This window comes from Zingiber officinale, chromosome 4B (assembly GCF_018446385.1).
Source record: "Zingiber officinale cultivar Zhangliang chromosome 4B, Zo_v1.1, whole genome shotgun sequence".
NCBI classification, from domain to species: Eukaryota; Viridiplantae; Streptophyta; class Magnoliopsida; order Zingiberales; family Zingiberaceae; genus Zingiber; species Zingiber officinale.
In genome coordinates, this window is record NC_055993.1 from 12865483 (window position 1) to 12935392 (window position 69910).

At 37.2% G+C, this 69910-nt stretch overlaps 8 protein-coding genes, 1 non-coding gene and 1 pseudogene across 23 annotated transcripts; 7 read left to right on the top strand and 3 right to left on the bottom strand.

The window, feature by feature from the left end:
* LOC121974743 overlaps positions 1–2277 on the top strand; it is a 6185-nt pseudogene extending 3908 nt beyond the window's left edge.
* A 6937-nt stretch (positions 2278–9214) lies between these two features.
* On the bottom strand, positions 9215–9287 carry TRNAE-CUC. Its single transcript has one exon. It is a non-coding gene; the product is annotated as a tRNA-Glu (tRNA).
* Positions 9288–11634: 2347 nt separating this feature from the next.
* LOC121974744 (50S ribosomal protein L4-like) lies at positions 11635–23822 on the bottom strand. Of its 6 annotated transcripts, none has more exons than XM_042525945.1 (9): positions 23566–23822; positions 18950–19613; positions 14989–15234; positions 14793–14895; positions 13145–13293; positions 12634–12741; positions 12424–12543; positions 12093–12266; positions 11640–11951 (listed from the first exon to the last, which is right to left on the bottom strand). In XM_042525945.1, exons 3-9 carry the CDS (start codon positions 15094–15096, stop codon positions 11850–11852), a joined length of 864 nt encoding a protein of 287 aa, XP_042381879.1. In that variant the 5' UTR covers positions 15097–15234; positions 18950–19613; positions 23566–23822; the 3' UTR covers positions 11640–11849. The 6 variants fall into 6 exon arrangements, with proteins under 6 accessions (XP_042381873.1, XP_042381874.1, XP_042381879.1 ...); XM_042525943.1 differs by lacking the exon at positions 23566–23822 and adding an exon at positions 20280–23493 and having other exon boundaries at positions 18950–19923; XM_042525939.1 differs by lacking the exons at positions 18950–19613; positions 23566–23822 and adding an exon at positions 16125–16435 and having other exon boundaries at positions 11635–11951.
* A 1875-nt stretch (positions 23823–25697) lies between these two features.
* On the bottom strand, positions 25698–32883 carry LOC121974745 (50S ribosomal protein L4-like). Of its 8 annotated transcripts, none has more exons than XM_042525951.1 (9): positions 32602–32882; positions 29247–29345; positions 29100–29168; positions 28903–28999; positions 27254–27402; positions 26742–26849; positions 26533–26652; positions 26203–26376; positions 25698–26061 (listed from the first exon to the last, which is right to left on the bottom strand). In XM_042525951.1, exons 3-9 carry the CDS (start codon positions 29100–29102, stop codon positions 25960–25962), a joined length of 753 nt encoding a protein of 250 aa, XP_042381885.1. In that variant the 5' UTR covers positions 29103–29168; positions 29247–29345; positions 32602–32882; the 3' UTR covers positions 25698–25959. The 8 variants fall into 8 exon arrangements, with proteins under 8 accessions (XP_042381885.1, XP_042381884.1, XP_042381883.1 ...); XM_042525950.1 differs by lacking the exon at positions 32602–32882 and adding an exon at positions 30759–30901; XM_042525949.1 differs by lacking the exon at positions 32602–32882 and adding exons at positions 30445–30679; positions 30759–30883 and having other exon boundaries at positions 29100–29345.
* A 204-nt stretch (positions 32884–33087) lies between these two features.
* On the top strand, positions 33088–34809 carry LOC121978116 (pentatricopeptide repeat-containing protein At4g31070, mitochondrial-like). The gene has a single exon (XM_042530494.1). It carries the CDS (start codon positions 33088–33090, stop codon positions 34807–34809), a length of 1722 nt encoding a protein of 573 aa, XP_042386428.1.
* A 2547-nt stretch (positions 34810–37356) lies between these two features.
* Positions 37357–40798, top strand: LOC121974747 (probable GMP synthase [glutamine-hydrolyzing]). Its single transcript, XM_042525954.1, has 5 exons — positions 37357–38423; positions 39734–39791; positions 39917–40000; positions 40074–40215; positions 40308–40798. The coding sequence occupies exons 1-5, from the start codon at positions 37946–37948 to the stop codon at positions 40689–40691; spliced, it is 1146 nt and encodes a 381-aa protein (XP_042381888.1). The 5' UTR covers positions 37357–37945; the 3' UTR covers positions 40692–40798.
* A 4369-nt stretch (positions 40799–45167) lies between these two features.
* On the top strand, positions 45168–46461 carry LOC121974748 (WRKY transcription factor WRKY71-like). The gene is made up of 3 exons (XM_042525955.1): positions 45168–45668; positions 45755–45871; positions 45998–46461. The coding sequence occupies exons 1-3, from the start codon at positions 45225–45227 to the stop codon at positions 46268–46270; spliced, it is 834 nt and encodes a 277-aa protein (XP_042381889.1). The 5' UTR covers positions 45168–45224; the 3' UTR covers positions 46271–46461.
* A 5948-nt stretch (positions 46462–52409) lies between these two features.
* LOC121974749 (probable CCR4-associated factor 1 homolog 7) lies at positions 52410–53673 on the top strand. The gene has a single exon (XM_042525957.1). The coding sequence runs from the start codon at positions 52679–52681 to the stop codon at positions 53504–53506; it is 828 nt and encodes a 275-aa protein (XP_042381891.1). The 5' UTR covers positions 52410–52678; the 3' UTR covers positions 53507–53673.
* Positions 53674–54773: 1100 nt separating this feature from the next.
* LOC121978117 (zinc finger protein 1-like) lies at positions 54774–55452 on the top strand. The gene has a single exon (XM_042530495.1). It carries the CDS (start codon positions 54883–54885, stop codon positions 55450–55452), a length of 570 nt encoding a protein of 189 aa, XP_042386429.1. The 5' UTR covers positions 54774–54882.
* A 1042-nt stretch (positions 55453–56494) lies between these two features.
* Positions 56495–58538, top strand: LOC121974750. 3 transcript variants are annotated; one of them, XM_042525960.1, is made up of 6 exons: positions 56495–57066; positions 57522–57611; positions 57706–57768; positions 57843–57905; positions 57981–58033; positions 58227–58359. In XM_042525960.1, exons 1-6 carry the CDS (start codon positions 56662–56664, stop codon positions 58234–58236), a joined length of 684 nt encoding a protein of 227 aa, XP_042381894.1. In that variant the 5' UTR covers positions 56495–56661; the 3' UTR covers positions 58237–58359. The 3 variants fall into 3 exon arrangements, with proteins under 3 accessions (XP_042381894.1, XP_042381892.1, XP_042381893.1); XM_042525958.1 differs by having other exon boundaries at positions 56496–57066; positions 58013–58033; positions 58227–58538; XM_042525959.1 differs by lacking the exon at positions 57981–58033 and having other exon boundaries at positions 56498–57066; positions 58227–58538.
* Positions 58539–69910: the final 11372 nt, after the last annotated feature.

Genomic DNA, 69910 nt, shown 5'->3' on the forward strand with positions numbered 1-69910 from the left:
CTGTTTATCTGATAACAGACATCTTTGGAATTAAGCATTATAGGAGGTCAAACCAAGTTTAATTTGGTTTTATGCCATCATTAAGAGAACTTTCTTATTTTTAATTTACTTATGACAGTTATATTGGAAGTAAACATTGTATCTGATCAAGCCAAGTATAACATGGTTTTATCAGAACATCAAGAGCGCTTTCTAACTTATGGTCTAGTACTTCGCTAAATTTGACTCGTGCAACCTAAAGAACTATTTTGTAGATGTTTGACCTTAACCAAATATGGCAACTGAGCTACACCTCCGCAGGCGTATATTTGACTCAGTTTCTTGAGTTTCTAACAGTTGTTTAATGGTTATTTTTAACTGTTTGTTATTTTGACCAGTTTTTGTTGATATTTATGTGGTTTAGTTGTGAGTAGCAGTCTAGTTGCTAATTAATTTGATAGCCATGCCAGAATAGTGTTCTCTTGATATAAATTATCTATACATGTGATAACACTTAACAATGCCAGTATAATGCTATGCTAATACTGTAACAATGCAATAACCATATGTTTAATCATACACGACAGATAAGAATACAAGATCAATTTAGCTTAACCACAAAAATGGCCTAGCTTGTTGCATATAGACCATAAATTATTCAGACATGCTTGATATTTCCTATTTTGCTGAGGTTTAATGAAAAGAATATAAGATCTATCTTGCCTACTCAAAGTACTTGGCTCACGTCTTGTAAACCAGAAAAAAAATGCATACAGACTTAGTGCTGCATATTTTGCTGTGCATAACTTTGACACTGGCCCTGGTTGGTTGAGATTCTTTAGTTTTAAATTCTGTCAAGTTAAAGAGTTAACTTGTCTTCACAATTATAATTTTTATGTGCAATTGCAAGCAATGCCTTTGTTGTACTTAATGAATGATCCATCTCCAACGAGAACTTTATGTAATTATTTTATATACATTAACATGGATATGCATACACTTATCTTCTGTGATGATTACGTTTCCTTGATTTTTTCAAACATTTTCAAAGAACCCTTTTGGACGACGGAAGGACTCAGCTAATGGCGCTTCAGCTGAACCTAATTGAACTCCTCCAATCAACATCTGAGACATATCTTTGCTCAGTTGCAGAAAAAAGATTACAGAACTGGAATGGATAGTATTGGTGTTTGCACTGTTTTATTAAATTTTTATAGCATCTTTGTTTGAATGAACCTGTTGGCATGACTCATGGGTGACATTATCATATATCATGATGCACAAATACTAAGGCATTTAGCTCGACTGGTAGTTGTGCATTGGCATCATTGACACGAATGACAAATTCCTCAATCTGCAGTTTGCTGGCATCATTGACATTCATTGATATGATGTTTTGTTTACTTCGCATAAGCATTGTTGATTTTGTAGCTTATTATCTGCCGTTGAAGCACCATCTTTCTTAACTGAATGGTTGGCAACAACCATTCTTGCATAGTTTTTATTGCACTGGAGGAAACAAAGGTTCAAACTTCGTGCAATGGCATGACATGGCATTTCATAGCTACAGGCCATGGACCATCCCCATCATCCTTAGTCCAACTTCAGCCATTCATCATTCATGCTTTTCCTTAGCATGAAACTGACCAGTGTCTTTAGACCTCCAGGCTTCGGCTGTAAGGTCATTGTTTTTGCAGAATTTGGTGGTGTTCGGGAACACACTTCAGTTTCTATGATCTGGAATTCAGACATCAAGCTGTGAACTGTGAGCTAGTGAAAATTGCGTTTCTGGAAGCTGATTTAGTACTATCCAACATTCATTGCCTTGATTCTATTAATGGAGAAGGATTGGTTGTACACAGGAAGGATTTTGGGGAAACCCTAAAAAGTGTGGTTGGATAAGTTTGACATTAGCTTTGTTAGTGCAAAAGGAGTTAAGTGTTTGCACTGAAAGCTAGATGAGATCAAGGTCCGTTTTTGATGCAGGTCACAATCGTTTGAGTGATAAGAAGATTGTAAATTTGCAGCTGTTCGTTGATATTTGTAAAAAGATGAGGAAACAAATTTAGGAAGGTACAAGAAAGTGCACTCTGGTTTACCCGTATATTTGTCTGGCGATTGTTTCTTCACAAATATGGTTTTTGCCAGTGATGTTTTTGAAGAGAAAATAAGAAGCAAGGGGAGTGGATGCTTTTATCATATTGTGTTTCCTCAAGGTGTAACTCCAATGAAGGAATTTAAATTGTACGCAAATCTTTTGTAATGGATGATAAAGCGATATAATGCGAGATTGGATCATACGGTGAGGCATAAAAAACAAGTAAACAAAATGATCATAAATGGCAATGTTAATTTTGATTGAATAAATACATTTACCAAAATTCTACTTCAATTTTGCCCAATTTTATGAGCAAACTCGTTTCTCTTTTTCGTTTTCTTTGTTTAGTTATGAGAAGGGTTTGTTTTGTTAATTGTCCACCTCAAGGGGCCTAGTATCACTCGCTTCGTATAATAAGATAGTAGATAAATCATAAAGGATTTTTTATTCTAACATTTTATACCTATAAAACTTAACCTCCGAAGACCCATGTGAAGTATTTGTTGACAAAGACACTGGATCGTTGCACCTGTATATTCATAGATCAGTCTTTATTTTAGAAATTCATTTCATGCGTGTTATTTTTTTTTTAATATCAATTTATTGGATTCAATCAAACCAATTGTTAATATAAAAAAAAATCAATTAATTAGATAACCAATTGAGATTCAATTTATCTAAAAAAATATTCAATTAGTTGAATTTTGGATCCTGCTCGAACCAAAATCGCATATAAGAACAGGAGGGAAAGATAAACTTGAGCATAACACCTTATGTAAAAAGGAGCAAATTTTTACTTAAAAAAAGGGACACCAAGAACACAATACCGCAGAGAGCATCCATATTGAACAAGCAAGCAAATAACAAATTTTTATAGATTGGCTGCAACATTAGAACAAGACAAGGCACGCAAATGCTTTTGGGTATCAAATGATGCCTAAAACTCAAAGCCTGAGTCTGTCACATAGTCATGGTTTTAAAATGTAGCAACTTTATTCAATGCATGCGGAAATATCCAACCATAACCATGTTACGGTGACATCACAAACGAAAACAATTAAGAAATTTAAAGAGAACCGACAGCTTATGAGACCCACAAATGCTTCGTCTCTCATTCTGAAGCTGAATCAGATCGAATGGCTGTTGAGCAAACAAACACATCAGTAGATAGATAACTAACTAAATATCAAAGCATGTGGGTGTTAAAAAGAAAATGGAATTTTGAAAACCAGGAATTGCAGATATGAAACATTCAACAAAGATCGAGAAAATTTAAAATAAAATTAAAAAAATAAAAATAAGAACAAGAATGTGATTTTATTCACAATAAGAATGGCTTCGTAAGAAAAATCTACTAGTGTTAACAATTATCAATGAAGTTAGTAAAAATCTACTTATGTGATTTTAACTTTGTCATTTACTAAATGCAGTCCCAAATCAGATTCGACTTCTAAATCCAGTTAGTCCAACAGCAGTTGGACTTGCAAAAGGGCATCCATCATTTGACAAATCGTGAGATGGGCGTCCCTTTTCCAATTAAAGATAAATGGATGCCCCATTTATAGTAAACTATTTGAAATATCCCTGGAACAATTTTAAGATATAAGTTGTAGCAGGCTGGAAGCTTCTACAACAATGTGATTAACTTATGTTAATTTTGATTATTTGAAAGTGATAGTTTGGTTAAAATAATATTTCAATAAATAAAACAAATCAAATGGACTCCATCACACCCACTACAATTGAAATGAGCATTATTTGATCATGATCCACTATGTAGAAGCTGGTTGCTAGCTTCTATAACAGTGTAATTAACGTATGTTAATTTGCTTATTTGAGAGTGATAACATGGTTAAAATAATATTTGAATGAGTAAAACAAATCAAATGGACTCCATAACACCCACTACAACTGAAATGAGCATTATTTGATCACAATTCGTTATGTAGAAGCTAGCAGCTAGCTGCTACAATGTGTAGAAGCTAGCAGCTAGCTGCTACAACGTGTAGAAGTTGACTGCTAGCTTCAACAACGTACAGAAGCTGACTGCTAGCTTCAACAACGTACAGAAGCTTACTGCTAGCTTCTACAACGTGTGATTAACTTATGTTAATTTTGCTTATTTGAGAGTGATAACCTAGCTAAAATAATATTTCAATGAGTAAAACAAATCAAATGAACTCCATCACACACTATAATTGAAATGGGCATTATTTGATCACGATTCACTGTGTAGAAGCTAGCAGCTAGCTACTACGTGTAGAAGTTGGCAACTACCTTTTATTTGTTAGAATATTTCAATAAATAAAACAAAATAAGAGGACTCCATTACACCCACTACATTTGAAATGAGTATTATTTGATCATGATCGGTCGTGTAGAAGTTAGCGGCTACAATGTGTAGCAGTTGGTTGCTAGCTTTTACACGTTGTAATAGTTACCTGATAGCTTCTACACGTTGTAACAGCTATCCGATAGCTTCTACACGTTGTAGCAGCTACGATAGCAGCTACAACAATGTTGGGTCAAGAGTATTTTTGAGATAAAATTATAAATAGGACACCCATTTGATGTTTTTTGAAAAAGGGACGCCCATTCATGTTTCTCTTAATTTGGAGCGCCCTTTTGATTTTTGCCCCATTAAAATTAGAAAGGATTAAGCCTTATTTGGTTCAGAAAATTTACTTACAACTTATTTCATTTGCTAGAAAATAAAATTTAAAACTGAATGATAAACAAAATAAATAACCACAATTGCCTTTTGATTCAACACAATTAACTTTGTAAGTGGTAAATGATTTGATACATATTTATTTTTTCTTTTTAATTTTAACGGCAATTTAAATTTTAAGACTCTGCAAACTCAAAATAGAAAGCCCAGTAAGTGCTACTCCGCTGGTTCTGCCAACAACCTTATGATCTGAGAACCAGTTCCTAGAAGTTCCAACTTATGTTAAGTTTCATCTTTCTCAATCTATCTTAATACAATAACAAGCCTGAGGCTGAGATTTGGTATTGGTCAATGAAGCACAAATCTAAGAACCAACAAACACCATTTAAAATTTATTCATACTTTGAACACAAACTAATTTTACTTGCACATTTAAAATTTATTCCTCAATAACTTGCCAAGATTCTATGGCAACTATGGCTAAACTAGTGGCTCGTTATTGAAAGCATAATACGTGCTATTGTTTGCACTGATGATTCCATCAGGCATATGGAAGCAAGCAATTTGGCTGGCTTGAACAATTGGAATAACATCAGCTATCATAATTGCATCACATGCAGACCACTATTTATACCAACTAGATCTCTGTAATTACTGTGTAAACATTTTATCAATTACGATAACTAATTACCCAAAGATGTTAAGCTAACTTCAATGTCCAAACAAACAAAAAGAAATTTACTTGACAAATCACCACATAGATAAACATTGCTAATTCACCATGCTGTGAAGAAAGACCTTCAGCTGTGCCTGGACCAATCAACTAAATCTTATTCACGCTTCAAGCTCATATTCTAGACCATAGGATTATTTGTTTATCAGACTAGTTTAATGCAGATCTTAGTTTATCAGAGTAATTTAACTTTTATGAGCATAATTACCGTCACAATTTCAGAAATTATAAAGGTTCATTAGCTTAAATCTATATTACTTGGGCTGTAAAACAAATTTTTCAGAAAAGTAAGGATCTAGGTGTCTGGTGCTTAACTTTTCTACAAACTTTTACACACTAATGGAGAATCAAGGATCTCAATGTCCAACATAGGATGTCAAGCATCCACTATGGTTACAAGGTAGTTTGATTAAAGGAACATCAGTTTCAACAACTTTATGGAATCAAAATGGCATGTAAGAAGACAAAACCAGACCACAACATTAACCACAGATGGAAATGCTGTGATCTAAAGACATGTGGCCCCTTATATGATATAAAGGGCAGCCTGGTGCACAAAGCTCCCTCCAATGCGGGGTCTATTATCCTGCTTTGCAAGAGGCTATGTCCGAGACTCGAACCCGTTACCTCTAGGTCACATGACAATAACTTCACCGTTCCGAGATATCTAGTCCCTTGTATGATATAGACATTTTTTATTTTCATAGCATATAAAAGTTAAATTCACTCCATGCATGATGTTGGAATACACTATATATTTGTCTTATCCTACTTTACTATAATGTTTGCGTATGTGTGTTTCTTCCATTTGCATTGGAAGAGATGGTTCCAGGTTTTATGATAAGACTTGAACAAGTTTTACTAGAACAAAACAATTAAAATGAATGCCTCACTGTCCATATAAGTTTGATGGAGGATTCAATTCCTCTTTTTTAAAATAAAATAGAAGAGGAAGGACCCATCGACACAACACTCATTAATGCTCTTACATAGCAAACAGAAGAATTGTTAATAAACAAGAATAACAAATGGGTGATAAAGAAACAAACCAGTACCTGAGAGTTTGACTACAAGAAAGGCCAATCATATGATGAGTAGTGAGGCTACAACTCATAGCTTAATTGAGAGATGGCAGAATTGTACATAAATAGTGATGACACTAACTAAATGCATCTCAGTAGTTGTTTGTGGAGGCTGCATATGGAAAAACATCAACTAGTGGAAAGGTTGCCGAGAAAATTGAAATGATGACTGAGGTGTAAAATTTATCAATGTGTCTCTTGTGGAGCCTAATTTATATGTGTTTTTTGTAAATATACTATTTGTTAGCATGAGAAGAAAAGTGAACCTACAGGAGTTAACTGTTGGTGCAACATCCCTCAGGTCAAGGTTGACCTGGTTGACCAAGCTTGAGTCTTGGTTTGGGTTTCGATGTTTGACAATACAAGATTGATTGAAGAAGAGTCAAGTAGGTCAAGGATGACCAGATACTTGACTGGGAAGTCCTAACTGGGATGTTAGGCAGGTGAAAATCCTAGTGAGTGAAGCTAGGTGAAAGACCTGGTGAGTGAAGTCAGGCAGAAGAGAAGTCCTAGTGAGTGAAGCTAGGTGAAAGTCCTGGTGAGTGAAGCCAGGTGAAAATCCTAGTGAGTGAAGCTAGGTGAAAGACCTGATGAGTGAAGCCAGGCAGAAGAGAAGTCCTAGTGAGTGAAGCTAGGAAGATTGGAAGTCCTGGTGAGTGAAGTCAGGCACGGGGAAATCCAGATGGGTCAAGGTTGACCAGACATCTGGTGAAAGTCCAAGTAGGTCAAAGGATTGACTGGATACTTGGCACGGAGAAATCCAGATGGGTCAAGGTTGACCAGACATCTGGTGAAAGTCCAAGTTGTAGGATCGAAAAGAATTTAGATATTTCCACAATTGCATGATATTGTCCACTTTGGGCCTAAGCCCTCATGGTTTTGCTCTTGGGCTCTCCCCAAAAGGCCTCATGCCAATGGAGATATCTTTTTTCTTATAAACCCATGATCTTTCCCATGTGTTTCCAATATGGGACTATGTTTGCAACCTTGCAACCCCAACACAAGTAGGTCAAGGTAGTGACCGGATACTTGGCAAGATGAAGAAAAGTCCAAGTGGGTCAAAGGGAGTGACCGGACACTTGGTGAGGGAATCCTAGCAGGTCAAGGGTGATCGGATGCTAGGCATGATGAACCAACATGTCAAGATTGACCGGATGTTTGTTTGGGAGGCTTGGGACTTGGTTTTGGGCAAAAACCAGAAGCCGAATCGATCAGCCGATCGATTGGCTGGAGCCCAATCGATCGGTCGATCGATTGGGGTGTCCCTGCGAGAAGCCTTCGTCCCAATCGATCAGTGGATCGATTGGGAGGAAGTCGCGAGCGCACAGAATGCCTCTGGATCGATCAGCCGATCGATCCAGGCGAATTTCCAGAGATCAGAGGCACTCTGAATCGATCCATGGATTGATCCAAAGCCTCCCCGATCGATTGGGAGCAATCCAATCGATTGGGATCCGACCGTTGGCGTAGATAAAGGCCGTTGGCGTGCGTCTTCTTTGGGAACAACTTCACCGATTCATCTCAGATCACTTCAGCGCTTCCACAGCTTCTCCACAAAGATCAGATCGCCAGTTCTTGAAGGTTCTTGGAGGTTTTCCAAGTCAAGAGGCGGATCTACAGCTGAAGAAGAAAGCTAGGGTTAGGGTTTCTATATTCATTGTAAGCTTTTGCTTGTATTTGTGTATCCTTTCCCTTTCTTCTTGTAGTGTGAATTTGTAGGGCTTCTCCGCCTTCGGTAGTTACCGAAAAGGAGGGTTTTATTAGTGGAGGGCGCGTGAGTAGGTGTGGATCGTTGGACTAGTCACCTCTTGTGAGGTGGATACCAAGTAAACCAACCTTGTTAGCGTTGTGTGGTTTGTTTCTTGTATTTCCGCTGCGCATCTTTGAAGAAACAAGCAACGACGAGCACCTAGCACGCGACGAGCTATTCCCCCCCCCCCCCCCCCCCCCCTAGCTACTTTTCGGTCCCAACATTAACGAATGAAACAATTGTATATATTGGTTAAAGGCGAAGAGAAATTTTATTCAGTAAGTCTATTGGAATATGCCCAATTTTCTTGGAACAAAGGGTTGGTCATAACAAAAAAGGTTATAGTGAGAAAAGGGAAGAGGCTAGAAGCAATATGCAAAGAACTGGGTCGAAAGACATTGGAATTCAATGGATATTAGTACAATGGAAGGCTGATTTGAGACATTGGCACCACTGTAACCAATAAATTGAATGATAAAGATGATTTGATGAAGATATCTGCAGATCCGAACAAAACGATGAAGCGTAGGGCATAGAAGTTATACATCAGAAGAGATAGGGGAGACTCACTAGGACTTTCAGGCTTGCCGTTGGACCACTTGGAGATGGCGAAGTGGACCTTTTCCCGATTGGCCGCATTCGATCGGTGGGGCTCCTTGAGGCAGGACCTCACGAGGGAGGCGCAGATGTTGGAGTAGCTAATGTAAGTCATCCCTGCCGCTCTCCAGAACGGCACCGCCGCACCTGAGCTCGCCATCGCCCGCCGCAACACAATTGTTCTCCTTCCTCTTTGGAAAGTGCGAGATCACCGACTTGGGGCTGGGGCGATTTTATAGGCGTTTTATGGACGGGCCGTAATAGAAAAAGCAACGAAAAAAAGAAGGGCCGAAGCAAAAAAAAATTCCGTTGCCGGGACTCGAACCCGGGTCTTTCGGGTGAGAGCCGAATATCCTAACCAACTAGACTACAACGGATACTTGAGTCATAATTATTAATATATAATTTTATCTGAGACTGAAAGCAGCCGCTTTGTTCTCTACTCCAATTACTCACCAAAAGAAGGAGATCCTCTGATGTAAAATTTTCTGGATTAGAAGAAATCCTATTTATTCATTGGGTAGATGAACTGAATCCCACCTGTTTAATATGTGGGATCTAATCTATCCAACTAATGAATAAGCAAGGGATCAAGATTGATCTAGGGATCCGGGACTAGAGGATCCGCTTTCTACGAGCAACTGTACTCCCTCACCTTCCAGAACGCTCTCTCCTATCGCACTGGCCTCAGCCGATGGTGTAGCCAGCCAACCCAAGTCAGCCCAGCAATTTCATCCTTTTCATCATGGAAAATAAGGAATTCATTGGCAAACCGATATTAAATCATAGTCCAATGTTGGGCTAAATTGTCCTCCCTATTCCTTTTTCGTCGACTGAGAAGCACGACATTCAATGGCGTCCATTGCCCTATGCTCTTTCTGGCGTCAACGGTTCATAATTTAGCCTATGATAGTTGAAGATCCTGACTATATTATTGATAGTAAATCGAATCGACTATATGAAGGATATTTCTATTGATTTCGCTAGGAATCAATCCTGATCCATTTTTATAAATCTACCCAACTGAATTTAAATTTAATTAAAATTGTTGATGCTTACCAGTACTACTATTGTTTATTACATTTATTCAAACAATTTAAATTTATTTTTTATTACATCTATTTAAACAATTTAAAATTAATATTTAATGCTCGAAGCCAAATCATCTGTACTGATTTTTAATGAGGATAAATAATCTCCATCTATTTTATAAATGAAGGTCATTCATTTCATCAATGAATATTAAAGGACCCTCCTCAAAAGAAGAAAAAAAAAAAAACTCTGTCAATGCCCCAGGTTACGCAATTGTAGGAGGCTTGGGCAGTGTCCACGTTGATGGTCATGAAAAACTTTTATAAAACAAAATTAATAATAATAAATAAATAAATTTAGTGTTTAATAAAATGAGTAAAATATATATAAAAAAAAATATGGGTATCCATCCACTGCCATCATCATCAGACACCGTCAACCTAGATTTGAAAACATAGACACAACAGATGATAAAGATGCAGCTTGGTGTAGTTCCACATAGAACATACTGAGGAGCGGAGAATTAAGACTCTGCAAAAAAATCGACAAATTGAAAATCGGATCGGAACCAGTAGCATATCTATTTCGGTTTACCGGTTAACTAGTTCCAGTTAACCAGTTTTAACCGGTTCTGGTTAACCAGTTTTAACCGGTTTACCAGTTGATTTCCGATTTTAGATTTTTTTTTTTTTTTACCGGTTTAACTTATAAATCGGTAAAACTGGGAACAATTAACAAGTAGCCTGTGAATTTCTTTTACTTATTCAAAGGTTGGCAATCATATTTGTACTGAAACGTACATTAATTTGATGGCAAAATTCATCATGGATTAATCTGATGATAATAACACATGGATATTATCAGTTGACAGTTGAGCATTGATTTCAAAGCTTAAACATAATTGAGAAGAAGGTAGGAAGTCAAATTTTCCAATTAGTTGTTTTGCTTTATATTATAGATATCTGGACGAGTTAGTCTTCCCATTAGAAATGTTTATAAGAGTTGGATTTGGTGCCAAAGTGGACCTAGTCTTGAGCAACAACTAATACCTGGGAAGGAAAATGCACGTTGCAGCAGTGCAATAGGTTCTAGAATAAACTACTAGTATCTACTAAAATTTCAAAGGCTTATCTCATTAAAGGCTAACATGATATGATTCTTAGTATGCAACCGCAACTTCTGTATATAATTCTGACTTGTGGGAACTAGCACCTAGAAGATGCTGGCCGTCTACTATCAGTGACAATTTGGAAGATTTATCCGTGGGAGTATGTTACATATACTACACAGCATGATTTATATTTTTCAACTCGGCCTAAACATTTGTTGTCTTGCTGATCGATAAGAATATAATTTCTTTAGAGAATTTTTAGTTGGGCTTTTAATTAATTAGTTTGTAAAAAAAAACCCAATAATCCACTTCACTAAGTCAACTTATCCAAGTCCAATAGTTTTTACCGATTCTCGGTTGTAACCGGTTAACCGACCGGAACCGATTCAACTGGAACTAGTAGAACCGATAAGAAGCTGGTCGATTAATCGGTTTTAAATAAACCATGATAAACGAGAATTAACCGGAACCGATAAACCAATAAACCGGTTAACCGATCGGTTGAACAAGCCTACGGAGAACATGGCCCGAGTGTAGTCTTTTGTGCATGATAGACTTTAAACATAAGACAATTTGGTCCAATCTTTTGTTTTTCAAAAGCTTGACACATTTCTGAATACAAAACATACAACTAAAATTGTCTCTGCCTTTATTAGCTACTCGAACTGGAGAAAACAAAAAAGTTATCCAACATGAATCTTTGTTTGATCTGACAACTGATTAGTCAGAGCATCAAATAAACATTTGATGTGAATCGATCTTGAGCAAATGAATGTGCATTCCAGCTACAACTGCATCAGCGATTAATGGGAGTGTGCATCCGCTCAACAATGCAGCTGACGGCATCTCGAGTCATCACGAGTGTGTCATGCAATAAGATACTGTAGACATTCAAGCCCTGCATGATCATGGAACATTTGCATAATTTAAACAACTGAACCAGAAAGGAGAGCAAAATCTCGACACAGCTTGTGTGTCAGCCCCTTCATTCACAATACACTAGACAAAGGTAAAAAAAATATGGTTGGTAGCTACTTACAATGGAAGGTAATACATTGACATATTGCAGATTTCTCGTTGCCAACTTAAGTTTGTCATCTATGGGGCCACCATCAACCAATAAAACCTTCCTTGTGTTTTCCAGTTGGGCGAGATAGTTCACAATGTTCTTCGTCTTGTGGCTTGGGACTTCCAGATCCTCAAAAACAATAAGCTGTTGAAATCACCAAACGACTATTAATTGATTCACAAGAGAGTATGTAGACATTAAATTTAGTTTAGAACAAATAATGCACTTGACAGATGACCTTCACAAGCCCATGCAAAGGGTAAGGTAGTAAAGGAGGTGAAAAAGAAGGCCACAGACTAACCTTGCCTTCAGCTGTTCGAGCAGATAGAGCAATTTTTAATCCCAATCGCCGAACCTTCTTTTGCAGCTTGAAAGCATGACTTCGTGGTTTAGGTCCATGCATGGTGGCACCATGCCTAAACTGTTAAAAAGTACATGTAGTTAGATCAAACACTCTTAGAATGAAGAAAAAGAACTCCACAGAAGCATTTTAAAGAAATACGATATACACCTGAGGGGCACGCAAAGAACCATGCCTTGCCCTTCCAGTTCCTTTTTGCGGGTATGCTTTTCTGCCAGTCCCACTTACTTCACTAATAGTTTTTGTTGAATGTGTACCCTGAGAAGCACATGATGAGCAATGATGGGAAAAAGAAATGGCAGACTAGCTCTAGACAATGTAACATAACTAAAAACCAATTTGATTGCGACGTCTCTGGTGATGATAGTCAAGAAATGAGAAAGTTTGTGGGCTTCAGGTGAACAAACAATTATACAACATGAAACACATTTAAAGTTGTGAAATATAGTAAGCATATGCAGCATATATTATAAATCAATAATTGTGTCTTCTCCCTACTTCACATAATCAATTTCAATAATAAATAGAAAACAAGTGTACCCTATAGAAATCATATCACTGGAGAAGGAATACTAAGTAACCACAAATAACATACTACAATGTTGAAGATACATAAAATAAATCATGCAACAAATTTCCAAGCTTGAGAATCATATGATACCTGCTGCCTCTTAGCAAGCTGCCATCTCACAACACGTTGGACAATATCCTTCCTAATAGGGGAATCAAACACATCACCAGCCAAGACCATCAAGCCTTTGTCCTCGCAATGGAAGTTTGTCACTCTTGTTACTAGATCAGCATATTTCCCTGCAAATTGAAATCATATTTAAAGTACAAAAAAGATAAAAATATATATATATATATATAGAAAGCTTCTTTAAATGACTGAAGCATATTCAGATGAGAATACAATGCAATTTAATCCTAAAATATGTCATAGACACAAATGAGGATTCACAAGAAAATGTAAGATATTGTGTAAATGATTTCATAACGTAGTTGACAAAAATGATTGCTAATTGGAAGAATACTTTCTGTCTCTGAATAAGATATCCAAACTAGAATGACTTTTCTCTAAAGCACTGGTTGCCACTGTCACACAAGAAATTGTGGTTGCATTAGATAAACAAACTGGGAATTCCACAATAACCTATTCTTTTAACTAACAAAAACTTAGACAGTAATGTAATTGAAAATAAATAAATAAATAACACACGTGAAAAGAAAATGCAGATGAAGATGATATAACAAATAGTAAAGGCCTTGTTTTTATGGTGTTATACAGCAGCAAGCCATAAGTCTAAGATTACTTGAAGTTGGCTATACGAATTGTATCCTGCCATCAACTTTATTTAGAACTATATTGTTCATAATGAAGCATTATACTACGACTGATATTTACGGTCAACAATGGTTTTTGAGATTTTCTCTTACACTGACTATAGGGGCTAACATAACTCTGGACCTTTTCATTTGAGCATGATAGGCATTGACAGTTTCATGGCATTCCATAATACAATTACAAAAATTCTTTACTAAACAATTTGCTTGATCTGTGTAATATATATCATGAGAACAGTTACATAGGTATACATAGTCAATAAGATGACACCAACAATATAAAACCACACAAGAAAACACTATATATGAACATCAACAATAAATGAGACTAGAAAATCATTAACATAACACCAATAGGCTAAAACTGAGTTGGAAATATTATAGAGGAACATCAACAATGTTAAATCAACAACAGATTGCACCAATGGCATGAAATATATTCAACAGTACTATGAAGCAACTACAACAATAAAGAATCACATCATGAACATTAATAAAACACCAAGAGGATAAAACCACACTACAAACACGATGAAAGGACACCAAGAGTTTCTGAGCAACTCTACCCAATCAAATGAGAACTCCCTAGAAACCCAAACCTATGCCTGCAAATTTAGAGGTAAGAAAAAAGAGGGGCCATGCAGCCCAAACTAAATTTTGAGATCATGAACCATATCATCTTTCATATACATCATAAGGCATGACTTACCTCCATATTGAAGTTGTAGAATGAAAGTCAACAAAAATAACATTAGGAAAAACTCACAAGTATCCAAATCATTCCAACAGTATGATCTACATAATCATCTTATGCTTAGCAACTAGATCATGCAATTGAATATAATGTAAGACAAAGACAAATGACATAAGATATAATTCACAAGGCAACCATTAGATTGAGTTACAATACCCCCCTGCTGACCACACAGACACACAGCCAAAAAAAACCAAAAAGAGAAAAATACCTATATCAGAATCTGGCCTAAGAACAATCTTGTTTCTTAACAGCTCAGGTGGAATTAAACCTCCACTCTCGTGGGAGTCAAGGGAGCAAAACCTTCGCTGTGCCTAAGAATGAATCGATAAATTATTCAAACCTTAATGAAAAACTTGAAACTAAAACTCAAAAAAAAAAAAAGTGTCAAAAAAACTCTCACAAACCATAAAGGAAGAGTCATTCTGCAGAGAGAAAATAGTCGAGGGAATTGCATAGGAAAGTCTCCTAGATTGCTGCAGATTGTTGAATGTTACTCGGGAAAGATTCCACATTTTTATTCTATCTATGAGCTCTTCAATTGTTGGTGAAACCTCAGCGTAAATGCTCGTGCAGTGACAGGAGTAAGTTGGTGGGGAGGTTGCAGTATGTAAACCACAGTGTTGTGTCCAGGAGTAACATGGAGCAGCGATCTGCATCCCAAAACAAAATTTAGGGGATAAACAAGTGGTCGTCTAAAATTAATTTTTAAGCAAGTTTTGAAATAGAGACGAAATATCAATAATTATTTACTACCAAAAAGTATAGAGCTAAAGATCCATAACACTCTAGTTACATTCATTTCCTTGTTAACTTAGTTGGATACATCACCTGACTCATTCAGAGCATAGGTTGGCTGAAGGTCTCTTGTATGATTATCCATTATGTTTTGAAATAATTACTTACATAATTTAATTTACAATAGTTTCCACGATGGCTCCAATTCTTTAATGGGACTACCCTAGTTTTTCATAATCTTCCTTTAATTTAAAGTTATATTTTGGTAATCTAAAAGTAAATGTCAACATGAAATAGGTAGACTAGCTAAACAACTTCAATTAATTATCAAAGATTTTTTTTGTCAATCAGAATCAATCCATTATATCAATGTCTGAATGTAATGCAAATTAACAAAGTGTTCTTGCATTGTTATGGGCGTTCTCTAAGTAAGAGGTTTGGCGAATATTAATTCAAAGAACAAAGTCTTCAATGTGTCTCAACTGAATGACAATATCTAATATATGCTCTTCATTAAGCATAAATTCTACAAATTTATGAGAATATTTGATGGAAACCTATTATCCGCTATCCAGCATTGGTTACACAAATTTCAAGTTTCAAAAAATGAAACCATTGAATCATGGTTATGGTGCCATCTAATGACTCTATCCACATTTCAGAAATCAATCTCACTAATTATACCAAAACAAACACAATCGCTATTGCTTTGTTTACTTGGAGGTGTTGATTGAAAAGGGAAAGGAATCAAGAAAGAAAAGAATCCCTAAGAAAAAAGAAAGGAATCCTTTCTGTGCTTATTTACTTTAATTGAGGAAGGTGAGTTCGTCGGAACGGCAGTGGAAAAATCGGAACGGACGTTCTGGCACGGGAACACCTCATGCCGTTCCAATTTTCCGGTGCATAACGTCAGTTGCTGTGGGACGGCGTTCTTGGACGTTATAACAATAAAAACGGTTGGAACGGAACGGATCGGGGAACGATGATGATTACCTCCGGAGGAATCGGACAACGTCATCGGAGACGCTCCCGACGTGGGCTGATCCGACAGCGCGAGCGCGAGAAGGCGACATCGGTGGTTGTTTAGGGTTTAGGTGTATGGGACAGTGGGGAACTCGCGATGGTTTAATAAACTTAGAATTTAGATTTTAATTAATAAACAAAGGGTGTTATGTTTAAATTCACATTAAAATATCAAAGCCTCGTATATCACACTAAAATATAATAAAAATTCATTTTATTTTATTTTTATCTAAAAAATTTATTATAATCATATAAATTTATTTTCTTATTAACTATTAATCATATTATTATTCTAAATAAACTAAATTAAATTAAATTACAATTAGTTTTAATTATTATGATCCCCTCTCTCTCTATCTATAAAAGATTTATTATTTATTCTTTATATTATTTAGTATTTTAGACTTATTAGTACATCATTAAATATTTAATATCTTATTATTTTCATAATTCTCAAACTACAAATAGTCTACACATAAATTATAAACTAAAAAATTTAGTTAAGTTAAATTTTTAAATATATATATATATATAAAGTCCACGATGATTATTGAGACCCTTCCGACGAATCATGTGAGATAATCCATTAAATTGTTTACTTAGAATAAAAAAAGGAAATTAAATTATTTATAGTTCAAAATAGAGGTGCAAATGAATCGAGTTGCTCATGAGCAGCTCAGACAAAACTTGACTCGAGCTCAAATTTGATTGAGCTCGAGCCAACTCGTTTAATATTCGAGTAGATTTCGAACTCATTTAATACCGACTTGATGGCTCTTCGTGCCTATTGAAGTCATGCTAATTCAATATTTTAATATTTAAAATAATTACTATTTTTAAATTAAATGATAATTCTAATATTTAAAATAATTACTACTTTAAAATTAAATAATAAATAGTTGTAAATAAATAATAAATAGTTGTGAAGGTATTTATGACTAGTGTGTCTCGTTGCAGGGGCGTAGCCACCTTAAGGAGAGGGGGTGTGATCGCCCCCTCTCACATTTTATTAAAAATTATATATATATATTTGGAAGTCCTTATCGTCACTTTGAGTAGTTGATTCATCACCATTAAATGTCGAAAACTGAAATTGATCACATATTTGGAAAGTTCATGACCTAAGTTATCCATTGGTACCACTTATACGAGGAAATATCATGATTTGAAATGTTAAGTATTGAATTTTAAAAATAAAATATATAATAATAAACGGATGAACTAAATCGTAGGGTACAAAATAAGGAAGCTAAATTAAAATTGAATCGAGTTTGAACTAAATTCAACGGGTAGATATGGAGATAAGAATTATGTTGGTTCAAATTAAAATTGATTTGAAGTTGAATTATGACCAAACCAAGTTTAATGTTTAAAAGAGTTCGAACGATTTAAAAAGAATTATGATATTTTTGACGTGATTTTTTTTCTCTCCCTCTTCTCCCTCTTCTCCCTATGCACGTTACATCCTAACGTACCGTATGCCACCCCTTTCGCCCATTCCTCTCTTTTATTTTTTTTCTTCCTCTTCTTCCTCATTTGCTTCTTCTCCTCTTCTCCAATATTAGTAAACCAACAATTTTTTCCTCTCCTCTTCTTAAGCACATGAGCTTTTTTCTTCTCCTTTCTCTTCTCCAGCAAGCAAGAAATACAACACCAGTTGCTGTCCTCTTCTAACAACAAGATCAAGCAGCCATCAACCCCCCTATCTTCTTCCTCTTCTAGTATTTTTTAGAATTTTATTGGCACAGCAAAATAGTCATGTTTTGTCTTAGCTTGCTCTCTTTGTGTTATTGCCGAGCTCACCGAAACTAGTCAAGGTTGCTAACGAAGAAAGTAAGTTCTTCTTTTTTTTACTTCTTCCTCTCTATTTTATCTTCTCTAATTTTCTCAAAAGCAATGATCTTCCAAGAGTTGTAAGTTATTCCTTTCTCATTTCATGAATTTTTGAAAATTGCCCCTCCTAATCGAAAATGAATTTTTGAAAATTGCCCCTCCTAATCGAAAATCCTGACTACGCCCCTATCTCGTTGGTTTGTTAGAGACTTAGAGGAGGGATAAAGATTTGAATCCCAACTTGCGTATTAAAATAAATACTAAAATTATTTATATATTTCAAATATCCAATATCTTTGTTTTATTTTTAAAAATATTTTTTATATATTTATTCGTCAAAATTTTCTTAATTTATCAATAAATTGAAGGGTCTTCAAAATAATTTGTAGACTTCATTTGGATATTATTTAAATATTTTTCACATCACGAGGATCGTTTAAATCGGGAATGTTTGTTATTTATTACTTGGTGCTTCCCTGCAAGTTGCTAAACAATTTTTGCAGGAAGAATTGGAACCTACATAGTTTGTTGACATCGAAGTCACACTCATTTTATTATCCATGGTGATTCATAGTTCTGATAATAGAATCTGTGTTAATTCCTTTGTTCGCAACAGGTAAATCTGTTATACATTACAAAGTCTAACACAATCAACCAAACATGCAAAATAAAACACCAGATTCTAAAAAATAACGACCTTCAAAATCAGGAAGACTAGACCGTGGAACAAAAAAAAGGAATGTTGTTGATGATACACGCGAAGTTAGCACTTACCCGACTGTGGAGCTCTGCCGACCTCGGAACACGTTGTTGTTGTCAGTTTGCCCGAAGACGCTGAGGACTATACTCGATGGTTGAAGCTGCTGTGTCTCGACGTAACTCGACGGTCGGGTTGCTGCTATTGCTCGACCGAGGAACGCCGGTCTAAGTTGCCGCGGAAGATGTCGAGGACGGTTGGAGCAACTACGTGCAACAATCGCTGCGACTTTTCCAGGCAATGCAACATGATGGAGTTCAAGTCAATTCTGTCACATTGTTGGCACTGATTGGAACATGTATTGGTCTGACTTCTACTTTGTTAGGCCGAGCTGTTCCCAATTGATATTTATCTAAATCTCCTTAATACATCTATGTCCTCAAATATTAATTTGATACATTATATTGACAGCAATGTATTTTTTTAACACGTTTCTGATCATGCTCCCAATTGATTTGAAATGGTTCTGTGGCTATGAATATATTCTACCAATAGATTGTTATATAATAGCAATCTATTGATAACCGATCGGAAATGCATTAAAAAATAACTACTCTCAATATAACATATCACATGTATGTTTGAGACCATAGATGTAATAAGAAGACTTGGACAACTACATCGGTCTTTTTTGAAGTCATTCAGAGTTCTATACTGCAACCTCCCCACCAACTTCTGTCACTGCACGAGCATTTACACTGAGGTTTCACCAACAATTGAAGAGCTCATAGATAGAATAAAAATGTGGAATCTGTCCCGAATAACATTCAACAATCTGCAGCAATCTAGGAGACTTTCCTATACAATTCCCTCGACTATTTTCTCTCTGCAGAATGACTCTTCCTTTATGGTTTGTGAGAGTTTTTTTGACAGTTTTTTTTAGTTTTAGTTTCAGTTTTTCATTAAGGTTTGAATAGTTTATGGATTCATTCTTTGGCACAGTGAAGGTTTTGCACCCTTGACTCCCACGAGAGTGGAGGTTTAATTCCACCTGAGCTGTTCTATACTGCAACCTCCCCACCAACTTACTCCTGTCACTGCACGAGCATTTACACTGAGGTTTCACCAACAATTGAAGAGCTCATAGATAGAATAAAAATGTGGAATCTGTCCCGAATAACATTCAACAATCTGTAGCAATCTAGGAGACTTTCCTATACAATTCCCTCGACTATTTTCTCTCTACAGAATGGCTCTTCCTTTATGGTTTGTGAGAGTTTTTTTGACAGTTTTTTTTAGTTTTAGTTTCAGTTTTTCATTAAGGTTTGAATAGTTTATGGATTCATTCTTTGGCACAGTGAAGGTTTTGCACCCTTGACTCCCACGAGAGTGGAGGTTTAATTCCACCTGAGCTGTTAAGAAACAAGACTGTTCTTAGGCCAGATTCTGATATAGATATTTTTCTCTTTTGGGTTTTTTTTGGCGGTCAGCAGGGGGTATTGTAACTCAATCTATTGGTTGCCTTGTGAATTATATCTTATGTCATTTGTCATTGTCTTACATTATATTCAATTGCATGATCTAGTTGCTAAGCATAAGATGATTATGTAGATCATAGTGTTGGAATGATTTGGATACTTGTGAGTTTTTCCTAATGTTATTTTTGTTGACTTTCATTCTGCACCTTCAATATGAAGGTAAGTCATGCCTTATGATGTATATGAAAGATGATATGGTCATGATCTCAAAATTTAGTTTGGGTTGCATGACCCCTCTTTTTTCTTACCTCTAAATTTGCAGACATAGGGTTGGGTTTCTAAGGAGTTCTCATTTGATTGGGTAGAGTTACTCAGAAACTCTTGGTGTCCTTTCATCGTGTTTGTAGTGTGGTTTTATCCTCTTGGTGTTTTATTAATGATCATGATGTGATTCTTTACTGTTGTAGTTGCTTCAGAATACTATTTAATTTATTTCATGTTATTGGTGCAATCTGTTGTTTATGTGTTGTTGATTTAATATTGTTGATGTTCCTCTATAATGTCTGGTTTATTGTTGATGTTCATATATAGTGTTTTTTTGTGTGGTTATATATTGTTGGTGTCATCTTATTGACTATGTATACCTATGGAACTGTTCTCATGATATATATTACACAGAGCAAGCAAATTGCTTAGTAAAGAATTTTTGTAATTGTATTATGGAATGCCATGAAACTGTCAATGCCCATCATGCTCAAATGAAAAGGTCCAGGGTTATGTTAGCTCCTATAGTTAGAGTAAGAGAAAATCTCAAAAACCATTGTTAACCATAAATATCAGTCATAGTATAATGCTTCATTATGAACAATATAGTTCTAAATAAAGTTGATGGCAGGATACAATTCGTAAAGCCAACTTCAATTAATCTTAGACTTATGTAAGGATGGTTTGAGACATTGGTACCCCTGTAACCAATAAATTGAATGATAAAGATGATTTGGTGAAGATATCTAAGATGTCATATCAGTCAGACTCAATTTGCTTAGAGGAACAGAACACAATATATCTTTAGGAAACCAATCGCCTGATCTCTAACCTAACCATATCATTTCTGGAAGTCGTGTTACCATATTAATTAAAGATAAAGTCACAGTTTCTCTTATGGATCAAAACCCCTAATTAAACATATTCAAGGTAGATCCGCTACCTTAGCGGCCCCCCTAGTGCCGGCCCCACGGATATGGAGGGAGGTTCATGGAGGTACACAGGCCATAGGCGCATGGCGGGATAAACCTCAGGTCGTCAGTTCCTGAGAATCGACCCCTGGCCATTACGCCAGAGATACCATGCGCCCACCGTCTGCGCTACGCCCTGGGGGCAATTAAACATATTCAAGCTATAGTGAGACGTTAGCGACTTAGATTCATGCAGATCCGATCAGAACCATGAAGCGTAGGGCATAGAAGTTCTTAGTTTATCAGACCATATTTATTTGTTTATCAGACTAGTTTAATGCAGATCTTAGTTTATCAGAGTAATTTAACTTTTATGAGCATAATTACCGTCACAATTTTAGAAATTATAAAGGTTCATTAGCTTAAATCTATATTACTTGGGCTGTAAAACAAATTTTTCAGAAAAATAAGGATCTAGGTGTCTGATGCTTAACTTTTCTACAAACTTTTACACACTAATGGAGAATCAAGGATCTCAATGTCCAACATAGGATGTCAGGCATCCACTATGGTTACAAGGTAGTTTGATTAAAGGAACATCAGTTTCAACTACTTTATGGAATCAAAATGGCATGCAAGAAGACAAAACCAGACCACAACATTAACCACAGATGGAAATGCTGCGATCTAAAGACATGTGGTCCCTTGTATGATATAAAGGGCAGCCTAGTGTACAAAGCTCCAGCCAATGCGGGGTCTATTATTCTACTTTGCAAAAGGCTATTTCCGAGACTCGAATCCGTGACCTCTAACTCACATGACAATAACTTTACCGTTCCGAGATATCTAGTCCCTTGTATGATATAGACATTTTTTATTTTCATAGCATATAAAAGTTAAATTCACTCCATGCATGATGTTGGAATACAGTATATATTTGTCTTATCCTATTTTACTATAATGTTTGTGTATGTGTGTTTCTTCTATTTACATGGAAGAGATGGTTCCAGGTTTTATGATAAGACTTGAACAAGTTTTACTAGAACAAAACAATTAAAATGAATGCCTCACTGTCCATATAAGTTTGATGGAGGATTCAATTCCTCTTTTTTAAAATAAAATAGAAGAGGAAGGACCCATCGACACAACACTCATTAATGCTCTTACATAGCAAACAGAAGAATTGTTAATTAACAAGAATAACAAATGGGTGATAAAGAAACAAACCAGTACCTGAGAGTTTAACTACAAGAAAGGTCAATCATATGATGAGTAGTGAGGCTACAACTCATAGCTTAATTGAGAGATGGCAGAATTGTACATAAATAGTGATGACACTAACTAAATGCATCTCAGTAGTTGTTTGTGGAGGCTGCAAATGGAAAAACATCAACTAGTGGAATGGTTGCCAAGAAAATTGAAATGATGACTGAGGTGTAAAATTTATCAATGTGTCGCTTGTGGAGCCTAATTTATATGTGTTTTTTTTGTAAATATACTGTTTGTTAGCATGAGAAGAAAAGTGAACCTACAGGAGTTAACAAATGAAACAATTGTATATATTGGTTAAAGGCGAAGAGAAATTTTATTCCATATTGAGCAAATGCCCACTAATTACATTGAGCAAGAGCAATTTGGGGCAGTTACTAAATCGAGCTAAGTTGTACAAACTAAGATTGAAGGTAAGTTTATTGGAAGATGTCCAATTTTATTGGTACAATGCGTTGGTCATATCAAAAAAGGTTATAGTGAGAAAAGGGAAGAGGCTAGAAGCAATATGCAAAGAACTGGGTCGAAAGACATTGGAATTCAATGGATATTAGTACAATGGAAGGCAGGTTTGAGACATTGGTACCACTGTAACCAATAAATTGAATGATAAAGAACACAAGTCACAGCTTCTCTTATGGATCAAAAAACCCTAATTAAAGACAAAGTCACAGCTTCTCTTATGGATCAAAACCCCTAGCTATCGCGAACGATGAAGCGTAGGGCATAGAAGTTCTGCAGCGGAGATCAGAAGAGATAGGGGAGACTCACTAGGACTTTCAGGCTCCTTGAGGCAGGACCTCACGAGGGAGGCGCAGCTGTTGGAGTAGCTAATGTAAGTCATCCCTGCCGCTCTCCAGAACGGCACCGCCGCACCTGAGCTCGCCATCGCACGCCGCAACATTCTTCCTCTTGGGAGACTTAGGGCTGGGGCGATTTTATAGGCATTTTATGGAGATGCCGTAATAGAAAAAGCAACAAAAAACGGAAGGGCCGAAGGGAAAAAAAATTCGATTGTCTGAACTCGAACCCTGGTCTTTAGGGTTACAGCCAAATATTATAACCGACTACAATAAGAAGAATTGTTGATTTAATATCATATATATATATATATATTGATTAATATTTACCTTTATCTGAGACACCGCTTTCTTCTCTGCTCCGATTACTCTCCAAAATACTCTTCTACTCTACGAGCAGCTGTACTTCCTTATCTTTCACAACACTCTCTCTATGGATTAAATGAATTAAGCCACTCATAAGTTATTCAAAACTCGATTCGATAAAAGTTTATTTGAGCTTGTTTAATGAGGCTCGTTAAGATAAACAAATCAAGCTCAAACTTCACAATATTCGGCTCGTTAGCTCGTGAACATGTTCATTAAACTCATGAATCAACTTTTAAATAAAAAAATAATAATTTTGATATTAAATTTATAGATTTTGCACTCTACTTATAAAAAACATAGATAAATATATTAAATTTATTTATTAAAATAAAATTATAAATTTTAACAAGAATATTATAATTTTTAAAAAATATATAATTTAGTTTTTAATGAATATTTAAATTTATAATTTATATTTATTAATCTCGTTTAGGCTCGATAAAAGTTCGAATAAGCTCGTGAGCCATGAATATATTCGTTAAATAAAGCTCGAGCTCGGCTCGATTATAAACGAATCAAACTCAAACATCCAAGAATTCGACTCGGCTCGACTCGATTACACCCCTAGTTCTCTCCTATCATTAGGATCTCTTCAAGATTAAATAAAATTAAATGTAATTAATTTCTAATTATTTTTTCTTTGTTTTTACTTATAGGATATTTAAATAAATTATTATTTATTATAAATTTAAATTAAATATATTTAATAGCATATTTAAATTTATGTATAATTGTAAATATTTAATTTATTAAAATTATTATTTTATATTTATTTCATATATTTTAATTATAATTACATTTACAAATTATCACTAATTTTATAAAAACAATATAATAAAATATTAAAAATTTTAATATTCATAAATGTAAAGTACATTAACCATTACATTGACATACACAATAAAAATAGTAATAACATTAAATTAAAATATTAGTAATACAAACTTAAAAACATAAATAACTAAGTTTAACAAACAAGTACATGATAAAAATGATACCAATAAAGTACACATAAATTTAAAATTATTTTGATAACATTATAATACTAATATTTAGAAAGATTACTATACATCATATAAACAAATTAATAAGAATAATAGAATATTCTAAATAATATTCATTTTTGGTGTGATATAATATGGATGGATTGGAGCTGAAATAATATTTGATATTAAAATTGTACTATTTTAATGTAAAAATTATACCTAATTTGATATTATGGATTGAAGATGGATTGCCCTCCCTTCGTCGGCTGAGAAGCACGGCATTCAATAACGTATTTCTATCGATTTCGATAAGAACCAATCCTGATCTATTTTTAAAAATCTACTAAACAGAATTTAATTTAATTAAAATTATTGATGCTTACCGGTACTACCATTTTTGGTTACATCTATTCAAACAATTTAAATTTAGTGTTTAATGCCCCTGGTCATGCAGTTGTAGGAGGCTCGTGCAGTGTCCCACGTCGAGGGTCAATGAGAACTTTTGGTAAAACCAAATCAATCATCCTCGAGATTAGTTCGCCAAAGGACTAAATACCTCGTGCAAACTAAAAATTAATAATAATAATAAATAAATAAATTTAATATTTAATAGAATGAGTAAAATATAAAACAAAATATGGATATCTATCCGCTGCCATCTTCATCGACACCGTCAACCCAGATTAGAAAACAGAGAACTCAACAAATAACAAAGATGCAGCTATGTGTAGTTCGACATAGAACACACTGAACGTAGAACATGGCCCAAGTGTAATCTTTTGTGCATGATAGACTTTAAACAGGAGAGAATCTGGAGGTCCAATCTTTTAATACAAAACATACAACTAAAATAGTCTCTGCCTTTATTAGCTACTCGTAATGGAGAAAACAAAAAAGTTATCCAACATGAATCTTTGTTTGATCTGACAACTGATTAGTCAGAGCATCAAATAAACATTTGATGTGAATCGATCTTGAGCAGATGAATGTTCATTTCAGCTACAACTGCATCAGCGATTAATGGGAGTGTGCATCCGCTCAACAATGCGGCTTACAGCATCTTGAGTCATCACGAGTGTGTCATGCAATAAGATACTGTAGACATTCAAGCCCTGCATGATCATGGAACATTTGCATAATTTAAACAACTGAACCAGAAAGGAGAGCAAAATCTCGACACAGATTGTGTGTCAGCCCCTTCATTCACAATACACTAGACGAAGGTAAAAAAAATATGGTTGGTTGCTACTTACAATGGAAGGTAATACATTGACATATTGCAGATTTCTCGTTGCCAACTTAAGTTTGTCATCTATGGGGCCACCATCAACCAATAAAACCTTCCTTGTGTTTTCCAGTTGGGCAAGATAGTTCACAATGTTCTTCGTCTTGTGGCTTGGGACTTCCAGATCCTCAAAAACAATAAGCTGTTGAAATCACCGAACATGTTCCGTGACTATTAATTGATTCACAAGAGAGTATGTATACATTAAATTTATTTTAGAACAAATAATGCACTTGACAGATGACCTTCACAAGTTCATGCAAAAGGTAATAAAGGAGGTGAAAAAGGACAGACTAACCTTGCCTTCAGCTGTTCGAGCAGATAGAGCAATTTTTAATCCCAATCGCCGAACCTTCTTTTGCAGCTTGAAAGCATGACTTCGTGGTTTAGGTCCATGCATGGTGGCACCATGCCTAAACTGTTAAAAAGTACATGTAGTTAGATAAAACGTTCTTAGAATGAAGAAAAGTACTCCACAGAAGCATTTTAAAGAAATACGATATACACCTGAGGGGCACGCAAAGAACCATGCCTTGCCCTTCCAGTTCCTTTTTGTGGGTATGCTTTTCTGCCAGTCCCACTTACTTCACTAATAGTTTTTGTTGAATGTGTACCCTGAGAAGCACATGATGAGCAATGATGGGAAAAAGAAATGGCAGACTAGCTCTAGACAATGTAACATAACTAAAAACCAATTTGATTGCGACGTCTCTGGTGATAATAGTCAAGAAATGAGAAAGTTTGTGGGCTTCAGGTGAACAAACAATTATACAACATGAAACACATTTAAAGTTGTGAAATATAGTAAGCATATGCAGCATATATTATAAATCAATAATTGTGTCTTCTCCCTACTTCACATAATCAATTTCAATAATAAATAGAGAACAAGTGTACCCTATAGAAATCATATCACTGGAGAAGGAATACTAAGTTAACCACAAATAATATACTACAATGTTGAAGATACATAAAATAAAACATGCAACAAATTTCCAAGCTTGAGAATCATATGATACCTGCTGCCTCTTAGCAAGCTGCCATCTCACAACACGTTGGACAATATCCTTCCTAATAGGGACATCAAAAACATCACCAGCCAAGACCATCAAGCCTTTGTCCTCGCAATGGAAGTTTGTCACTCTTGTTACTAGATCAGCATATTTCCCTGCAAATCGAAATCATATTTAAAGTACAAAAAAGATAAAAATATATATATATAGAAAGCCTCTTTAAATGACTGAAGCATATTCAGATGAGAACACAATGCAATTTAATCCTAAAATATGGCATAAACACAAATGAGGATTCACAAGAAAATGTAAGATATTGTATAAATGATTTCATAACATAGATGACAGAAATGATTGCTAATTGGAAGAATACTTTCTGTCTCTGAATAAGATATCCAAACTAGAATGACTTTTCTCTAAAGCAATGGTTGGCACTGTCACACAAGAAATTGTGGTTCCATTAGATAAACAAACTGGGAATTCCACAATAACCTATTCTTTTAACTAACAAAAACTTAGACAGCAATGTAATTGAAAATAAATAAATAAATAACAAACGTGAGAAGAAAATGCAGATGAAGATGATATAACAAATAATAAAGGCCTTGTTTTTATGGTGTTATACAGCAGCAAGCCATAAGTCTAAGATTACTTGAAGTTGGCTATACAAATTGTATCCTGCCATCAACTTTATTTAGAATTATATTGTTCATAATGAAGCATTATACTACGACTGATATTTATGGTTAACAATGGTTTTTGAGATTTTCTCTTACACTGACTAAAGGGGTTAACATAACTCTGGACTTTTTCATTTGAGCATGATGGCCATTGACAGTTTCATGGCATTCCATAATACAATTACAAAAATTCTTTACTAAACAATTTGCTTGCTCTGTGTAATATATATCATGAGAACAGTTACATAGGTATACATAGTCAATAAGATGACACCAACAATATAAAACCACACAAGTAAACACTATATATGAACATCAACAATAAACCAGACTAAAAAATCATTAACATAACACCAATAGGCTAAAACCGAGTTGGAAATATTAGAGGAACATCGACAATGTTAAATCAACAACACATAAACAACAGATTGCACCAATAGCATGAAATAAATTCAACAGTACTCTGAAGCAACTACAACAGTAAAGAATCACATCATGAACATTAATAAAACACCAAGAGGATAAAATCACACTACAAACACGATGAAAGGACACCAAGAGTTTCCGAACAACTCTACCCAATCAAATGAGAACTCCCTAGAAACCCAAACCTATGCCTGCAAATTTAGAGGTAAGAAAAAAGAAGGGTCATGCAACCCAAACTAAATTTTGAGATCATCAACCATATCATCTTTCATATACATCATAAGGCATGACTTACCTCCATATTGAAGTTGTAGAATGAAAGTCAACAAAAATAACATTAGGATAAACTCACAAGTATCCAAATCATTCCAACAGTAGGACTACATAATCATCTTATGCTTAGCAACTAGATCATGCAATTGAATATAATGTAAGACAAAGACAAATGACATAAGATATAATTCACAAGGCAACCATTAGATTGAGTTACAATACCCCCTGCTTACCACACAGACACACAGCCAAAAAAACCCAAAAAGAGAAAAATACCTATATCAGAATCTGGCCTAAGAACAGTCTTGTTTCTTAACAGCTCAGGTGGAATTAAACCTCCACTCTCGTGGGAGTCAAGGGAGCAAAACCTTCGCTGTGCCAAAGAATGAATCCATAAATTATTCAAACCTTAATGAAAAACTTGAAACTAAAACTCAAAAAAAACAACTGTCAAAAAAAAAACTCTCACAAACCATAAAAGAAGAGCCATTCTGCAGAGAGAAAACGATCGAGGGAATTGCATAGGAAAGTCTCCTAGATTGCTGCAGATTGTTGAATGTTATTCGGGAAAGATTCCACATTTTTATTCTATCTATGAGCTCTTCAATTGTTGGTGAAACCTCAGTGTAAATGCTCGTGCAGTGACAGGAGTAAGTTGGTGGGGAGGTTGTAGTATGAAAACCACAGTGTTGCGTCCAGGAGTAATGTGGAGCAGCGTTCTGCATCCCAAAACAAAATTAGGGGATAACATTAAATTAAAAAGTGGGCGTCTAAAATCAATTGTTAAGAAATAGAGACAAAATATCAATAATTATTTACTACCAAAAAGTATAGAGCCAAAGATCCATAACACTCTAGTTACATTCATTTCCTTGTTAACTTAGTTGGATACATCACCTGACTCATTCAGAGCACAGGGCGGCTGAAGCTCTCTCGTATGATTATCCATTATGTTTTGAAATAATTACTTACATAATTTAAGTTACAATAGTTTCCACGATGGTTCCAATTCTTTAATGGGACTACCCTAGTTTTTCATAATCTTCCTTTAATTTAAAGTTATATTTTGGTAATCTAAAAGTAAATGTCAACATGGAATAGGTAGACTAGCTAAACAACTTTAATTAATTATCAAAGATTTTTTTTGTCAATCAGAATCAATCCATTATATCAATGTCTGAATGTAATGCAAATTAAGAAAGTGTTCTTGCATTGTTATGGGCGTTCTCTAAGTAAGAGGTTGGGCTAATATTAATTCAAAGAACAAAGTCTTCAACGTGTCTCAACTGAATGACAATATCTAATATATGCTCTTCATTAAGCATAAATTCTACAAATTTATGAGAATATTTGATGGAAACCTATTATCCGCTATCCAGCATTGGTTACACAAATTTCAAGTTTCAAAAAATGAAACCATTGAATCATGTTTATGGTGCCATCTAATGACTCTATCCACATTTCAGAAACCAATCTCACTGATTATACCAAAACAAACACAATCGTTATTGCTTTGTTTACTTGGAGGTGTTGATTGAAAAGGGAAAGGAATCAAGAAAGAAAAGAATCCCTAAGAAAAAAGAAAGGAATCCTTTCTGTGCTTATTTACTTTAATTGAGGAAGGTGAGTTCGTCGAAACGGCAGTGGAAAGGCCGGTTCCGACAGTGGAAAGGCCGGAACGGACGTTCTGGCACGGGAACACCTCATGTCGTTCCAATTTTCCGGTGCATAACGTCAGCTGCTGTGGGACGGCGTTCTTGGACGTTATAACGGCAAAAACGGTTGGAGCGGAACGGCTCGGGGAACTGTGATGATTACCTCCGGAGGAATCGGACAACAACGTCGGAGACGCTCCCGGCGTGGCCTGATCCGACAGCGCGAGCGCGAGAAGGCGACGTCGGTGGCTGTTTAGGGTTTAGGTGTGTGGTACAGTGGGGAACTTGTGATGGTTTAATACATGGTTCGTCGGAACGGCAGTGGAACGACTGGAACGAACGTTCCGGCACGGGAACGCCTCATGCCGTTCCAATTTTCCGGTGCATAACGGTGGTTGCTGTGGGACGGCGTTCTTGGACGTTAAAACGGCAAAAACGGTTGGAACGGAATGGAGAACGGGGAACGATGATGATTACCTCCGGAGGAATCGGACAATAACGTCGGAGACGGTCCCGGCGTGGCCTGATCGGATAGCACGAGCAGGCGGCAGAAGAAGGCGGTGGCGGCGGCGGCAGTGTTTAGGTTTAGGCGTGTGGTACAGTGAGAGAATTTGCATGGTTTAATAAACTTAAGATTTAGATTTTTGATAATTAAACATATGGTGATATGTTTAAATTCACATTAAAATATCAAACTTCACATTATTATATAATAAAATTTATTTTTAAAATCTAAAAAAATTATTTTAATCATATAAATTTATTTTCTTATTAACTATCAATTATATTATTATTAGTATTATTATTATAAATAAATTTAATTAGATTAAATTTTAATTAGTTTTAATTATTATGATATATATATCCGCGTCGGTGAAACGATATTGGAACTGAAACGGTAAAATTCGCGACGATTACCATGATCATTCCGATGAACCATTGTTTAATAAACTTAGAATTTAGATTTTAATTAATAAAATCAGGGTGTTATGTTTAAATTCACATTAAAATATCAAAGCCTCATATATCACACTAAAATATAATAAAAATTCATTTTATTTTTTTAAATCTAAAAAATTATTATAATCATATAAATTTATTTTCTTATTAACTATTAATTATATTATTATTCTAAATAAATTAAATTAAATTAAATTATAATTAGTTTTAATTATTATGATCCCTTCTCTCTGTATATAAAAGATTTATTATTTATTCTTTATGTTATTTAGTATTTTAGACTTATTAGTACATCATTAAATATTTAATATCTTGTTATTTTCATAATTCTCAAACTACAAATAGTCTACACATAAATAAATTTAATTAAGTTAAATTTTTAAATACATTTTTCTATGTTATTATATATATATATACACGTCGTAATTATTCCGTGTAAAACTGAAATGGTAGAGTCCATGATGTTCCCACGACCATTCCGACGAACCAGATCAATCCATTAAATTGTTTACTTAGAATAAAAAAAAAAGAAATTAAATTTTTTGTAGTCCAAAATAGAGGTGCAATGAGTTAAGTCATTCACGAGTAGCTCGATCAAAGCTCGACTCGAGTTCAAAATTGATCGAACTCGAGTCAACTTGTTTAATATTTGAGTCGATTTCGAACTCATTTAATACTGGCTGGATGACTTACCTATTTAAGTCAAGCTAATTTAATATTTTAATATTTTAAATAATTACTCCTTTAAATTTAAATGATAAGTTGAAAAGGTGTTCATGACTAGAATGTCTGGTTGGATTGTTAGAGGGCAACTTGCATGTTAAAAAAATACCAAAATTATTTATATATTTAAAATATCCAATGTATTTATTTTTAAAAATATTTTTAATATATTTATTTGACAAAATTTTCTTAATTTATCACTGAATTGAAGAGTCTTTCAAATAATTTGTAGACTTCATTTGGATATTATTTAAATATTTTTCACATCACGAGGATCACTTAAATCGATATTTATTACTTGGTGCTTCCCTGCAAGTTGCTAAACAACTTTTACAGGAAGAATTGGAACCTACATAGTTTGTTGACATCGAAGTCACACTCATTTTATTATCCATGGTGATTCATAGTTCTGATGATAGAATCTGTGTTAATTCCTTTGTTCGTAACAGGTAAGTCTGTTGTACAGGAAACAGATTCAACAAGGCAGAAATTTTATCTTTACAAAGTCTAACACAATCAACCAAACATGCAAAATAAAACACCAGATTCTAAAAAATAACAACCTTCAAAATCAAGAACACTAGACCGTCGAACAAAAAAAAGGAATGTTGATGATACACGCGAAGTTAGCACTTACCTGACTGTGGAGCTCTGCCGACCTCGGAACGCGTTGTTGTTGTCAGTTTGCCCGAAGAAACTGAGGACTATACTCGATGGTCGAAGCTGCTGTGTCTCGACGTAACTCGACGGTTGGGTTGCTGCTATTGCTTGACCGAGGAACGCCGGTCTAAGTTGCCGCAGAAGATGTCGAGGACGGTTGGAGCGACGACGTGCAACAATCGCGAGAGAAGAGGTCGCCGGGAAAAGAATAGTGCGGCGGAAAAGAGAGAGAACGGCTGGAGCGATGGAAAGAGCGGCGGAGGAGAAAAAGAGGAACAATAAAACCTAGCTTTATTACGGCCAAGGTAGATGGAGATTTATGTAATTTTGTTTTCTTATTCTTTCTGTCTTTCCTTTTGCTTCCCCTATCCTTCTAAATTTTTAATAAAGTAAACAAGAAAAAAAAATAGACGGAGGAAAACTTCCTCTAGTTTTACTTTCCACACCTCTAAGTAAACAGCCAATGGCTTCCGAAGCCCTTCTATTCTACCGCCAACTGCACTCTCATGGCCTCCGTGGCGCCCTCGCCTTCCTCCCTTCTCTCGTAAAAGCCTCCGCCTCCGCCCCCCACCACCTCCACTTCGCCCTCCAGCTTCACTGCGTCCTCCTCAAGACCGGCCTCGCCTCCGACCTCGTCACCACCAACTCCCTCATCACCATGTACTCCAAGCAATCCCGTGTCTGTTGCGCCTGCAAGCTGTTCGACACGATGCCGATGAGAGACTCCGTCACTTGGCACGCGATGGTGAGTTGCTACATCGGCAACCAACGCTTCCTCGAGTCTATGGACATGTACCTCCGGATGACCTCCGCCGGGTTCTCCCCCAAGCCCGAGCTTACTGCGTCTGTTGTATCAGCGTGTGGCCGTGCAGGTAAATTAAGCTTCGGGAAAGCCATTCATGCTCGCTGCGTCGTGACCAAAGATGTTGACATCTCTGTCCTCTTGGTTACTTCTTTCACTGACATGTACTCGAGATGTTCCGACTTAGTTTCTGCTCTGAAGGTGTTTGATAGAATGGCCGAAAGAAATGTGGTATGTTGGACGGCTATGATCTCAGGGTCTAGTTCAAATGGAAGATATGACATTTCAATTGAACTGTTGCGGGGCATGGTGATGGATGGAATCAAGCCGAACAGAGCCACCATTGTCTCCGTTTTGCCAGCTTGTGGTGCATTGGGTTCTTTAGATCATGGGAAGGAACTTCATGGATATGTGTTCCGCCATGGCTTTGACTCCGAGCCGCAAGTAATTGGAGCTTTGATAGGCATGTATGGTAGATCCAAGGGAACTCTACATTTAGCTATACTTCTTTTTGAGAGAGCCAAGACAAAAGATGTGGTTACATGGAGTTCCATGATGGCATTATCTAATCGACATGGAGATTATTTTGGCACTCTGCGGCTTTTCCAGGCAATGCAACATGATGGAGTTCAAGCGAATTCTGTCACATTGTTGGCACTGATTGGATCATGTATTGGTCTGACTTCTACTTTGTTAGGCCGAGCTGTTCATGGCTACACTTTGAAGTGTAACCTTTTCTCTGAGATTTGTGTTGGGAATTCTCTCATAGACATGTACGCCAAATGTGGATGCCCTGAATGTTCAGTTTGCATATTCACTGAAATGCAAGAAAAGGATTTGGTTTCGTATAGTTCGATGATCTTGAGCTATGGGCTTCAAGGCCTTGGGTACGATGCTTTGAATCTTTTTACCGAGATGTTACATCTAGGAATCCAACCTGATGGAATCACACTACTTGCAGTTTTATCAGCTTGTAACCACTCAGGACTAGTCGACGAGGGAATGCGATTGTTTGAGAATGCGAGAAGGGACCATGGCACATTGTTGAGTTTGGAGCACTATGCTTGCTTGTTGGATCTTTTGGGGAGGTCTGGAAGGCTTGAAGATGCCTGTGAAGTCATAAGCAGCATGCCAATGGAGCCCAGTCCGAGAATCTTGAGCTCTTTGGTGTCAGCTTGTAGGAGTGCTTGTCGATTTGAGGACGCGAAGAAGTTGGCACTTAGGCTTATTGATTTGGAACCAGAGAATGCTGCAAATCACACATTGTTGTCGTCGGTATGTGCAGAAGCTGGCGATTGGTTTCGGGTAGAAGAGATCAGGAGGCAGATGTGGATGACGAGAATGAACAAGATCTCTGGAAGCAGCATAATTCAAGCATTATGAATGAATAACACTGTCCAGCAGCATGAAGCAAGACATATGGCACTTGCATGCTGACAACCATGGAGACCGCCATGGCCGTGGCCTACGCCTCCGGGGCGACGGTGTACGTGAGCAGAATCCCGAAGCGGTGGTGCCCGAGGGAGTTCGACCTCGTGGGCCACAGCCACCAGATATTTCATGTCCTGGTACTTGTCGGCGCCCATGATGACCTCCTGCAGTGATTTACATGCCACTCCAAGTCCAACATCTCTCGGGAGGTGATTCCACCTATGGAGGATCTATGAATCATGAATCATGAATCAGTTCGAGAGGGAAAGGGTGCTGTGTCCTGAGCTCTTGCACCTCAGGAACTAATTTACTTTCAAAACTAATCATGTTCATTCCAGTAGCAAAATAGTGATACATTCTTTTGAGGCTATGGATTGAATTTGAATCGGAAATTCTGTGCATTATTGCTATAAAACTTGAAAATGACAAACTTCTATGTGTTTTGATTTTTTTCAAAATGAAAAGCTTTTATTTGAGGTGTCAATAGCAACCTACGAAAAGATTAATAACTGGTTGCTGAAGGAATTCTTTGCAGTTGTCATAGAAAGGTTCTACATCATCCCATGAGTTGAAGTGAAAAGTTTTGGAATATTCAAATTGTAAATGATAAAATCAGTAATTTCCCCTTTGACCTCTTTTACTTCTCAATCAATTGACAGATTTATTCATCGATTGCTATACATTCCAACTAGATTAGAAATGAGTTTAAATAATCAATGCTCTTAATATCGTGTTTCAAATTAATATTTAAGGACATAAAATTTATTTAAAAAAAAAAAAAAAACTAGACTAGTGCAAAGGTCTTGATTTAGAGTAATTCGGAACTTTTTAGATCCATTAGTCAGTTTTATCAAAAAATAACTGATTGACTTAAATAACTCCGAATCACTCCAAACCAAGGCTTTTATATTTATCTAAATCTCATTAATACATCTATGCCCTCAAATATTAATTTGATACATTATATTGATAGCAATATATTTATTTAACAGCTTTTATATTTATATATCTAAATCTCCTTAATACATCTATGTCCTCAAATATTAATTTGATACATTATATTGAGATCAATGTATTTTTTTAACATTTTTTATATTTATCTAAATTTCTTCAATACATCTATGCCCTTAAAAATTAATTTGATACATTATATTGAGAGCAATGCAATTTTTTAACACGTTTCTTATCATGCTATCAATTGATTTGAAATGGTTATGTGGCCATGAATACATTTCATCAATCGATTGTTATACAGTAGCAATCGATTGATAACAATAACTAGATTAGAAATGAGTTAAAAAAATAACTATTCTTAATATAGCATATCACATGTATGTTTGAGACCATAGATGTATTAAGAAGACATACAAGTACATCGGTCTTTGTTTGAAGGGATTTAGAGTTCTCTAAGTCTATTAAGTATTAACCATTTTTGGACAATATTCAGAAAATTAAAAATTTGATATTTTCTTATGGATGAGTCCTAGAAAGTCATTTGTGAAGTCGGTTAATGAATATCATCATCATAACAACCATAATGAATAATGAGCATTTAATATAATTTTTTATGTCGAAAATGAGTTGTAAAATCATTGCTCTGTCAAATTGATATCTAAAGTATAGATACATTAAGGAGACTTAGACTACTATATCACTCTTGATTTAGATTGATTCAAAATTTTTGTTTCGTCTAAAAGTAAAAGTGGTTGATGAATTTAAAAAACTATAAATCACTCCAAACAAGATGAATGTAAGTTTTCACATTGAAAATATATAAAAAAAATATTATGAGATTAATAAGATGAAAGATCTCTTCATTGATAAAAGTTCTTTTTGGTAAAGTCTAAAAATAAATCTATATGAGAATTCTATTAGAAATACCTTTATACTCCTCTAACTCTCCACATATTTATGTCAGTGATTTTAGATTGAAAAATAACTATGTGCTTTTGTCACTTTTAAATTTAAATACGTTTAGATATTCGGAAACTTATTCTATAAATTAGAATTCTTTCTTTGTCATCCATTTTTCATTAAAAAAAACACTGTTGAACGAAAGACTAATAGATATTTTAAAATTTAGGATTAGGAACCATGCTCGCCAGCTTAGCGTGACACGTACTGCGTAGCGACAAATTGTTGATGTGGCCATGCGTACTATCAGTTTCCATAGAACAGGCGAGTACGCTATAAGCGAACTAAAATAAGCCTTGGATTCTATCTCTATGTTTTTCCTGATAAGACATCCTGGCCGCCCGGCCGGCCTTTGATTAAAGACTTCCGGTAAAACAACTACAATTTTGTCAGTGTTTGATCGTCTTTCAATTCGTATCTATTTGTAAATTTTTTAAATATATATATATATTTTTATATATACATATATATTTTGAAAAAGGTTCCTTCTATTTTATTTTTTATTTTTAAGGAGAGAAACACGGGTCACTGACTATTGCCGGTTACCTATATCTATGTTCACGGTGACTATCCGTCTTCATCATTTAAAACGCTAGATGACGCCTCTCTTTCTCCGCTGCACTTGTCTTCTTCCTTCAGTCCTCGTAGGCGTCTCTTCTCCGGCTTCACTCGACGCCCTGTCGCCGGATCGGCAGCTTCGTGCGGCGTGAGAGTTTTTAAACTTCCATATGCCCTTTAATTAGTAGGATTCGAGCTCATTCCCTGAATTTTGTCGGCTATCTAAAAGATACTGAGTTTCGTATTGGTTTTCCCGTGAGCCGTCTCTGGATGCGCGCGTGCCGTTTTGTCTGTTTCGAAAATGTCGCGCCGATTGATACTTCGTCCTCGGTTTTCGCAGTGAATTTTTGTGTTCAGGTCGGAGACAGCCGCCTCGTAAACCCTAGTTTTGTTCGCAGTTCGTGCTAATGAAGATGATTGTTAAATAAAGAAGGAATTTTAAAGCGCTTCCTTGGCCTTGATTCAGTGGTTGTTTCGATCGATGGGTGGAGAGCGACCTTGAGATTTTGACTGGAAAATTGCAGCCTTGATTTTGATTTTTTTTTCTCTGAGAATCACGGTGTCTGGCCAAAGTTGGATCCAAGGCGTTTCATTTGAGAAACAAATTGGATAACACATGTCAGGAGCTCCGAAGTTACTATCCTCCGATGCAGCTGATTCTGAGGCGAGACCTGTCCTAATGCCTGGCGGGAACCAGGCCAAGTCTCCGGCCGCCGCTGCCCAGAAGCCAGTTTCGAAGCCTTTGAATAAAACAGAATGCTTAGAGGTTGCAGGTAGTGAGAAGAAGAAGAAGAAGGCTGCAAGTTCTGCCGCTGATCTCCCTCTCATTCGATCTAGTTTAATCGCTCTCTCTGCGTTTAGGAGGCATGATTTGTTGTCGCAACCAAATCTGCCGATGAGTGCTTCTTGCTCCTCTGATGCTTCCACAGATTCGTTTTGTAGCCAATCCTCCATAGGAAGGATTGGCAGAACAAGCTTGACAAGACAGAGTAGTCAAAAAACAATTAAGATTGTGGCTAAGGCGGAGAAGGATGTTCCTCCAGCAGAATTATTTCAAGGAAAGAGGAAGTGTGCTTGGGTGACGCCCAGTACAGGTGAGTTGTTTTGCTTGCTTAATTAGATATGTTTGATGTGCTAACACCTTGGTTTTCTTTTACTTATTTAATGAGACTTTTCTTTCACTTTTTCAGTTAATACTGAGTAGCATTACTCCTAGAATAAAAGTTATAGTATCCCTTTTTTCATTACAGTAATGAATATTTTCATTACTGTGAATATTACAGTATAGGTGAAAGAGTTTCCTTTGAAACTATTGTTGAAGATTCTTCAACAAGTGGGAACCGTTGTCCTGGGTTATGTTGTAGTAGAATAAATAGATGCATCTGACCAATTGACTGTTTTGTGATTAAGGATCCATCACTATAATTTCCTTGTAGCAGTAGTTTAATTTAGAATTGTTTGAAATCCAAAGAATTATTTGATGAGGGGTTCTATAGGGAACACATTGGATTGTGCTTCTTACTTAAATGTGGTTTATCTACTTATCTCAACATCATTTTGATGCTTATTGGTTCACAAGGAACCTAATTCATTATCTTGAATTTGAAATTTTTGTGGAGAACTTTGAAAGTGTGAGAACAGAATGGTTTCTGTTTGAAGAGAAGATTTTATCATCATACACTAAGTTAGTGAAGATGAATCTGGTTTTTTTATTTTGTTTTCTGAGGCAAAAACTTATTGGTTATATTGCAATCAAGCCCTACTTTATTGGTAAATCCTTATCATCCTTGTGAAGGTATCGTCACTGATCTGGGACCTGCAAGGACCACCAATCTTACTAATAAAAAGAATCACACTTTAGGCGTGTGCTTTAATAGTATGAACCACACTTTAGGTGTTTGCTTTAATAGTGTATTAAGAATGTCTTTGTAGGTCACAACTAAAAAATATTGGTTCAATCAGTAAATTATGTTAAGAAATATCAACTTGAAGATTGTCCAGAGTAGAGAATAAATTAAAAAGAAAAACACCTAATCAGAGGAAAATCTTATGGTATTGTGTTAACTAGTTGTTATTGATAATAGTTGATTACTTTCATTTTTATTAAATCCATTGGCATTTTGCCAGTTTATTTCACTTTTTTATGGCCTTCTTACACTTTCTTACAGAATCTGTTCAATTTGTGGGATCCCTATGGCGTCCAAAATAATTAGTGAATTATTGTCCTGTATTATATCCACATTTATTCCTTCCAGTTATTAAGGTTGTTTTTCATGTAAGCTTTAATTAATCCTTGCTTGCTGTCATAAACTTTACTATCTATTGCTTAGCTACTACTGTTTGTCGATCATTTTGTAGAAGTGTATTTAATTTCTATGTGATACTTTTTTCTGCGTTACTACAGAATCGTGTTACGCCACTTTCCATGATGAAGAATGGGGAGTTCCTATTCATGACGATAAGTATGCAACAATAACCTGTACTTTTCTCAAATTTTTTATGATCTAAACTTTGAGAGTGCACAAATTGCATTGGGTTAACTGACAATATGTGTTTTTTTTTTGTCTTGTCTGGAAATAATCCACAGGAAATTATTTGAACTTCTTGTACTATCAGGTGCACTAGCTGAGCTTACATGGCCAGTTATCCTTAACAAAAGGCACATGTTTAGGTAATGTTTTGAAAAATTGGAAGCGACATGATGATTAATTATCAGGTTAGCACTCATAGGGCCACTATTTTAGGGATGTTTTCTCCAAATTCGATCCGGTTGCAGTTTCCAAATTGAACGAGAAGAAAATTGTTGCATCTGGAAGCATCGGTAGCTCCCTTTTGTCGGAGCCAAAGTTGCGAGCTATAGTTGAGAATGCACGAAAGATGCTCAAGGTAATTAACTCTGGTCTCTTCTTACTTTCCCTTCCATGTTATATCATTATTTCTCATTTAAAGTTACCTTCCTTCTGTGAATACTTGAACAGATAATAGATGAGTTTGGATCATTCGATAGATACTGCTGGAGCTTTGTGAACTACAAGCCTATCGTCTGTGAATTCCGATATCCACGTCAGGTGCCTGTTAGGACTGCAAAAGCCGATGTGATGAGCAAAGACTTGGTTCGACGAGGCTTTCGCAGTGTGGGTCCGACGGTAATCTACTCCTTCATGCAGGCTGCTGGATTGACAAATGACCACCTCATCAGTTGCTTTCGTTTCAAGGAGTGCGTAGCGGCTGCATCCCTTAGTGCAGGGGGCTCACTAGAAGTTAAGGTAACAAACAACCTGAAAGCCAATGAGAACCTTATAATGCAGGAAGGGGTTGAATTGGAACTGTCAAGGGGGGCAGAGAAGGTAAGCCTTTCCTAGTTCTCTTCATTTTGATCAATTCTCATACTGCACATTGAGATAGGTAATCCTTCTTAGTTTAAAATTGTGACTCCAATTAGCAATGAGATCATGTTGCTTCTTTTTTTCTTCTTGTTTTTTACGGTGGTTCTTCATGAGTCGTCTAGAAAGCAAACGGTTGCTATGTTTCTCACCTACCCAAAAACGATCTCATTGAGCATGTAAATACCGGGTAAAGAATTGATTATGGATATAATTGATGATTTTTGTCTAATAGAAAGCAAACAGTTTGTGCAGATATTAGATTAGCAATTTGTTTGGTTGAAGGAAGATTACGCTGCTACGGGGACTGTATCTACATGGCAAATGTTCATTAAAGCCAATGATGATGATAATTTTAACAAAATAATACTTGGCATGCTCTTGAAATATCTTCGAATGCAAATTTTCTGGGACTACTCTAAAATTTGATTACAATTTATACTGTAAATATGATGTCAAGAGTTCGGATCTTCTGTCCCAAAATCACTCTGTCCCCATGTTATATTGTAAATTGGGCAGGCTAGATTATATTACAAGGATGTCTTGTACATCATGAGAATATCGCATATATTTTAAAGATATCATGATCATCCGATCAATAAGGAAATATAAGGATAAGGTGATTTTAGGACAGATAATCCGAACTAGTCAAGACCATCCTGTCAAGTCATGTACTAACTGCAAATTCTGACTTTTAGTTTGTTACAATCTATTTGATTTAGCCAACTCAAATCATGCTGAGAATTGGTCCGATGTGTTGGTGCAACATCCCTCAGGTCAAGGTTGACCAAGCTTGAGTCTTGGTTTGGGTTTCGATGTTTGACAATATAAGGTTGATTGAAGAAGAGTCAAGTAGGTCAAGGATGGCCGGATACTTGACTGAGAAGTCCTAACTAGGATGTTAGGCAGAAGGAAAATCCTGGTGAGTGAAGTCAGGTGAAAGACCTAGTGAGTGAAGCTAGGCAGTGAGGAAATCCTAGCGAGTGAAGCTATGTGAAAGTCCTGGTGAGTGAAGCCAGGCAAAGGAAAATCCTGGTGAGTGAAGCCAGGTGAAAATCCTAGTGAGTGAAGCTAGGTGAAAGACCTGGTGAGTGAAGTCAGGCAGAAGGGAAGTCCTGGTGAGTGAAGCCAGGCACGGGGAAATCCAGATGGGTCAAGGTTGACCAGACATCTGGTGAAAGTCCAAGTAGGTCAAAGGGATTGACCGGATACTTGGTACGAGGAAGAAAAGTCCAAGTAGGTCAAAGGGATTGACCGGATGCTTGGCAAGAGGAGAAAAGTCCAAGTGGGTCAAAGGGATTGACCGGACACTTGGTGAGAGAGTCCTAGATGGTCAAGGGTGACCGGATGCTAGGTTTTATGTACCAACAAGTCATGGTTGACTGGATGTTGGTTTAGGGGGCTTTGGACTTGGTTTTGGGCAAAAACCAAGATCTGGATTGATCAGCCGATTGATTCAGCAGATTTGGATTGATCAGCCGATTGATCCAGCAGATCTGGATCGATCAGTGGATCGATCCAAAAGATCTAGATCGATCGGCCGATCGATCCGGTGAGTCCCCGCGAACAGAACCCCTCTGGATCGATCGGTGGATCGATCCAGAGGTCCCAATCGATCGGTGGATCGATCCAGAGGTCCCAATCGATCAGTGGATCGATTGGGAGCTGCTGTTTATGCGCGATAAGCCCTGGATCGATCCACCGATCGATCCAGGCTATTCCAGAGAGCACAGAGGCGCTCTGGATCGATCGATCCAAAGCCTCCCCGATCGATTGAGAGCATTCCAATCGATCGGGATTCGACCGTTAGCGTCGATTTAAGCCGCAGGCGTTCATTTCCTTCGGCATTGCTTCCACGACATAGCTCAGATCTTCACCAGCGACTCCACAGAGCTCTCCACGCCAGTTCTTGAAGTTCTTGGAGGTTCTTTCAAGTCAAGAGGCGGATCTATTGCAAGAGGAAGAAAGCTAGGGTTAGAGTTTTCTTGTACTCATTGTAAGCTCTGTGCTTGCATTTTGTATCCTTTCCCTTTCTTCTTGTAGTGTGAACCTGTAGGGCTTCTCCGCCTTCGGTAGTTACCGAAAAGGAGGGTTTTATTAGTGGAGGGTGCATGAGTAGGTGTGGATCCTTGGACTAGTCACCTCTTATGAGGTGGATATCAAGTAAACCAACCTTGTTAGCGTTGTGTGATTTGTTTCTTATATTTCCGCTGCATATCTCTGAAGAAACGAGCAACGCCGACGACGAGCACGCGAAGAGCTATTCATCCCCCCCCCCCCCTCTAGCTACTTTTCAGTCCCAACACGATGAGCCATATTTTTTGTTTTCTTAGTTTGAGTTTTTTCTGCGACAATCAAACATGAAAAGAATTTGGCAAATTACTGAACTACATGGTTTGAGTTTAATATTATCTAAATCGTGTAAGTAATTTTAAAAATACCTAAATCGTGTATCTAATATCCATTTTGCCTCTCAGCCCTCAACGAATTGATTGTGAAAATATAACAATTGATTCGATATGTTTCTATAAAAAAAAAAAAAAAAAAAAAAAAAAAAATTAATTGTTATACTGTAGTAATTAATTTAATTTTTTAAAAAAAATTAAAAAAGTCTTTTATGATTAAAAATTTATTGCTCTCAATACGTATATCAAATTAATATTGAGAATATGAATATAATCAAGAAAACTAGATAAATATATAGAATTTGATTTCAATTTTGCACTGAAACTAACATATGGACTTAGAGAGCTCAGAATGATATGGAACAAGATCATATATGCTCATCTAGTTCTACTTGTTATATTTATGATCTCAAATATTAATTTGATACAACATATTCAGAGCAGTAAATTTTTAAACATGAATTAAATTTTTTAGACACATACCATATTGAGAGCAATAAATTATTAATCATAAAAGACTTTTTAATTATATATATATATATATATATAAAACAAAGTTTAGTAGGTTGTTACAGTGTAACGACCGATTAAAGTTATGGTTCATTGTCACATAAACATACCAAATCAGTTGCTACACAGTAGTAATTGATTAAAAAAAGTTTGATTTGTGTTTAAAAATTCGTTACTTTCAATACGATATATCAAATTGATGTTTGAATACATGAATATAATCAAGAGAATTAGATAAGTTGGACATTGCTCTCAATTATTCTGAACTCTTTATGTTAATCAGTCGGTTTCGATCAAAATTGACTAATGAACCTAAATAGTTCAAAATTATATGGAATCAAATCTTTTGTATTCATCTAGTTCTTCTGATTATATTCATATCTCCAAATATCAATTCGATATATCTTATTAAGAGTAACATATTTTTAATCATAGAAGATTTTTTAATCTGTTTTTGTCACACAAATATATTAAATTAATTATTATACGGTAGCAATTGATTCGATGAGCAAAAGCGAACGAACGGAAGGGTAAAATTGATATCGGATATGGGATTGGGATATTTTAAAAATTACCCGTGCATGTTCAGTAATTTACCTAAAAAAATTTATTCAATAATGTCAAAATGTTAAGTGTAATTTTAAATTAAGGGGAAAATCAATTGTGTCTACGAGACCGTTTTGTCTAAAAATCAACTCCTGAGTTAGACATTTATGGCCTTGACTTGCAATGTAATTTGAATCAGATTGTCTTCGAGTTACGATAACAGCGTCAATTTCTCCACACGTGGTATTCCGCACTTGTTCCGTGCTTGACTCGTCTACGCTTTTATTTATCAATGTGACTCATGTACAGCCACAAGACTAGACTATGAACTCATAAATATTCAAAAAATAAATTAAATATTCTTTTTTTGAAAATAAAAAAATAAAGGGGGAAAACTTTGGATGGACCAATAGAAATTGCGCGGGGGTGAGCACAAATCAACGTGGTCAAAGAATTATTGGTTTACAATTTTACCTAAAGTGCTACATCAGAATTCACTTGCATTTTTTAAATTTATTTAATAATAATAATAAAAATAAAATAAAGTGGTCAAGTTTGAATAAATAAAAGGAATCTCGAGAAGATGGACGCAATCGATACGTCAGATCTTCCAATTTTCGACCCGTCGCCCGACAGTCAACACAAACACGGCACTTATTCCACGATTTGGAGGCCAACGCCGACAAACTCCACTTATTCTACAATTTGGGGGGCCAACGCCGTCACACTCCATGTCAACGGAAGGATCTTACTCCATTCGCACGTGCTGAAATACGAATCCATTAGCCATTTGCCAAGTCGTCATTTATTACCCAAAATAAAAATAAAACTAATTCAGGAACCCTCCGAGTCGATGGATCTTCCTTCACTTTGTCAACGTTTGTCTGCACACGCCTTTGACTCCGCCGCCTGCAATTTGACTTTTCTATTTCCCCGAGAAGAAGCCAACCGCGCCACGCTTCCTCGATGCTGCCAGGCCTCCTCCCTTTAAATCAGTAAGCAAATGCCCATTCTTCATCCGCTAAGCAGAGCTCTCTAGATTTGTCCACCGATGGAGGTCGAGCGGTCGAATCGTCCCTCCGTCGACCTCAACCTCTCAATCGGCTCCTCCCTCTCCCTCTGCTTCTTCCCCGGCGATCCTCAGGCAGCATCCGATTATCAACAACAGCCGCCGATTGGAATTCTCAAGCTGGAGCTCGATCGCGCGAGCGAGGAGAACAAGAAGCTCAAGGAAACGGTGGCCGACATGGTCAACAAGTACAGCGCGCTGCGAAGCCAGGTGAGTCGACTGGGGACGCCCAACGCCGCTAATTCCTCCGACGGTGGCTCTGTTTCTCCGGCCACGAATTTGAAGAGGAAGAGAGACTCCGGCGGGGAGAAAGAGAGCACATCGAGCGGCGACGAGCTGAACTGGAACAGCAGAGTGAGGGAAGACAAGATGAAGCCGAAGATTTCGAAGCTTCATGTGCGCACCGATCCGTCAGATACGAGACTGGTGAGCGATCGTCTCCGTCCTAACGATTATAATCGATTGAATAAGAGTTTGTTAATTTGATGAATTTTTGTTGCTTAATTAATCAGGTGGTGAAAGATGGATATCAATGGCGGAAATACGGGCAGAAAGTGACGAGAGACAATCCATGTCCCAGAGCTTACTTCAGATGCTCTTTCGCGCCTTCTTGTCCTGTTAAAAAGAAGGTATGCTGTTTGATTTGATCATAAACTTTTAACGAAGAAGAAGAACGATAGAAACTGGATCCAATTTTGCGGTTTGTTTGTGGATTAAATCGAATCGAACTGATGATTTATATGAATCGATTGCAGGTGCAGAGAAGCGCCCAAGACACATCGATGCTGGTCGCCACGTATGAAGGCGAGCACAACCACGGGCGGCAAGCTCACCAGCCTCCGGCTGCGGCGAACAAGATTCCGGCCGTCGAAGTAGGTCCGGTGAAGTCGACGAAGGTTGATGAGGGGTTGGAGTCGTCGCCGGAGCTGCGCCGGAGTCTGGTGGAGCAGATGGCGGCGTCGTTGATTAATGACCCGGCATTCAAGAGCGCGCTCACGGCGGCCATTTCCGGGAGGATGCTTCGTTGATCGATCGGTTTTGATCTGGTTCAGGTTTAGTCGTTTTCTAGAATTTGTAGTTTATGCAGTGATCGTCTTCATCGTCCTTGCAAGGTTTGGAGATGATTATGATTCATGGGTGAGGTAATCTGGGATTGTAATTTGTAAATATACGATCTAGTAGTCTTTTGCTAAATGATTAAAGAATTTATTCGAAGTTAGTTTTGTCTGAGTTGTAGATCGATGGATAATCGACACTGATTTGATGGAAATTCATTTTTTAATCTACCAAAAACGTCGACCAAACGACTATTTGATAGAAGTTGCAATTTGGTCGGACCAAACGACTGCATATTAATAATATCGTTCAACTGAGATGGTTGATGTAATAAAGGTAGGCTGTGCTGTTAATTGACCTGAGTCAATTCTCAACTGATACGTATTGTTTGATGAAATCTCTATAATTTACTTTTCTTTCATATAGTAAAAGACTGGATAACATTGAATCTAGGATGACTGATTTAGTCTCATGAAAGTTTTTCACTGTCATCAAGATAAATCGGGAAGCGCTCACAGCGAGCAACCCAGGAACCCAATATTTTTTTAGTTACGTACCCCCATTTAAAATTCTTTCTTACAGTGAAGGACTACTTTGGAGAGATGGTCAGATGATTATTTTACTTTTTACTATTAATAATGAAGTTGTCACTTTAAGGATTAATGATCCGGTGTATTTCTTGATGTACAATTATAAAACTTAAACACATTTTATAATTTCTAGAGATACCTCCATATATTTTTTTTTTATGATTTTACTATCATACAAAAAATTATTTCCATGGATATTCAGTAAGAGTGATAGACTTATTATAATTGGTAAAAGATCAATTTATGACGAACACATATAATCAGGAAAAAAATCTTCCCACCTCTTAACTAATTTGGTAGTCGTTTAACTGATTTCATGATTTATCTCTCTTTATATAATTTGAGGATCAATTGTGAGTTGCCTAAGGTGAGTAGAAATTAAATTTAAACTGACGCATACTTCTAAAGAAAAACTCCTCTCACCTCTTAGTCAATTAAAATTAATTATAAATTAATCCTATAATTTATCTTCCTTCCTTCCTTCCTTCCTTCGTATAATATAAAAAGGGAAAAAAAAAATGCGAGCTTAGTAATCTTTTACTCTAATAACGAAACTCAAGAGCTAATACCTGAATTATATGTATATATATAAAAAATCAACTCAATCCAACTAAATCTACATAGATGGGGAATCAACGCAAATTGACTTTTCTTTCCTTGAATTTGACTTTGAGAAAAAAAATCTTAACCAAGCAAACGACGCCCATAGGTCGGAAGGTTCCAGTTTAAGAAATCAATGTTTGTGTCGGGGATTTTTATTTCCACCTTGACTTTTGTTCAAAATCAGCAACTGAAGGAAGAATTCTTTCGAAGTTTGATATTTTCAAATGCAAAACTGAATCAGAAGATTGACCCGAGAAGTCAACAAAACATCACACTTCCTTCTCCTGCCATGGAAGCTTCTTCCTCTGCTTTTACTTCTCCCTACTCTGTTGGTAGAGCTTCGCAGCCACCAGCGCCATGAAGACTGCATCGCATTGCATCATCGTCAAGATCAGATTTTTACCATGTTTGAGGAGAAGTTCATAGTATCAGGGAAGATAATTACATGTCCAAATGCGATCCACAACGGTGGTTACTGCTTTCTTGTGGCTGCATGACTCCCACCCATCTCTAGTCCTCTCTAACCAAAATCTTCCTAAAACATCCAAAAATCTAGTAATCCAAGTTCTCTGCAGAATTCACTGACCAAACTTTGCCAGGTGAGTTGAGTAGGAAGAGCATATTTTGGGGACAGTGAAGACTCCAAAAAAGACTGCAACAAGAAAACCATGTCTTTTTTTTTTTCAAGTTTTTCTCAAGGATCAAATTGTTGTTTTTCTGAATCTTACGTAGTTTGGCAAGGCTCCAAATCGCAATGAAATTTCCACATCTTGCCATCGCAAACAAGAACACCGCAAGCTGTTGAAACAACAGGAGTCAAAATTATCTAGAGGATATTTAAGGAGTAAGCCATTACTGAGCATTTTACCTTCAATGTTGTTGCAGGGCCACCAGGAAATAAACCTTTTAGCTTTAAGAGCAGTTCATTGACACAAGGGAGGAGCGATTTTAGAAGCCAAATTACCTCTTCCTCGTATATATATATATATATATATTTGATAATTCAAGTATGCAATTTGTACGGTCTGATTAATTAAAAGATGATCGATCCAGTTTTACGAAAATTTTGATTGATTGTAAAATTAAATCAGAAAATATGGATGATCTATTCAACAACCTAATGTTATGAATTTTTTAAACTTCCCAATTATAATATATCTCTGTCTCATTTTTTTTTTATCATTACATTATAACACGGGTGAATGTATGTTAATTTCATTTAATTGTAAACATGATTGTCGAAAACAACTAAATAAGGACAGTCCTGGACTTGAGATTTTGAGGTCTGAGACGAGCACAAAACATGGTGCCCTCAAAGTTTAATATTCATATATTTTTTCAATATAAATATAATAATATTTGAAATATAAAATCTAGAAATAAAATATGAACAAAATATATCATCAAAAATAATAGCATAAGCAAATACTAAAAAACAAAAAAAAAAAAAAATCTAAACAAAATATTAAATTCATGTTCTGAACCAATACATAGTCCACTTGAATATTATTCGTCTCATATTTTTTGAATTAAAAGTATTGATTAAGTTTGCATAATCAATTTTCTCAATAATTTTTTTCTCAATAGATAATATAACTAACCTATTTAGTTTTTCTTATGACATAGTTGATCGAAGATAAATTTTAATTAACTTCAACTTGAAAAAAACTCCTTTCGATAGATGCAACTGTAACTTGTATAGTCAGCAAAACTCGATAAGTGATATAGCCATTTAGATAACAATCATCCATTATTTTCAAATAATTTAGCACACATTGCTCTTTTTGCTTCTCCAAATAAGAAGTGTCTTAATAACTTTAATTCTAGAAATAAATTTGATTCATCAACATCGAAACGCCTATCATGTGAACGCATATCATGTGTTAATGAATTTTGAAGATTGACACATGAGCTCAAGAGACCATCATCATCAATAGACTACAACTTCTCCAAAATAAATAAAAATTCAAAGGTTTTTTCGTAAAATTGCTCAAACCGAATTTGAAGTGAAGAAAGAGCTTGATCAATTAAAAATACGAAGTAATTAACTCAAAAAGATTCTTTAGGAAATTGAGATATCCTTTCACTGTTGATCTCATTAAATTGTCTTTTTATTCGAATGATGCATGATCCTGCCTCGAAGTTGAGGAGATGGCAGCCGGGAAGTAACGCTGAGGTGGCTCTTCGTCTTCGCGAATGATCCTGTGCTCCTGCAACCACAAGTCGTTAGTGCCAAGCCGGGAGGGGGTTCTCGGCAACAATCCTTCGACGCCCAAGTCACACAACAACAAGTAGAGATAGGAATAAGAAGAAAGTAATGAATAGTAGCTTCAAGAGATGCATCCTGCGTACCTCTGCGGAGGGCGATCTCCCTTCTTATATAGAGCCTTGACGAGTAGATTGCACGTTTCCCCGAGCGAACACGCTTCCCCAAGCTTTCCTCAAAAGCTAGCATCGAGAAGGTGTCCCTGACATTTTACCATAACGGGGCAAGCATATCTCTGCTGAGGCGGCGGAAGCTTCTCCCATACGATTCTTTGTCTTGCCATTCGATTTTCTGTCCATCCGCGCAACTCGTCGGTGGCACTAACTCCCAAAAAGTTGTAGGCACGTATCGCTACTGTTCCTGTTTGTCAACTACTAGTCTGACTAGCTCTCCTTGATTGGTTCGGTCGGTGTGACGAGGTCGATCAGCTAAAGTATCCTTTGCCTTTGTGCACTGTAAGCTGAGCCGTCTCTCGCCGCTCTCTATCGGCCGATCGGGGATGGAGAGCTTTCTGGTTGGCTGGTCACTTAGTTGACCCCCTTGACCTTGACGCCTACCGAAGCCCTAAACTTCCTCGGGGGTGGGCCCTCCCGAGTCGTCCCTGAATCATCCCCGGATCAATGCACTTTTCTCGGGAAATATGTTCAATTCCTATTTCACTTGTTTAGAGCATCCACATCAAATACTCTAAATATACATTTTACCTAAAAAATTCCTTGTATCAGATACCCTACTAGTTTCCTAAATTTAGATTCTATGAACAGTAACTCCCTAAATTTAGGGAATGAAAACACTACCTTAAATATTAAATGAATAATAAAAAAGTATAGAGGAGAGAGAAATAATAATAAATAAATAAAGATATGATAAATTATAAAGTAATTGGTGTACCATGCATTGAAAAGAGATTATTTAAATTTAATAAAGTTGATGATTTACTTTAAATTTTAGAGATATTGATAGGGAAACTGACGTGGACGATCTAATATGTTCAACTACAATCAAGGTTTGATCAAATCTAGATTTTTTGAACTCTTGGAGAAAATAAATAAGCTCATTCTTTTTTTCAGCGTGTGAATATTTGATGAATCTATTGATTTTTTTCTCTCTTATTAAACGTTTTTGAATCAGTCAATTTCTTTTCTACATAATCATATTTAAAGTTAAGATAAGATATTTTTTAGAATATAAATTTATATATGACTTATTTATCAACTATTATTGATGGATTTTTTAAAAATAAGCTTATAAATATATCAAACTAATAAGTTTTTAAAAAAATTTGATGCCCCACTTGTTATCTACAGGTCCGGCCATGAATAAGGGAGAAAAGTTAAACTTGTGAGTTACGATTGAATCATTGAAGCCACATCTTGAAGGCTTGCAAGTAATTTTGATTGTTTTGGGGTTGAAAATGAGTCAATCATGTATAATCCATGTTTCCGGGGACATACATTAAATAATTATTTGTTATTAAAAATAAAAGTATGGCATGGCAAGTTGTATTCATGAAGGTTAGGTGCTATTTGTTGAAGGTTAGGTGGCCAAATAAAGTCACTTTGAAATCATTCTCCTGTCAGAGTATTCAAAAAAGAAAAATCATTACAAATCCCTTGAATAAGTTTTCAAAGATACAGAATTTGAATTTCGAGGAATTAACCGATAAATTATTTTTTATAGACGGTACTTCTTGATTTAGGATGAAACTTTTTTCCTTAATTCTCCAGAATTAATGGAAAAAAATTCAGTACAATAAGTCAGGAACTGAAATGATGAAATTACGTTAATTTAACCTAAATGAGTCGCAATCACCAATAATTACTTTGCATGTGCCAATTCGTTGGGTCCACTAATCAATAGCATAAAGTTAAGTGCATTATTTTTCTTAAGATTTAATAATTATTATATTAAAAAAATACATTACTGATGTAAATTATCTTACACAAAACAAAGAAATAAATTAAAAGCTATTTACTTAATTCACTTTTGGATTCCGAGCCCATCTGTTTCATAGTTAATCCCAATTATCAAGCCCAGCCCAATAATCAGTTCCAATTTACAAATGACAACTTGAAAATGAATTAAAAAGCCTGAGCCAAACCCCCAAAGCAAAATATAAAATTACTAGAAGAATCGAGTCAAAATTTAAATTCACATCTAAAAAAAATATATAAAATAAAGGAAAAAATACAGCCATCCCTCTCAAATTTCAGTCCAACAATAAAATATTATATGACCCACCAACTAATTCAATTCTGACACACTTTCCCTTCCCTCCCTTCCTTCCTGCGGGTTTCCTTTCCTCCGGTTAATATCAATTTTTGGAAATTATTATTTTATTTTTAAAAAATATATATAATTAAATAATATAGATAAAAGATAATAATATCCAATATTAATGAAATTGGAAAAAAAAATTGTTTGTTGAGCTTTTAATAAATAAATATTTGCTCAAAACTACGGATAAATATTTGTTGCGATGTGATTCGCTCCGGTTAGAGAAGGGGCCTAGCAATGGGACGTATAAGACAGCGAGTAAATGCTGGGTAGATGTCGTAAGGTGGGCTTATTTGATCTCAATGATTGGATTTAGACGCCTGTGAGCTCCCAACGTGCTTCCCGAATGCTCTCGCTCGCTTCTTTACCCATAAAGATGGCTTAAATTACGAAAAGCATCTCCTTTGTTTTTTCCCCAAATCTCTCCTTTTGATCTAGAACCCTAGAAATTGGCCCCAATTCGCCCAAATCTGCACAGGAAATACTTAGATCTAGCCTCCGTTGTTGGTCTGTTCTGCTTGGTTCGGGGTTTCGGCCATCGATCGGCCGGGATCTACTGTTTCCCGGCGTTTACCGCTGATCAGCTACGATTTCTTTATGCTCCTGTTCGTTGACGCTGCGGCAGATTTGATCTGGAACTGGAGATGTTGAAGGGCGAGGACGATGGTGTCGAGATCCGGGAGGTGTGGGCTGAGAACCTCGATTCGGAGTTCGCCGTGATCCGCGACATCGTTGATGAATTCCCCTTCGTAGCCATGGACACCGAGTTCCCCGGCGTCGTCATCCGTCACCTTGGAGACTTCAAGCAGCCGGCCGATGCACACTACCACACCCTCCGCGCCAACGTTGACTTGCTTCACCTCCTGCAGCTCGGCCTCACTTTCTCCGACGATGCAGGGAATCTCCCTACCTCCCCGTCCTCCGGCCGCCCCATCGTGTGGCAGTTCAACTTCTGCGAGTTCGACGTCGACCGGGACGTCTTCGTCCCCGACTCGATCGAGCTCCTGAAGAATTCGGGCCTCGACTTCAAGAAGAACCGCGAGCACGGCGTCGACGCCAGACGGTTCGCCGAGCTCTTCATGTCCTCCGGCGTCGTGCTCAACGACTCCATCCACTGGGTCGCCTTCCACGGCGCCTACGACTTCGGGTACCTTCTAAAAATCATAACTTGCAGGAAGCTGCCGGAGAGCCGAACCGAGTTCATGGAACTTCTCCGTGTGTTCTTCCCGGTGATGTACGACATCAAGCGCGTGATCCATCTCAACAACAACCTTTACGGTGGCCTGAACAAGGTCGCCGAGAAGCTGGAGGTGGAGAGAGTCGGGACATGCCACCAGGCAGGATCCGATAGCTTGCTCACGGCCAGGGCCTTCATGAAGATGCGAGGACACCGCTTTGTAGGATCCATGGAGAAATATGTAGGCTTGTTGTTTGGTTTAGACGTTGAGAGTGCTCATAACAACCATAATTAGGCTTAAGTCGAAATCAAATGTAGCAATAAATCATGGATTCGAGAGAGAAAAAAAAAGAAGAAAGACTTGATCCATTGATACTTGTGAATCTGTTTGTTTCTAGTATCTCATGTTGTACTTACTCATTACAGTTTTTAATGAAGAAAGGTGTCTCCTTTAGTATGCTACAATGATAGATTTTCTTGCTTCTTCTTCCAGCAGATGAAGTTATGCTGTTTCGGTTGGTTTAATTCTACTTCTGTTGTTTTTTTTATTGGTCTCTTTGCATAGTAAATTTTAGTTACTTTTTAGGAGATGGTTTGCCAAATAGGATGAACTCCTCTAATTTCAGTTTAGCTACTGATTCATGTATGTATGCCTGTTTTCTGTTGATCTGTTCCAAGAAATTCTTGTTTCTGGTTTACTGTATTATATTGCTAGTTAAATTGTAGATTTGCCTCACAGGTTGTGAGGATAAGAGTTATGCGTTCAAGTACAATTGTTATTTTTGGATGATCTGGTGAAAATGAGGAGAAAAATTGCTAGTGAAATTACTAATCCTGAGCATTTATGGTTTATAAAGAAAGCTGGCATATAATTTCTGTCTTTAAAGATCGATCCGTGGCCCTTTGATTGCTCCATCAGTTAAACAAAGCTTTATTATTACCTTCTTATTAGGCTTTTTTTTAATTTCCTTTTTCTTCCGATTTCTGAAATCAATGCTTGTTTAACTGATCAGCAATCAAATGCTTGAGTTTAGTCGACCTTCAATTCGTCAATGATGTTTGCACACAGAAAAACATTCAAATTACATAATTTGATTGTAGGTTTAAATTATTACTGACACTATCCTTAATCCCAAAGAAAACACTTGATTAAATAGAAGAAAAAGAAGAAAAATCAGATACTACGACATTAAACTCCCTGATAAGAATAATAAATGAGTGGATCCACATTTTTACGTGAAGGTAATCTCCTCGTATTTAAGAGATTCGGATGTATTGTTCACAATAAATACAAATAAATTAAAAGAATCTTGACTCTTTTATTCAAAATTCAAATATGACTCAGCCTTGTTGCATCTTCATCGATTATCTTTATCAAACATATATATGGCGATATTATAACCTGCCATAAATTAAAATTAATAAAGGGAAATAGTTGAGGGAGAAGGCAAATGCATGATATTGATTGATAAGTTCCCTTGTAAGATATGCTTTCCTGCTCTGTTTTCTCATTCTTCCTCTGTAATTCCATTTAAGCTACGAAATCAAGCCATGATTCCATACTTGAGAGATCGCATTGAATTCAATGCAATCTCCTTCCTTCTCTCTCTCGTCCTATATATCGTCGTCCCAAATCTCCCTTTCTCTCTCTCTCCACCAAAGCGGAACGGCATGGCACAGGAGAAGATGAACAGAGACGAAGTGGAGGGAAAGAGAGAAGCAGAGATGAAGGCCAGTAACGCCGGCGACGGCCGGGTGCACTCGACGTCGCAGGCCCTCGAGCTCGACCTGCTCGGCATCGCGAAGGCCAAGCCGGTCTCTCCGAAACGCCCGGAACGGGTGTTCCCCTGCAACTACTGCAGGAGGACGTTCTACAGCTCGCAGGCGCTCGGCGGCCACCAGAACGCGCACAAACGCGAGCGCAGCCTCAACAATCGCGGAGTCGCCGCCGATGTTCCGGAGTACGGGACATTTCCGTTTCCGCACTACTCAGGACGCAGGATCGGTGTCCAAGTGCGCTCCATGATTCACAAGCCGTACGTCGGAGCGCCGTTGGCTGCCGACGCCGCCGGCGGGATGTTCTATGGGCCGCGTCGCCACGAGTATTTTCGGTTCTACGCTGCGGCGGGGAGAGTTCCCCAGCCGCTGCCACTTCAGGTGGCCAAATCGGAGGAGGCGTCGACATCATTCGATAGGAAGCAGGAAGAGTTGATCAATCTTGACTTGACTCTTAGGCTTTAGACTAGCAGTCCACTTGCTTGTTTTAATTTCGTACTTTTTTTTATGAATTAAATCTGATTTATGATTTATTAGCTGCAGACGATTTGCGATTAGCGATTAATCATTTTGTCATGATTCCAAGACTTAAATTGCAGTTCTAAGTCTGTTCGTCACGCACTAATTTTCGTTGTTTCCTTGATTCTTAATAACGCCATGAAGAAAATTTAAGATTGACAAGCAATTAGCCATTTTCATTTAATACGACAACATTAATTATTTGGATTCACTAATACGGTTTTAATCGTGCATTTATTACGATAAATTTCCAAAAATTATGTTGTGGTTCTTATCCGCAATGCATGTTTATAAAAGAGTATATTTGTTAAAAAAAACAAATATCAATTAATTCATATAATTCCATTCGGTCTCTATTTAAAAAAGTCAAGTTCGATTAAATCGATTAAATATTAATAGTCAATTGATATAGCAGTCAACGGCTAATGACATATCAATCAATTGTAAGATTTAAAAATCGAATGATATACCCATTGTCCATATCAATCGATTAATGGTGGTCGACCGCTAGAGTTAAAAAATCAAATAGAATATTATTGTTGAAAAAATATAAGTCGATGGATGATGAAAATTTTAATTTTTCATCGAAATACCTAATATTTTTTTATTAGATTAGTTTAATTTTTATTGAAAAATTCTGGTTAGTTTGAAAAAAAAATTGATTTAATAAGTTTTGAATTATTTGATTCGGTCCGTTCAATTTTAAACCGATTGATCACTCTATACGTGTAATAAAATCTTATGTTCGTGCTGTAATATCCTCATCTTAGGTCTATCCATTATTGGATTGAAACAACTTCCATTATTTTTAAGGCTTACAATTAAGGACTTTATTTTAATGCTGGCTGGGTTCGTTTATTTTCCAAATACTATCGAACCAACCAGATTGTGCCGGGCCGGGCCGGGCCGGGGAGAGGCGAACCTTTCAAACCGTGCCATGTCGGTTTATTGCGATATTTGACTGATTCAATTGTAATTTAGAATGCACGCTCTCTCAACTAACCCAACTAAACTCAACTGATCAACTCTTCCCCGTTTTACTTATTTACCATCATGCCCTTCTCCCTCTCTCTCTCTCTACTCCTTGTATTACAATCTTTCCCACATCGGCCCAAGCATTAACTCATCGCTCCTTTCTCTCCAACTCCGTCTCCCATGGCCGCCACCAGTACCTGCGACGACGGCGAATGGTCGAGGGAAGCCCTTCTCAATCCCGATCTCGCTGTGGCCGTCATCCTCAGCTTTCGTCAGCAGAACCGGCATGACCGGGAGGCAGCAGGCGATGCGGGACCGTCCGCCTACGCGCCGACACGGCCTCTAGAGTGGGGAAGGCGGATCAAGCGGTCACGGATGATGAATATCCCACGGATCTTCCCAACTACAGAGGAGGAGGAGGAGGAGGAGGAGGAGTTGAAGAATTGGAAGGGGAAGAGGCGGGCGAGTCCGCAGTCGCCGCTGGAGGGGTACAGCAGTGCATCCGTGAGCGTTGAAGAGGACAGCCCGAGGGCCGGAAGATCCACCGGCGTCTGCATCGCACAGATGGAAGAATGCCGCAGCGAGGTGACGACGCCCCCTTCTCCTCTCGCTTCTTCCGTCCCTCTCCCTCACCTTTGTTGCTTTTTCTCGTGACGAAAATACCCTAGCGCTCGTATTATCTCTGATACCGTTGCATTTCAACCCCACTGGCATCGCAGTTCATCTTTTTGACGAAAATACCCTAACCCTCACTTTCTATTAATTTGATGATTTTACGATTGTTCGTGATAACTTTTTGTTAGTTTGGAAGCCCTTTTCGGAGCAATGAATTCTCCCCCACCCAAGATAAACTCCTTGACTTACCTCGATTATGATGGGTGGGTAACAAAAATGATTATATATATTTTCTTTCCGTCGTGTACATCCAGTATTCTCCCGCCGTATCTTTGCGCTTTCGGTGGCATTTCCCATCCGCCAAGCGCCAGCCGACGAAGGCTTCCACTGGCTCGCTTTTTTACGTTGTAAGCCTTCTGATGCAGGTGGCGGTGGAGGCCATGAACCTGCGTGCCCCGGAGGCTTCGATGAACCCAGCCTCGTGCCGCGTCCGAAGGCCGTCTTCGAAAAAAAGGGTAAGCATTAAGCACCGAGTCCTAAATTATGTCGTTTGTTCTCGTTGGCATTATTCCGTCTTCTTGTTAATTTGTCGTCTGGTTGGGTGGGCAGACGAAAGTGGAACTGCAGACCGTGCAGGCGGCTCTGATTGAAGAGAAGGCGAAAATACTTCAGGTCGCTTCGTTTTTTCCCTGTTATTTTTGCTGAGGATTTAAATTCACGGGCTTTTGTTATGTAAAATGTTGCAGGAGATAGACAAGTGGCGGAGCACATTGGAGAAACTGAGGGTGGAAAATGGCAATCTACATAAGGTTACCACCAAAAGCTCATGCCTTTTCTTATTTTGTTATGTTTTGCAGCCCTTTGCCTGACTGTACGTTGATCAGATTAGGACTTTCCCTGTTGATCACTGTTTTAGATGCAAGGATTTGGTGATGAGGTAAATAGGGAAGAAATCTTCAAAATTCACGCTCTTCTCTCTTCCAGGGGCTGGTGGAGTAAACACACAGCCTCATGGATTGCTGCTACCTCAAATTAAGTTGACGTGATTTTGGAATAAAATCTCTTCTGAATCTAAAGCAAGCTTGGTGAGCTTTGCTGCCTATTCTAAATCACCTTCTTCCTTCTTGCAGGTACTCTTGAAATCAGCTAAAAAACGCCCTAAGGATGTTCAGCTACCTGCAGATCTAGATCATCCACCGATCGACACTCCGTCTTATCTTCCGGGGCGGAAACATTCCATTCAACTTCCAGACCTCAATGAACCCTTACAGTGGTAGATAGAATTAACACTACTAACACCATTTAGAATTTCCTGCTAATAACAATTTGAGAGAGTTATATCCAGATCGGCACATTGTATAGCATAAGACTCTAAAACTTGAATGTTAGTTACTGGTTATGAAATTATAATCTAATCATAAGAGTGATTCGCTATTGTTTTATTTTGGATTCTGATTCCAATGTTTAGTTACTGATTCAAAGGACTACTACTGGTAAGGTTTAGTTACTTTTCATATTCTAAACAGTAGTATGTGGTCAGAAGGTTATTCGAGCATGATAATGTATGAACGATTTGTGTGTAAAATACTTTCGTGGGTGGTGTTTAACATTTTTAACTTGACCAATGAATACTTATTAGCCTCCTTAATTTTTTTTTAATCTGGAGATCTAACTCATCAAATCTATTAATCCTGATGTGACTGTAGAAACTATCCTAAGAGGAGCTCTCCTTGTGATATGGATGCTCGGAGCTCCCTCCCACCCTCGGTGTTATGGAGGACGTTTCTTCAAATTTTTTTAATTATTAAAAATCATTTTATTTTTTAATATTTGTAATAATTATTAAAAATCATTTTATTTTTTTAATATTTGTAAAAAAACATAGCAGTTGCACAACGGTTAATTTGCTAGCTATTTTTATAATAAAATTTAAATTTTTTATTTAAAAAAATCTATAAATATATTTTAAATTTTTAATTTTTTATTCATCTTATCATTCTTTGCTTTTTTTTTCTTCTTTCTTACTTTTATTCGCTATTTCTATTTGAGAGATCGATGAAAATTTTAATATTTCTTTTATAAATATGTTGAATTTTCCAAATGTAGAAAAAAATATATCTTTTAAAAATATTCATATTACTTCAAATGTCTAATATCTTCATTTTTCTTTCCCACACAATATCTTTCAAAATTTTAAAATATTTCATATACTCCCCAATATCTTCCAAAATTTATAAATTTCCAAAGTTTTAAATAATTTTCGATGAATCCAAATAACGCCGCTCTAGTTCCATTTGGTAGGTATCTATCCCAAGATTGGCCAGCTATAAACAGTCAATTTCATATACCTTCTTTGCCTTAAGTATTTTCTTGTCCTCAACTATTAGACATGTTTTTTGATTAAATTAAGAAGGGCTACTACTGACCCATCTATTAGCGATAAAGAATTTCTAACGTCATCATCTGCTCTAGCAACTCAATGACCACCACACTCATTACAAGAAAAGCGTGAGTTGAACAGAGAAAGATGATTCAAAATGCAAATTTTGGTCTCTTGATAAAGACGTGGCCCTTGCAAAGTCATGGGCAATTATTAACACCAACGCAATCATTGGTGTTGAAGATCGCTGGCCGCTAGAAGAGGGGGGGGGGTTGAATGGCTTGGTCACCCCAAATTGTTTGCCTTCCTATAATGTTCGTGCATAGCGGAATATTAACAATAAAAATTAAGAGAGAAAGCAAACACTAACAAGATTATGTGACATGGTTCAAACATTGCTTCCTCCTACTCCATGACTTGCCCTTAAGGTGGACGATCACTCAATCCGTCGATGGATTAGTCCTTGGAAATCTCCAGCTAATGCTTTCTACTTCTTGGTGGAACAAACCTCTCACAAAACTCTCTTACTCTTTACATGATGAAAACTTAAATTAGCAGGAAGAGAATTAGATTGGAAGCTTGAGGGAATGACTTAGGAGAATTCTAGCAAGAATCAATAACCTCCTTTATCCCTCAAATCTTCCTTAAATAAAGTGGAAAGAGTTTATCACAAGACAACTCATTTCCCGTGTACCAATCGATTGATACTTCCATCAGTTGACTGGTGTTATTATTGGATGTAGCCAACAACTACTTCATAGAATCATGGATTTTGCCAACGATCATCAACAGCCACTTATCAGTTGACTGGTAATAGTACCAGTCAACTGGTCATTGCTGGCTAAGAGAACAGAATGCTTCTGTTTGTTCCCAGTCGATTGCCACTTCCATCAGTCGACTATCCTGGTTACACACTCATACTCATCCTCTTCGAAGTCACCCTTTGAAGCCCTCTTCCTCAGCCTTTGTCCCTTAGATATACTCGAGCTCGCGGCTCCTCTTCATGTATTCTTCGTGTTGCTTTGAAGTCCGCTTCCCTCGGCTCCACTCCATTGTTCCTCGTCCGGCGTTCCCTCGGATGCCTTCTACATCATCCTTCACAGTCTCAAGGACCCGACCTTACGATGAGCTTCCCAAGTTTGGTCGTACCAAGCTCTTCATATGTGTTTCACCAAGTCTTATATGACTCAAACACATATATCAAACCAATATGAAAGTCTAACTTAAACTATTTGATACACACATCAAAACTATGATCATGCCCGATCAAACCTAGGTCGATTGCCTCTACAATCTCCCCCCTTTTTATGTGTGACAATATATTTAAGTTAGACATACATAATACTTGAAAATTGAAAGTAATATATATATATATATAAGCATAAATCTAAGCCCCCCTTAATATATGCTCTATCAATTTAATTTTCAAGTTTTACATAAATTGGGAGAAATACAAGTTTCTAACTTAAGCCTTCCCAATTCTCCTCCTTTGATATCATCAAAAAAATCACCACGAATAATCATACATACTATAATATCAATTTTGACTTAAATTTGACCGAAAATCAATTTCTAAAAATATAAGCTGAAAGCTGGAAACCAGACACCAATTGACTGCCGTCTGTTGTAGTCGACTGACACTAGCCGAATCACATTTTCTAATTTTTTAAGTCATTTAAAAATGCATGAGAAATTTCATAAAATTTGAAAAATCATAAAATTTTGAAAATATATATTTTTTAAGTTTATTTAACTAGGAAAAATATATTTTCATGAAAATTCATTATATTTTTGAAGTTTTGACAAAAACTCAAAAACCTTGAAAACACTCAAATTTATATCACTTTGAATTCTAGTTGTGAATTCATATGTTTCAAAATAACTATACCATTGTAGATAAAATATAGAATTGTTTTCAAAATATTTAAAATGTTCAACTATGATCTATGGGCAAGATGTCCATTAATTAAATATTTACTTTCTCCATAGTTGGTCTATGATTACTATTTTGATACATTTCATGATTCAACAATATGCCACAAGCATAAGTGAATTATGAGTATCATCCTATCATTTCACATCTATGTTTAGAATATAAGACAAGTCATTGTGAGATGACATGAAGGTAATCTTTACTTAGCCCTTCTTATCAAAACATTTAAAATGTTCAACTATGAACTATGGGCAAGATGCCCATTAATTAAACATTTGCTTTCCCCATAGTTGGTCTATGATTACTATTTTGATACATTTCATGATTCAACAATATGCCATAAGCATAAGTGAATTATGAGTATCATCCTATCACCTCACATCTATATTTAGAATGTAATACAAGTCATTGTGAGATGAAATGAAGGTAACCTCTACTTAACCCTTTTTATCACAAATTTCTATCAAGGTTAAGTGTTCCCCCTTAAGGTCTTAAGTGAACCATTTTTCAAAAATAATTTTAAATATGACTTTAATGGTTGACTAAACCAAAAATCTTCTAACCCTTGAGGATTGATTTTGGCATCCAATGGACATTTTTTTTCTAATTGGGTTAACCAAATATTCCTTAGGGATCCCTTTTCTATATCTATGGTTTTTGTCTTGGATTGCCCCTAGCAAGTAAACAATGGTAAGTTTTCTTATTGTTGGGTTCATCATAGCCTAATCTCTTTTTCTTAAAATTTGTCCTTTGACTCCCAATGATCATGTTTAGGGTATTTGAACCAATTTCAAATTTTTTAAGGGCTTTGGTAAGATATTCTACCTTTTCCCTTAATCTCTTATTTTCTTCTTCTAAACATGAAACACTTAAACTAGAAGAAGCATGTATACTACAAAAATTATTTACCTAAGAAGACATGGATTCTAATTTTTTCTCTAAAATACTAATCTCATTTTTCAAGGATTTATTTTTATTTTTAACCTTAAACAAATCTTCATTTGTACTTGAAATAATTTTGACTAAAGTATGAGTGGGTAGATTGTATACCTCACTTAACGAGAAGTCTGAATCCGATATTTGCTCTCCCCCTTCACTTGAGCTCTTTTCTTCTTCATTTTCGGATGAAGTGGAAGCTATGTCATCAACTCCCATTAAGGCAAAATGAGAGACATGATGTTCTTCTTCTGATGATGATGGATCATCCCATGTTGCCTTTAGGGTTTTGACTTTCTTCCCCTTTTCTTTAGTCTTCTTCTTTTCTTCCTTCTTCTTCCCTTCCTTCTTCAAGAGAGGACATTGATCCCTCATTTGTCCTTCTTCTTGGCAATTGTAGTAAATAACCCTCATAGTTCTACTCTTGCTTCTTTAACTTTTCCTAGTATGAGATTTGTTAGTTGAAAAGTTTTTAAATACTTTTCTCATTTTTCTTACCATATATGCCTCTTGATCACTATCCATTGAGACACTTGATTCTTTGGAGTCAGAGGATGGTGGTGATGAAGACTTCTTCTTCTTACCCTTTTTCTTGTTTGCCACAAGGACTACTCCTCTTGATCTATGGGTTTCTCCATCTAACCCTTTAACTCTAGTTTCGTGGAGCTCCATTATTAAGACGAATTCATCTTGAGAGAATTTCTCTAGGTCTTTAGAATAATAGAATGAATCTACAATTGAGCTCCAAGTTGTGGTTCTTGGGAAAACATTGATGGCTTTCATCATAATGTCTCGGTTGGAGAGTTTCTCACCTACACTTGTTAGTCCACTCAAAATTTCTTTAATTTAGCACGAAGTGAAGATATATTTTTGTAGGTTCAGCGGGGACCGGCAAGAGGGGGGTGAATTACCTGCAAATAAAACTTACCCTCCTCAAAGCTTTTCAACTCTAAAATAAAGCAACACTAAATAGAAAGAGAACTGAAGACAGAATTTTAACCTGGTTACAACCAAGAGGGTTGTTAGTCCAGGGCGATGGAAAGCACAGTAAGAAACTCCTTCTTTGAAAGCGGAGAAGCCTTTTACACTTTGACAGCACAGTAGTTGCTAAGAGAATGAGATTACAAAAGTTGAGTTTCGCTCAAGATCGTTGTTCTTTAAAGCTGCTCGAGACCCTCCTTTATATAGGGGTTCTAGAGCTTATCAGATGACTTGATATTCGGGATCAGGTTTTGACTCGAGAGGGATTGGTCGACCGATCCCCAGGTTCGGTCGACCGAACCTACTGTACCTGCCCAGCTTTCCGTCCAGGTGCAGTCTCTGTGGATCGAGCTCAGGTTCGGTCGACCGATCCTTGTGTTCGGTCGACTGATCGGCCAACGGTCTTCCTCTGCGCTGGCCCGATGAAAACGCTCGACTCAGTCTCTGGATAAACTTGGGTTCGGTCGACCGATCATGAGGTTCGGTCGACCGATCACTTCACCGCTGGCAGATGTGTTGCTGAGGTGTCACCAACGGCTGGCTTCGGTTAATGAAGGGTTCGGTCGACCGATCAATAGGTTCAGTCGGCTGAACCGTTGACGAGTCAACTTCCAATTGACTTGCTCCGGTTCGGCTCCTTGGGTGATTACGGCCTACCGGAATAGGGCTCACCCGAACCCAATTCCCGGCCTTCTCCTCGAGCAGTCTTCCGTCCGGCTTCTCGTCCCTCGAACGTCGTGCACGTTCTTCTCGCTCCACCGGAGTACTCTTCCGCAGCTCTCTCGTCCTTCAGACGCACCGAGCCCGTCGGCTCCCTTCCCCTGTCGTCCTTCTCGCTAACTACATCTTCCGCTCAACTTCCTGCGCTCCTAAGTTCCTGCACACTCAGACACAGGGTTTAGACAAAACGCAGGACCTAACTAACTTGGTTGATCACATCAAAACTACCACGGGGTCTAACAATCTCCCCCTTTTTGATGTGCATCAACCCAAGTTCAAGTTAGAGTAAAACAGACACAAAAAGTAATTTTGAAGAAAAATTACTAAACTAGCATTTTAAGCATAAGATTTGCAATAAATAAAATTGCAACAGTATTTAGAAAAATATTAAAAATTTAAACTTATTTTCCTAACTCCCCCTAAACTTGTATTTTTCTCTCCCCCTTTGATCACAGCAAAAACAGGGAAGCAAGTTCTTAAGATAGAAAAAAAATTTCTAAGTAAAAATCTATTTTCTAAGTTAAAAAATTTCAAAAAAAAAAAATCCAAAACTTAGAAAAGTCACAAAAAAAATGTTTGTACACTTTCAAAGCATTTTAATTATACTTTTAATGCTTTTTCGGAAAGTTAATTAAACATTTTGTTTCAATATTTCAGCTTTCAGGTCGTGGCGAGGCACTAGACCTTCTTGGTTATTGGAGCAACAACCACTTCCTTAGACAAAGCCTTCATAAGGAAAATGTTTAATTTTCTCTCTATAAAGCTTTTAATTTAAAGAGCTTAGTTTAGCACAGATTTTGGAACCCAATAAAGGTTCCTTCCTACAGGATTAGTCAAAAACTTAGGGGGTATATAATTCTTAGGATTTTTCCTAAGTTGACCCTGATGCTTCCTTATATACCAATTTAATTTTCCATAAATTTTAAGTTTTGATTTTGGAAAATTATTTTTGAAACATGCATCAGTTTTCAATTTTTTAATTTCTAATTTTAAAACCTCATTTTCTGATTTCAAATATTCATTTTCCTTTTCTACTTTATCTAATTCTTTAGAAAGAGCTTTAATAAAATGAAATGACTGTTTAGGGTTTAGGACATGTACCTTACTTACCTCATCTTGCGATACTCCCCCTTCATCACAGCTTTCTTCTTCTTCTGTTATTCCTCCCCCTTCATCTATGCTCATTTCTGAGCTAGACGTTTCTTCTAGCTAATGGTTGGCCATCAGTGCTAGTCCCGAGAATTCTTCAACTTCGGATTCGGAGGATGATGAATCATCCCACGTGACTTTGAGGTTGTATTTGGGTCGAGCTAGCTTCTTACTCTTTTCTTTACTTTTGCTTTTCAGTTTTGGGCAGTCATCTTTGATATGTCATTCTTCGTTGCAATTGTAGCAACGAACCACCCTTTTCTTTTGCTGATGCCTCTTTGTCTGCGATCTAAATTTATTAGACTTAAAAAATTTATTGAAGCGTCTTACCAATAGTGCCGCTTCCGATCCGTCGATCGAGACTTCGGAGTCAGAATCGTTTGTTCTTGCCTTCAAAGCGATGTTCTGACTAATCTTTTCTACTCCATTGGGCTCTGAAACTCGAGATTCGTGAAGTTCAAAAGTAGAAAACAAATGTTCTAGAGTACTTACCTCGAAATCCTTAGAGATGTAGTACGCATCTACTAAGGAGGCCCACTCAGGAGTTCTCGAGAAGGCGTTGAGCACGTACCGGATCGAGTCCCGGTTCGTTACTTCTTCTCCAAGATTGGTTAGTCGCGTGATCAACTCTTTGATCCTTGCTTGGAGTTGCGCTACCTTTTCGCCTTGGTTCATCCGGAGGTTCGTCAACTGGGTCCGGAGGATGTCGCGCCTTGCTAGCTTCGCTTCGGAAGTACCTTCGTGAAGCTCTAGGAATTTTTTCCAGAGATCTTTCGCGGAGTCGTAGCTTCCGATCTGATTTACCTCCTGAGGTGGCAGAACGCTGAGCAGGTGGAACTCAGCCTTTCCGTTGGCGACAAAGTCGGCTTGTTCCTTCTTGCTCCACGTGTTTTCTTCTTTATCTTTCGGCGCTGCATATCCATATTTCATTATTAAAAGTATATCAAATTCAGTTTTAAAGAATACCTCCATTTTTCGCTTCCATGTAGCAAAATCTCCGTCAAACTTTGGGGGATGAATGTTCGCGCCGGCCATTGTTCTGATCTTTGTGCTTCAGATGACGGTTAGTCCTTCTGAGGCTGTTGGGCTCTAATACCACTTGTAGGTTCAGCGGGGACCGATAAGAGTGGGGTGAATTGCCTGCAAATAAAACTTACCCTCCTCAAAGCTTTTCAACTCTAAAATAAAGCAACACTAAATAGAAAGAGAACTGAAGATAGAATTTTAACCTGGTTACAACCAAGAGGGTTGTTAATCCAGGGCGATGGAAAGCGCAGTAAGAAACTCCTTCTTTGAAGGTGGAGAAACCTTTTACACTTTGACAGCACAGTAGTTGCTAAGAGAATGAGATTACAAGAGTTGAGTTTCGCTCAAGATCGTTGTTCTTTAAAGCTACCCGAGACCCTCCTTTATATAGGGGTTCTAGAGCTTATCGGATGACCTGATCTTCGGGATCAGGTTTGACTCGAGAGGGATCGGTCAACCGATCCCCAGGTTCGGTCGACCGAACCTGCTGTACCTGCCCAGCTTTCCGTCCAGGTGCAGTCTCTGTGGATCGAGCTCAGGTTCGGTCGACCGATCCTTGTGTTCGGTCGACTGATCGGCCAACGGTCTTCCTCTGCGCTGGCTCGATGAAAACGCTCGACTCAGTCTCTGGATAAACTTGGGTTCGGTCGACCGATCATGAGGTTCGGTCGACCGATCACTTCACCGCTGGCAGATGTGTTGCTGAGGTGTCACCAACGGCTGGCTTCGGTTAATGAAGGGTTCGGTCGACCGATCAATAGGTTCGGTCGACCGAACCATTGACAAGTCAACTTCCAATTGACTTGCTCTGGTTCGGCTCCTTGGGTGATTACGGCATACCGAAATAGGGATCACCCGAACCCAATTCCCGGCCTTCTCCTTGAGCAGTCTTCCGTCCGGCTTCTCGTCCCTCGAACGCCGCGCACGTTCTTCTCGCTCCATCGGAGTACTCTTCCGCAGCTCTCTCGTCCTTCGGACGCACCGAGCCCGTCGGCTCCCTTCCCGTGCCGTCCTTCTCGCTAGCTGCATCTTCCGCTCGACTTCCTGCGTTCCTAAGTTCCTGCACACTCAGACACAGGGTTCAGACAAAACGCAGGACCTAACTAACTTGGTTGATCACATCAAAACTACCACGGGGTCCAACAATTTTCTCCTTTTTCAAGTTTGATATTGTTGAGTTGAGTTTGGAGAATATCTCTTTTTGCCAATTTTGCTTCCAATGTGCCTTTATGAAGCTCTATTAGCTTTTTTTCACAAATCTTTGGCACTAGTTTAGTTTTCAATCCTTGTTACTTCTTGTTGGGGAAGAATATTTAGTAGATGATGCAAGACTTTTGAGTTTGCTAAATGTTATTCCTTTTGCTTTTTTTTTCTATCTTGCTTTGTTGATTATCATGTTATTTTTATCCCTAAGTATCTCAAAACTATTATTTATTATTAGCATTATATCGAAATCGGTATAAAAAAATACTTATATTCTTTTCTTCCACTACGAGAAGTCTCCCTTGAACTTTGGTAGTTGGATGTGTGAGCCGGCTATTTCGTTGAAAGTGCTCTTCTCAGTGATTAGACCGTTAAAAGATGTCCTCGCTCTGATACCACTTACTGAAGGCTAGTGGCCGACTAGAAGGAAGTTTCAATAGCTTGGTCATCCCAAATCATTTACCTTCCTACAATGTTAGTGCGTAGCGGAATAATAACAATAAAAACTAAGTAAGAGAGAAAGCAAACGCTAACAAGATTATGTAACTGATTCAGAGATTGCTTGGTCCTACTCCATGGTTTATCCTTGAGGTGGACAATCCCTAAATTCGTCGGTGGATTAGTCCCCGGTAATCTCCAACTAATGCTTTCTTCTTCTCGGTGGAGCAAACATCTCACAAAGCTCTCTTCCTCTTTATAAGATGAAAACTTAGATTAGGAGGAAGAGAATTGGCTTAGAAGTTTGAGCGAATGACTTAGGAGAATTCTAGCAAGAATCAGTAACCTCCTCCATCCCTCAAAGCTTCCTTAAATAGAGTGGAAAGAGTTGATCACAAGACAACTCATTTCCTGTGCACCAGTTGACTAGCACTTCTGTCAGTTAACTGGTGTTACCGTTGGATGTAGCCAACGGCTACTTCGTAGAATCAAGGATTCTGCCAACGATCATCAATGACCACTTATCAGTCGACTGGTCACTGCTGGCTAAGTAAATAGAATAGTTTTGCTTGTTCCCAGTCGACTGCTCAGTCGACTGGTCCTGGTTACACACTTACACTCATCCTCTTTTGAGTCATCCTTTGAAGCCCTCTTCATCGGCCTTCGTCCCTCAGATGCACTCGAGCTCGCGACTCCTCTTCATGCATCCTTCGCGTTGCCTTGAAGTCTGCTTCCCTCGACTCCACTCTATTGCTCCTCGTCCGGCGATCCCTCGGATGCCTTCCACATCATCCTTTATCGTCTCAAGGACCCGAGCCCTAGGATGAGCTTCCCAAGCTTGGCCGCATCAAGCTCCTCATGTGTATTTCACCAAGTCCTGCATGACTCAAACACACATATCAAACCAATATGAAAACCTAACTTAAACTCTTTGACACACACATCAAAACCATGATTGCGCCCGATCAAACTTAGGTCGATTGCTCCCACAATTGGTAATGACCAGAAGGATCATGTTTTTTTGGAAACATATAGCTGATTACTATAACAAGCATCGATCCATTGGAACTTTGACTAGAAGCTATCAGCAATTAAAATCACATTACTATAAGTTTGCACCGATGGTAAATGAATTTTCTGTAACTTCTAATAATTTTTATACTCATTGTCAAAGTGGTTAAAGTGATGAGAATGTGTTAGAGAGCGCATTGAACATGCTGAAAGCCAATAACAATAACAAGGACTTCAAGTATATGCATGTGTGGAAGGTTCTCAGAAAGTATGAGAAATATGTTTCACAATTATTTGCTTATTACTCTAGCAAGAAGGCAATGACATCCGAATCAAGGGGGAACACGTCAACATCAAATCTAAATACGAGTGTTGATGTGGATGACTCTAAAGTCCACATTCGTCCAATAGGGCAAAGACAGTGAAGAGTGTTGGTGTGTGAAGCATCCGACGATCGAACCGTTGTTTTGATAATGACAAGGGAATTCAAAGTTAAAGTTATGTTATTATCTAACAAGGTTCATGGAGCTTGCAGGAAAGTCCTAAGTGGTACTTAGGCAAAAGTCCTAGCTGCGGTTAGGCAGGTGGAAAACCCTAGGGGGTGGTAAATCTAGGGCATAGGGGGTTGTAACTCTATGCGGAAAGTTTTGGAGGGTCGAGAGATTCAGGCAAAAGTCCTAGGGGGTGGTAACCCTAGGTGGAAAGTCCTGGTGTCATGAACCAGATGGAAGACTGGACGAGCCGGGAAGCGGGAGTCCAGTAGAAAGTCCGGAAGCATCGAGCGCCGAGCAAAAGTCTAGTCGATCTGAAGGATCGTACTGGCAACAGGTAAAACTCCTGAGTGGAGTAGGTGAGGACGCGTTCCCCGCAGAGGGAATAGTAGACGTCGGGTCGACCTAGGACTTCCGGTTGGAAATCCGAAGTCAGACCTAGACAGTCCGAAGACTGTTAGAATATTCTATTGATTAATATTTGTGCTAACTTGGTTTTGCAGGATGTGTTTGTATTTGTAGACTAACATGTTTTGCAGGGCCAAA

What these genes read in the sequence shown, in the direction of transcription:
- LOC121974744 (XM_042525939.1), bottom strand. Translation starts at nt 16,337, where the DNA reads ATGACGTTGTCCGATTCCTCCGGAGGTAATCATCATCGTTCCCCGATC. An exon ending in ACTCACCTTCCTCAATTAAA is followed by an intron (nt 15,235 to 16,124) that starts GTAAATAAGCAC and finishes TTTGGGATGCAG; the next exon opens with ATCGCTGCTCCATGTTACTC. An exon ending in AGCTTGCTAAGAGGCAGCAG is followed by an intron (nt 12,742 to 13,144) that starts GTATCATATGAT and finishes TGTGCTTCTCAG; the next exon opens with GGTACACATTCAACAAAAAC.
- LOC121974745 (XM_042525947.1), bottom strand. Translation starts at nt 29,207, where the DNA reads ATGTGGAATCTTTCCCGAATAACATTCAACAATCTGCAGCAATCTAGG. An exon ending in GTTCTTTGCGTGCCCCTCAG is followed by an intron (nt 26,653 to 26,741) that starts GTGTATATCGTA and finishes ACTTTTTAACAG; the next exon opens with TTTAGGCATGGTGCCACCAT. An exon ending in CTCGAACAGCTGAAGGCAAG is followed by an intron (nt 26,377 to 26,532) that starts GTTAGTCTGTCC and finishes TGATTTCAACAG; the next exon opens with CTTATTGTTTTTGAGGATCT.
- LOC121978116 (XM_042530494.1), top strand. Translation starts at nt 33,088, where the DNA reads ATGGCTTCCGAAGCCCTTCTATTCTACCGCCAACTGCACTCTCATGGC.
- LOC121974747 (XM_042525954.1), top strand. Translation starts at nt 37,946, where the DNA reads ATGTCAGGAGCTCCGAAGTTACTATCCTCCGATGCAGCTGATTCTGAG. An exon ending in TTGGGTGACGCCCAGTACAG is followed by an intron (nt 38,424 to 39,733) that starts GTGAGTTGTTTT and finishes GCGTTACTACAG; the next exon opens with AATCGTGTTACGCCACTTTC. An exon ending in GTTCCTATTCATGACGATAA is followed by an intron (nt 39,792 to 39,916) that starts GTATGCAACAAT and finishes AATAATCCACAG; the next exon opens with GAAATTATTTGAACTTCTTG.
- LOC121974748 (XM_042525955.1), top strand. Translation starts at nt 45,225, where the DNA reads ATGGAGGTCGAGCGGTCGAATCGTCCCTCCGTCGACCTCAACCTCTCA. An exon ending in ATCCGTCAGATACGAGACTG is followed by an intron (nt 45,669 to 45,754) that starts GTGAGCGATCGT and finishes TTAATTAATCAG; the next exon opens with GTGGTGAAAGATGGATATCA. An exon ending in CTTGTCCTGTTAAAAAGAAG is followed by an intron (nt 45,872 to 45,997) that starts GTATGCTGTTTG and finishes AATCGATTGCAG; the next exon opens with GTGCAGAGAAGCGCCCAAGA.
- LOC121974749 (XM_042525957.1), top strand. Translation starts at nt 52,679, where the DNA reads ATGTTGAAGGGCGAGGACGATGGTGTCGAGATCCGGGAGGTGTGGGCT.
- LOC121978117 (XM_042530495.1), top strand. Translation starts at nt 54,883, where the DNA reads ATGGCACAGGAGAAGATGAACAGAGACGAAGTGGAGGGAAAGAGAGAA.
- LOC121974750 (XM_042525958.1), top strand. Translation starts at nt 56,662, where the DNA reads ATGGCCGCCACCAGTACCTGCGACGACGGCGAATGGTCGAGGGAAGCC. An exon ending in GGCCGTCTTCGAAAAAAAGG is followed by an intron (nt 57,612 to 57,705) that starts GTAAGCATTAAG and finishes TTGGGTGGGCAG; the next exon opens with ACGAAAGTGGAACTGCAGAC. An exon ending in AAAATGGCAATCTACATAAG is followed by an intron (nt 57,906 to 58,012) that starts GTTACCACCAAA and finishes TCACTGTTTTAG; the next exon opens with ATGCAAGGATTTGGTGATGA.